Here is a 72089-nt window from a genome sequence, read left to right as displayed (position 1 = left end):
CTGTACTGTACAGTGGATATGACAGCCTGCACTTCTAATGAGACATGACAGGCCTTTTTGAGCAGAGCAGACAAGTGGGAGCCTCCAACCATTAGAAGTCAAGTTGGTAAGGTCCTGTTGAGTCTGCAGTGTGAACTTACTGCCATTGGTGCTCGGGACATTAATATGTATGCTCCAGTTTAACTGTGGAATACCCCTCTTGATCCGTCTAATTAAAAGCAGAATGCAATTGTTAACTTATGTGGCAATAACGTGGCCACTTACATACACCAAGGGTGCCCCAAAAAATGATGAATGTTTGATGATTTAGTTCATGTGTGACATCATATGTGACTGACAATTGTATTAACCCAGTGTTTCTAAATCCAGCCAATCAAATAAAAGATGCAGACAAAGTGAAAAAGCAATTAGGTGTTACAGTATGGTCCTAGAAGGACAAAACACAACAGCCACATGTGTCTGTGTGTCCAGAAAGACTGTCAATACCTTGTTCTATAAGATTAATACAAAAAAAAAAGTTGTAGGATGAGAGTGAGGGTCGAGATGGAAACACAGGATGACCTCATTTGCTTTCAAACAGATTTCAAGAATAGTGTGTGCTGGAATCTCCAACCAACGCAATTAATCCACTAAGGCAAAATGATTAAAAACACTAACATTTCCAATCTGAACCGCAATTGCCTTTTTAAATGGAACCTGCCGCCATTTGTTTCATTAACTTTAATAATGAAAGAGGGCGTGCTGCATGTACATGGAAGAGGTTTATCGCTTTATTGCAAAGTTACTGAAATTAAAAATGAGCATATCAAAGCTCAGAGGCAGCCATTAAGACAATTACTGGCTGACTAAACATGACAAAGCTCCCCTTAGCTTGTGACTCATTTGTGTAATGGAGGAGATGGTCATGTGACATGGCCCGCCACATGTCTCGTCGCTGGTAAAAATCAACATGGCAGCGTTATGGGTTGTAACAGACAGGAACTCCCCACCCACTCACTTAAGCTGCCACATAAAGTGTACAGTGTACAAAACATTAGGAACACCTGCTATTTCCATAACATAAGACTGACGAAGTGAATCTAGGTGAAAGCTATGATCCCTTATTGATGTCACTTGTTAAATCCATGTCAATCAGTGTAGATGGGAAGGAGACAGGTTAAAGAAGGATTTTTAAGCCGTGAGACAATTGAGACATGGATTGTGTATGTGTGCCATTGGGAGGGTGAATGTGCAAGACAAAATATTGAAATGTCTTTGATTGGGGTATGGTACAGTAGTTGGTGCCAGGAGCACCAGTTTGTGTCAAAAATTGCAACGCTGCTTGGTTTTTCACACTCTATAGTTTCCAGTGTGTATCAAGAATGGTCCACCACCCAAAGGACATCCAGCCAACTGGACACAACTGTAGAAAGCATTGGAGTCAACATGGCCAGCATCCCTATGGAACGCTTTTCACACCTTGTAGTCCCTGCCCCAACGAATTGAGGCTGCGCTGATGGAAAAATGGTGTGCAGCTCAATGTTAGTAAGGTGTTCCTAATGTTTTGTACACTCAGTGTATCCAGTAATAATACACTTCACTAGAATTAATTAGGTAAGGCGCAGAGGGTAATCTTCAATATTGTCATACCGAACATGCAAGAGCCTCACTGTAAAAAAAAGGTAATATACCAGTATGTGGAGGGTAATATAACCACAGAGATTATTACGTAACAGAGACCCATAATTGACTCTCCCCTGAGTTTCACATACTGAGGAAGTCAGCAAATTGGTTTCAATTTCACTTTTCAATTAATGTATGAGTCCAGTGTCTTTTCGACACAATCAGCAAAATAGTTTTCCCTGAGTCAAACACAGAGTATGCGGAACAGAAGTTCCCCTGAGAACCATGTCTGGAATACACAGAGGCAGTGGGCCATTCTTGTTCTATCATCACCAAGGCTCCTGAGAATACACACTCCAGAGAGTATTGACATCAAGACCACTGTCGTTTGTTGATCACAACATCACTAGAAAACAACAGTGCCTAGAGCAGCCACAGACCTTGGAGAGCGAGATGTAAGCGCGTGAAATGATCTAAAACGTTTGTCGTCTCCACGCCAGTCATGTTCATCAGCCACACATCCAGAAAGGCAAGGAACCAATTCTCACCATTACCATCACCACCGCCATCATCAAGATGTCCTTCACATTTTGCATTGATAGTCAACTCATTATTAGCATACAAATAAACAATCTAATTGATGTTCTACTTTCTTAGTAAATGTTATATTAGGCGTATGACTGGATATACAATTGATCCCAAACTCTACAGGGACGTACATAATGAATTATGTAGAAGGCAGGGTGTGTTGCTGTTGATTTCTGGTGTCTAACCACACTCTCTTGTGAATTCCCTCCACAGGTACTTGGTCCCTGAATGATGCATGAACCGAGCATATGCAATGTATACAAAGCCAGTGGGTCTGCCTGTGTCTGTACTCTGTTTGTTCATGGGCCCAGAGCAGTTAGTTCCCATGGCTGTCAGTTGGAACAGGCAGGTTAAATAGGTCAAAGGCTTTTGAGTGAAAGGGACCCAAGAGACCATTACAGGGCAACTGAACGGAAAATGAAACAATTTGCCATGTAACAGGCCACATGGCAAAGCCTGACTAATGAAAAAAAAAAAAAAAAAAAATCCAGGAAATGTAATTCATGGCAGTTTCGGTTTTTGCATGTTGCAGTATAAAGGATTACTTCGTATTATTACGACTTTCAACAGCCGTAGGTGAAAAATGTATGTCATGTCTCAGGCAAGGTTACCTGCTAATCACATGAATAATGTTAATCGAATAGATTAAGGGGGAAAGAAGCCAAATCTATTTGGCCTTTCTGTGAAACTGCTCTTCTACTTACGTGTTCATTTCTAAAAGACACTGCTTGACAAACTATTAGCTATACACTAGCCTGTGAAGATCGGGATTTGCTCGCTTAGTCACGTCAATGAGCCAGGATTTGAAAGGATGGCTTCGTGAGATTGTATATATGTGTGTCATATTTCCAGGGCACAGACTCGCCCAGCCAGGATGGATGATCCAGCATCAACATGCATGGCATCAATTATTTCATTGTATCTCAAATCTATTAAAATTACAAGATTGGTTTCCCCGCCATACATAGCACTTTACAACAGCATCTAGTTTGAAATGTCTTCTACATCCCTTAGGGAGATAACATATATTGCATTTTGTCCAGTACTTAGCGCTGTCATTTCTCAGGGGAAAATTTCACACACATTACTGCGCTAAGCTAGTTAATATATGCTAACTAACCTTAGGGGAATATTAACTTTGCATTCTTAAAGGTTAGGCATTAACTCAGAATGTTTGGAACCAGAGACAACATGCAACCTTTAGAAGGAGAGGCAGACGCTTACAGTCATCCACCATCCCCTTCCACAATGCCCTAGCAAAACCAACAGTGCTCACTATTGTCCCTAGAGGTCCTTTCCACGTCATCTCCCGATGTCCCCAGACATGGATGTACGTCAAATACTGACTAGTCCTGTGCTGGTGCTGGTCAAAGTTAAATGGAATGGGGGGTGTGGTATATTGTATATCTTAACTGTATGCCCACATTCAGATATAGATCTCTCTGTTCAATATCACTTACCCTTCCATTTCATGACCAGTTGTCTGGGACAGGGATGTTGTCTCGATGTGCCAAATAGTAGGCAGGTTCTCTGCATTTGAGGCTACTAAGCCCATTAAACTGGCCCGCGAGATTATTGATATGTTTAGCAAGCTCAGACTCCGTGACATCAGGTAAGAACTCGTGTGTCTCTGCTACTCTGTCAGAGCCTCTCTTTCGGACAGGTTCATGTTCGTTTTCTTCTTTGTCAATGTACCGCTTCAGTGTCATTCAGTCTATGTCTTCATCCATTACTGCTGCTCAAATGGACGTCTTCCCTTCTCTCACTTCCTTGGCTACTCTCTCAAGAACCTGTTTTAAGTGTGTATACACGGGGCACAATACTATCTGCTCTGTAACAATAGAAATGCACTTGAGTTCATGTGCATGACACATTGCTAAAATACTATGCGTATGAGACTGACAAAACTGACAAAACGTATTCATTATTTGTATGGGGTATGGTGGACATTGGCTCAACATACCCCAATGGCCATAACGTCAACTTACCGCAAGACAAACATTTTGACTACATTAGCCCACAGAGTTAGAAATATGCACTTTCATACTAAGTTTAGGACATCATACTGTAGCTTATATTGTACATAACTGATGTACGAAACAATCTTATAACGATCTACTTTGGTTTAGATACAAGCATCATGAAACCTAGGGGACACTGGGGTAAATTAAGCCATTTTCTATATTCGGTATCACCCCATCAAGGGAAATATAGTATTATTTCTAAGAAATATATCTACATATACACTGAGTGTATAAAACATTAAGAACCCCTGCTCTTTTCATGACATAGACTGACCAGGTGAATCCAGGTGAAAGCTCTGATCCCATATGTATATAAATAGTTAAATCCAGGTCAATCAGTGTAGATGAAGGGGAGGAGACAGGTTAAAGAAGGATTTTTAAGCCTCGAGACAATTGAGACATTGTGTATGTGTGCCATTCAGATTGTGAATGGATTTAAGTGCCTTTGAACGAGGTATGGTACCAGGTGCCAGGCACACCAATTTCAGTGTGTCAAGAACTGCAATGCAGCTGGGTTTTTCACACTCAACAGTTTCCTGTGTGTATCAAGAATGATACACCATCCAAAGGACCTTCATCCATGTTGACACAACTGTGGGAAGCATTGGAGTCAACATGGGCCAGCATCCCTGTGGAAAGCGTCCATGTCCCGATGAATTGAGGCTGTTCTGAGAGCAAAAGGGGATGCAACTCAATATTAGGAAGGAATTCCTAATGTTTTGTACACTCAGTGTATTTCAGGATGTTGTGTATCCCTGGAAATAATCAGTTACAGTTTTGAAAACATAGCTTGTCCAAAGAAATTAACATCACAGTTTTGAATACATAGCTTGTCAAGGGACAAAGTGGTCTCTTGGCACAACTTAGGGGTAAATTGGGGTAAATTGAGCCAATGGGACAGGGTAAGTTGAGGGACCTCCAAATGTCTGTACTGAATGAAATATTACCCCTATCTTTTTAAAACCATGTCTATCGTGATTTCCCAAACACAATTCAAAACAATCACAATCACTCTTTCTATTTGAATCATTTTAAGCATAGTTTAACACATAGTTGAACACCTAACAAATGCTTTGTAACAATTTGTCATTTTTTAAACATAGGCCAGGACCTGGTGTTACCTCATATCCCAGCGATAAGGCCTTGCATTACACCTGGGTAGAAAACACCTCAATTTGCTCAACTTGCTATTGGCTCAACAATTGGCTCAACTTTACCTCTTGAGCAATGTCTCGATTTATCCTAAGACAAACATTTAGACTATATTAGCCCACACAGCTACAAGGATGCACTATCATGCTAGATGTAGGACCTCATATTGAACATTATAAAGAACCCAACTGATGTATAGAACAATCTGTAAATGACCTACTTTGGTTTAGATACCAGAATCATGGAAACTCTAACACAATATATTCATTTGATTTGGTTTCTTCCTTTACCGACTGCATGAAATGATGACCTCTTCCTAAATACTTGCTGACATGATTCATGTTTTGTATGGTTGCTTAGAAACAATGGGTGGCTCAATTAACCCTTTGGTTCAACTTAACCCACTCTCCCCTTTCAGCTTCATGTGTCATCTCAGGAACACTCAGACTACAATATTTGAAACTTATTGCAATAAATGTGTCCAACTATGCCAACATAAACACGCCTTGGGTAGATTTTGCTCCACGTTGTATCTCTCAATCACTTAATCATACAGTATAGTAATCCTTTGATACAGCACAGTCTGTTCTTCACAGTTTCCTACAGATATGTCTGTGATATCTTGATCTCCACAGCTGCCATGAATCGACTGTGTTGAGTTTCAAAATGGATGGCTCTGCATTCTGAGCACCTTCTCCAGCAATCAATAAGCTCCTCTTGACCTTTGTCTACATCAATAATGGTATTTCTGATTTTTGGAATAGGAGAAGAAGTTTGTCTCATCCTCAACACAGAGTATTTCTTTCACTGAGGACTCTGTTGGCATAGCTTTTACAATAAAATGGCTCATTCAACAGTAATATTACTCAACTAGGAAGAAAGGAAAGAAAGAAAGAAAGAAAGAAAGAAAGAAAGAAAGAAAGAAAGAAAGAAAGAAAGAAAGAAAGAAAGAAAGAAAGAAAGAAAGAAAGAAGAAAGAAAGAAATAGAGAAAGAAACGAGTTTAAATTTAGGAAAACACTGCAGTAGATTCTATGATGAAAAAAAGATGAACTAGCTGCATGGAGTTGAAGTTGCTCTATTTCATTTCTACTATGAGTGTGTCTATCTCTGAATCATATGAACCCCAAGCAACATTAGGTGCATGACCTTCCCTCCAACCTAATGGACACTGCCTCTCCAAATAGCAGGTTGTTAATGTTAGGACACTTTCTCGCGCACCAGGCCTGATGCCAAGGGTTTACTTCGCCCAGCCTCACATCTAACCTTTTCTCTCCTCCCAGGGCTCTGGATGGAAAACATCCAGGAGCAGAAGACCTTTTCGGGGAATGTGCATTCAAACACAGGCCCATTATATACCTGGCACGCTGGATCAACATACGTTACGTGACTCAGTAACCACGGCGAATTCAAACCAGAGGACAGACGGCACCTGGGGCCTTTGTTCCACAGACCAAGCACATCACCACGGAGCTCCCTTCCCTGGCTCTAATGACTTAACATTGGCCGAGGCAGGTAGAGGAGCTGCTAAAGACATGGAGCTGCTGGAGTACAGTGGAGGAGTGGTGGGAGAGGATGAGTTTGTCGGTAGACTTAAAAAACGTCACCCTCACTCAGCCTCTTGTTAAAAGGGGTCCATTAGGAAACACTACTGTCCCATCCCCTCCTTCCAGTCCACTATGTGGGCTTCTCTGGGGAAGTAGTGAGGCTTATTCATTCAACCAACTATGTGGCCTGAATCTAAACAGAAGAAGAAACCATCCGTATCCCATCGATGATTTTAAGAGGAGCTAAAAGTTTGGGGGAGCTGAGATAAAAGAGGAGGCACCACAGAGTAGTGATGGGGGGAAAATGTATACAGTTACATATTGCGGTACTATTTCTGACAATATTATACTGATCATTTGACTCAAAGTATTGATTTAAAAAATATATTATAAAAAAATATATTTTTTGGGGGGGGATGAGCACAATCCCTCTCCTATTTCTACTTCCGGCTTTGTGGATTAGCGCAATGTGATAATAGTCGCTGAGCATATTTGTTGAAAACATTAACGGTCAAATTATTATCTAAAACATTAACCCAGGTGGAGACTAAACATGCCGACGCATAACGAAGGCCAACGTCTTGTCGTCACATAGGGGGTCGTCCACATTGCCACAGGCAGCTGCCTGCCATGACGTAACCTTCAGGTCACGGTGCGTTGGCCACTCGCTTTGTGGCTACACAGTGAAAAGCACTGTTTAATCTGGATGAAGGCACGCAGGAGTCAGAGCCAGACAAATCGAAATGCGGAGGGCACTAGACCAGTGATCTATGTGTTTACTCTCTCTGGCTTTCCTTCTGACATCATACAAATGCATGCTAATATGGCTGACAGGGGCAACTTCCACGAGTAACATCTTGTAAATCATACATCTTCTTTCATGCAATAAAACCAACTGGCATTACAGTTGGTGTGGGGGATGACTATGATGACAACAGTTTAAACTAAAGCCTATGGGTATTTGTGCCAAAAACAGTCAATTGTGTGCTCTTAACCTCGTATCATGATGAGTCCCATTAACACTGGAAAACATAATTTCAACAACCAGTAGAGTTGAAATGTACCTGAGCAAAGCTAGTCCTTTGTATGTGTCTGCTATTTCATCACAAATGCAGTCATTGTACGCGAACTCAGCAGTAATCTAAATACATGCATTAATAATATTATTTATAATAATAATAGCAGTTTCAGTGTCATGTAAAAAAAAGGCCTTATTGGTCTACGACAATGGAAGTGTTTTCTCGTAACACGTGTCAAATCTGAGAAATGACAACACAACTGAGAACACACTAATAGCAGAGATTAGCAGAGATATTGATATGACCGGAAGCATAGCCACGGATTTCTATCCAAAACATACCCAAGGGTTTGGTGGAGGGACCTTTCCTCTCAGTCAAAGCCTGGAAAACCTGTCACCCTTCACATTGATGTGCAGTTCTGACTAAGTAGCACTAGGGGATGCTCTTGCATGAAGCAAAACTTGTCTCCAGCAGTATGCACTTCGTAAATTCCTTGAAACATTAGTATTTCCAGGCTACCACTACATGTAAACACATTACAAAGACTCAAACCACCTTGTTCACTCTTCTCAAACACAGGTAAGTGACATGTCAACCAACCCCTTGTGTTCATCCCATAAGGCAGGAGCTTCCATAATCAACGGACATAAATTGAAATTCAGGTTACAACCTGAAACATGTTTTCAGAAAACATTCACAGTTGTGAAACTCTGTTATGCGTGGATTAGCAACAACATTGTAGGCCTACAGGTGTGAATTTAAAAACGTCGATAGTCATAGTAAAATGGGTTGTTGCCAATGAGATGACTTCTGAAGGTTTTGGGATTGTTCCTACCCTATTATGCAAGCAATCACCATAGGCGCATTGACAATATCCAGCAGATCAAAGCAGAAGACGAACTATTTTTGATAGCATCGGTTAGACTGGTAGCCTATTCCGTGCAGTGCGCTGGGGGGGGGGTTCCTTTGGGAAAGACCGTGCATGGAATATCAGAGCAATACCCACACATCATTAGGAGAGGGTGATAATCGAGTACTTACCATATTGACTTCAGATACCATGTCTATGCTGGCTATGTCTATATTCATCCCCACTCCCACAGGGGGACCTGCAACAAATCAACAAAACGGACCGTAATGTTAACCATTTCATTATTTTGGGGGGTTTAATAAAAGGAATACCATAAACCACAAATGTGTGATAACGCTTTGAATTATAGCAACTGCGTACCATCAACACTCGATAGCAATCATTTATTGACTTGCTGTCAGCCAGATAACACGAAACAATATGGACATTTAAATAAAAAAACAGGTGTGCACGGTGCCTTTGATGTCCATCGCGAAACACAGTGCATGGTGTTTATTTGGTCGAAGTGATTCCGAGGAAATTGAAAGTGTGTGCCTATGTCGATCGCTTTTACACCTGATTAGAGAGATGAGCGCGTTCGTAAGGTAGCCTCGGCAAGACACAAATCGCCGAGATAACACTGGGTTGGGGAATTGAAAATCACGTTTCATGACACTACAGTCAAACTGTGTATCGTCGATTGAGCCTACAATGTAAAATCCCCTTCTGGTATTGTGTTATAAAGTGTTCCTAAATCCGTGTCGTTTAGCACATGTGGAACGAGGTGGCCAAATGTATCTATAGGCTACCTGGACAACCGGTGGGTAAACTATGTGCGTTTAACTTTTATAAAATGAGAAGGGATTTGCGCGATCCACCCAATTAGAGCAACAACTGGGTGTTATAGGGCTGACAACAGAAACGTCAATTAGAGTTTGTATTAAATGATTTCAATTACCTCCGAAATCCGGCCTCAAGCGAATGTCATATCCTTTCAACAGTCTATCCACCGTTTCTTTTACGATTGACATATTGCTAGGGTCATTGACACTAGAGAAAGAGAAGGAATACGTTATCATTTTTACAGGCTTCTGAAGGTATTATTTGACTGTTTTCTACAGTTTTTCTACAGTACAGTGTAAATCACAGACATACAAAATGAAGAGCATCTAAACTGACCACTTACCTTTGCGCACAGACCACTGCCACTATTACAGGAAAGGTCCAAACCCCAAAGTAGCTCATTTTTCTTATTCTCAACACCGCCATAGTTTTGATATGATTTTGGATTTCAGTGAAGACAGAAGAGATCCAACTTATTCTGGCCAGTGCAGTAATTCCAGTGTGGGACGCATGCGCATTTCTTACCACAACATCAAGAAGCAGTGGCTGCTGATGCTGGTGGTAGAGCAATTTCCCTGCCAGAGAAAATGTTTTAATGGGCAAGTGAAGCCTACAAGTTAGTTAGAGGCAAACGGATGGATCTCACTCGCCCTTCATGATTTTCTAAAACATGTGAAACAAACGTAATATAGATAACACGTTACGTTCTTATTTTCCGTTCATATCGATGTTTTATTCCACTTTGAAGGAATGTTTAAAAACTAAAACATTAGCAATTAGGATGAGGTGTTGCATCGGCTACTTTTTATCTAACATCAATGTATGCTTCAACAGATTTGTGGTTGTTGCATGCTTCGACAGAACATTGGGAGGCACAACTATTTAACTGTGTGTGTGAGTGTGTGTACATAATATGCGCGCACTCTGAGCTGTAGCTTCACATGTTATCTTATCTTTCGCCTCACGTTTTCTCTCTTTTACGGGCGAGAGGAAGAGAACGTTTGTAGCTACAGCTCAGAGTGCGCGTGATCCAGGATGTTTTGAGGCGCAGAATGATGAGCGGTAATAGCTAATAATCGGATTATTTGTTAGTGGTGCGTTTAGAGGGGCAGGGCAGCGACGGAACATATGGAATTGATCAATATTCAGAATATGTATACCTAGATTGAAATCATTCGAACACAACATGTATAGGCTATATAAACCTATAATGTCAGAGCATTCGTGAAATAGTCGACGCCAGTTTGTAATTAGAAATTAGGCTACCCATGCGCTGGGCTGGAGGTGCTCGCTCGCTTGCGCTCTCTCTCTCTCTCTTTGAAGGTGGGATGCTCCACAAAGTTTTTATGACATGACTCAACTTCCCAATCAATTTCACACATTGCACCTCTCCTACGGGTTCGGGGTTTTGACCCAAACTTACATAGGCGTGTTCAAATTGGTTTCATTACCACTCGCTGTTGCTCTTGCGTCAATAATGCGCCTCGAGGCCGATAGAATACATGAACAATAGCAAGTATGCTATACATTTCGAATAAAGCGCTACCCACTCCTGAAACTGACATATGCCACTTTGTAAAAGTGGACAAGCGTTGGTGGAATACAAATGCAATGGCGCACGGCACTGGGCAGAGAGCGCACGAGACCCCTGGACAATAGTCACAATTAATCAACATCCCTCTCATCTGTCATTCCTTAACAACCCACAATTGAGATGTGGATCATTGAGCTATTAGCTGCCACATGTGTAGACCTACATCAACATGATATTAGTGGATATTATTGGACAATTGAATGTTGAAGTCCCCTCTTGGGGTATATTTTGTTTCATATCGGTTTACTTGTAGCCTGGTTACTTGATTTTCTATGCATGAGATTATGTTTTTGGAAAGTAGCTGAGTAACCCAGTTTTTCTGAGATTGTAATTAGACCATGTAGAGAGAGAGAAACTCATCCCTCAGTTAGACAAATAACCATTAGAACACCTGTCATTAAAACCATAGGCCTCAGTGGACAAACCTGTAAATAAACAACAAGGTCCAATTCAAAAGCTTTATTGTCCATTTGCTAAAAACTGACATGTGTATTTGGCTTCCATTGTGGTTTACATCAGATACATAAAAACACACCATGCACAATACAATAAAAAAAATTTTGTTAAATTGTCACTGGTTCATTCATTCACTCATCTGTCATTTGTTATCCGTCATGAATGCACATAAACACCTGTCTCAGCCACTACCCCTTCTAATAATTGTTCATTTGCTCTACACTTCTTAATAACATCTCAAGTATTCAACACTTGATCATGTTGCTTTCAGAGAGTTTATTTTCACGTGCTTCCTCTCCAAGGTCAAACAGACTTCCTCTCAGCACAAAGACTGAAGAGCATAGGTTTTACAAGTGACTGATAGGTTACGGACTCTTCATAATCAAACACTAGTCATATTTTCTCCCTCATCTCCAGTCAAACTGCATCACACCATGTATTGGAATACAGCGTTTTCGGCTGTGTTTAAGTACAGGGTTTGTTTGCTGGCATGAAGGGTATTGATGGAGAGAGAGGCCAGTCGAGCCTGTTTGTGCAGAGAGCCTGTGGACACAGATAGCACACCACAGCGTATCATCTGCCACGACTTTGGGTCGCACTGTTACCACAAGCAAGGGAAAAGAGGAAGAAAGTAAACATTAGCAGTCCTCTCACAATGGTACACACTCTGTGATGTGCTATGTTTGCCGGTTAAACTAATACACTGGAAAGGTCAAAGTTCAAATACTGAATACTGAAATGCTGTACATTAGTCGTACAAATAATGTACAGACACATTCCCGGACTCATTTCAAAATGATAAATACTAAAGTTACATGATGTTGGAGTTCTTCTTTTTACTTGAGTGTTGATAAGTATTGGAATCTCCTTACTGAAGTCAATGTTATTTTTGTTGTCTCTGGTGTCTGATTTAATATTACGTTTCAGATGAAAGGAAACATATACCGATATAGGATCTTCATTTGAGACAGTTTTTGGCTACCGTACAGCTAGAAAATAAGCCTGCAGCAACAGGAAATTAGAATTATTATGTGGATTATAATTATTATTAATGGACATTTTTATGGGTGTTGATGCACATTTAAAATGTCTAAGTGTAAATTCCAAATTTCAGAAACCTTTTTAAATCTCTAAATACGCTACAAGTTTTCAATTTCCTGCATTGCAGGAAAGTTCTCCTGCAACAGGGTGATCAAATTATGATTCCACATCTGCATAATAGAGAAATAGCTTGGGAAGGACACTGAGTGCATCCCTCAGTGTACTTGTAATGCTCCGGGTGTCGTGGGTGTGGAGTCAAATGCAGGAGACAGAGTTCAATGCTGTGCGTCTTTACTAGCACCAACGCACCACAGGGTGCTCACAAAAGTAACGTTCCCAAACACAGGGGAAAAAGTACAATAGAAAAAATCACCACTAGGCACTAAGCACGTACCTCTACAACAGAGCCGAAGGTTTACAATGAAATAATCCCGCACAACAACCAGGCGGGCCGGCTGTCTAATAAAGACAAACTAATTAAACATGAACAGGTGCTACCACTAAACATACAAGGAGGGGGAGGAAAAACAATCAGTGGCAGCTAATAGGCCGGTGATGACGACCGCCGAGCGCCACCCGCCCGGGAAGGGGAAACACCCTCGGTCGGACTCGTGACAGTACCCCCCCTCTGACGCGCGGCTCCCGCAGCGCGCAGAAACCGGCCTCGAGGTCGCCCCGGAGGACGAGGTGCAGGGCGATCCGGATGGAGGCGATGGAAATCCCTCAACATGGATGGATCCAAGATGTCCCCCACCGGTACCCAGCACCTCTCCTCCGGACCGTACCCCTCCCAGTCCACGAGGTACTGCAGGCCCCTCACCCGGCGTCTTGAGTCCAGAATGGCCCGGATCGTGTACGCCGGGGTCCCCTCAATGTCCAGAGGGGGGGGGACCTCCGGTACCTCACTGTCCTGCAGGGGACCAGCTACCACCGGCCTGAGGAGAGACACATGAAATGAGGGGTTAATACGATAATAGGAAGGGAGTTTTAATCTATAACACACCTCGTTTATTCTCCTCAGGACTTTAAAGGGCCCTACACACTGCGGACCCAGCTTCCGGCAGGGCAAGCGGAGAGCTAGGTTTCGGGTCGAGAGCCAGACCCTGTCCCCCGGTACAAACACGGGGGCCTCACTGCGGTGGCGGTCAGCACTCCTCTTCTGCCGTCCACTGGCTTGTCGTAGAGATTCCTGGACGGCCCTCCAGGTCTCCTTGGAGCGCTGTACCCATTCCTCCACCGCAGGAGGCTCGGTCTGGCTCGGATGCCATGGTGCCAGGACCGGCTGGTACCCCAACACACACTGAAAAGGGGACACGTTAGTAGAGGAGTGGCGTAGTGAGTTCTGAGCCATTTCAGCCCAGGGAATGTATCGTGCCCACTCCCCTGGCCGATCCTGGCAATACGACCGCAGAAACCTACCCACCTCCTGGTTCATTCTCTCCACCTGCCTATTACTCTCGGGGTGATAACCAGAGGTCAGGCTGACAGAGACCCCCAAGCGTTCCATGAACGCTCTCCATACCCGAGACGTGAATTGGGGGCCACGATCAGTAACGATGTCCTCCGGCACCCCGTAGTGCCGAAAGACATGGGTAAATAATGCCTCCGCAGTCTGCAGGGCTGTAGGGATACCGGGCAACGGGAGGAGACGGAAGGACTTAGAAAACCGATCCACAATCACTAGAACCGCGGTGTTCCCCTGAGACGGCGGGAGATCGGTCAGGAAATCTATGGACAGATGTGACCATGGCCGCTGTGGAACGGGGAGGGGTTGTAGCTTCCCTCTAGGAAGGTGCCTAGGAGCCTTACTCTGAGCGCACACTGAGCAAGAGGAGACATAACCCTTAACGTCCTTAACCAACGTAGGCCACCAATACTTCCCCTGAAGGCTCCCCACTGTCCTCGTCACCCCAGGGTGACCCGAGGAGGGTAGGACGTGAGCCCACCGAATCAGTTTGTCCCGAACACCAAGCGGCACGTACCGTCGCCCCGCTGGACACTGAGGAGGCGCGGGTTCAGCCCGTAACGCCCGCTCGATGTCCGAGTCCACCTCCCATACCACTGGGGCTACCAGCTTTGAGGCGGGAAGGATGGGAGTAGGTGTCATAAAGGCGGGACAGTGCGTCTGCCTTCACGTTCTGGGAGCCCGGTCTATAAGACAAAGTAAACCGGAACCGGGTGAAGAATATGGCCCACCTTGCCTGACGTGGGTTAAGTCTCCTAGCTGCCCGAATATACTCCAGATTCTGGTGGTCGGTCCAGATGAGAAAAGGGTGCTTAGCCCCCTCAAGCCAGTGTCTCCACACCTTCAGAGCTCTAACCACCGCTAGCAACTCCCGGTCCCCCACATCATAGTTACGCTCCGCTGGGCTGAGCTTCCTTGAGAAGAAAGCGCAGGGGCGGAGTTTTGGTGGCGTACCCGAGCGCTGTGATAGCACGGCACCCACCCCAGCCTTGGACGCGTCCACCTCCACTATGAATGCTAGAGAGGGGTCCGGATGCGCCAACACGGGCGCATCAGTGAACAGCGCCTTCAACTTGTTGAATGCTCTGTCCGCCTCTGCTGACCACTGCAACCGCACTGGGCCCCCCTTCAGCAGTGAGGTAATGGGAGCCGCTATCTGGCCAAAACCCCGGATAAACCTCCGGTAGTAGTTGGCAAAACCCAAAAACCGCTGCACCTCCTTTACCGTGGTTGGAGTCGGCCAATTACGCACGGCCCTAATGCGGTCACCCTCCATCACCACCCCGAGGTGGAAATGCGATATCCCAGAAAAGAGACGGCTCGTTTAGAGAACACGCATTTCTCAGCCTTGACGTATAGGTCATGCTCCAGCAGTCTACCAAGCACTTTGCGCACCAGAGACACATGCGCGGTGTGAGTGGCCGAGTAGATCAGAATGTCATCGATATAAACAACCACTCCCTGCCCGCACAGGTCCCTGAGAATCTCGTCTACAAAGGATTGGAAAACGGCTGGAGCATTCTTTAACCCATACGGCATGACGAGGTACTCATAGTGGCCGGATGTAGTACTAAATGCGGTTTTCCACTCGTCTCCCTTCCGAATACGCACCAGACTATACGCGCTCCTGAGATCCAGTTTTGTGAAGAACTGCGCTCCGTGGAACGATTCCACCGCCGTAGCGATGAGAGGTAGAGGGTAACTATACCCCACTGTGATGGCGTTTAGACCTCTATAATCGATACACGGACGCAAACCTCCCTCCTTTTTTCTCACAAAAAAGAAACTCGAGGAGACGGGTGAAATGGAGGGCCAAATGTACCCCTGTCCCAGCGACTCCGTGACATATGTCTCCATTGCCAACGTTTCCTCTTGGGACAGCGGGTACACGTGACTCTTGGGAAGCGCAGCGTCCACCTGGAGATCTATCGTACAATCCCTTCCCGGTCGATAAGGTGGTAATTTAGCCGCTTTCACTTTACTGAAAGCGATTGCCAAATCGGCATACTCGGGGGGAATGCACACCGTGGAACCCTGGTCTGGACTCTCCACCGACGTGGCACCGATGGAAACTCCCAAACACCTTCCAGAACACTCCTCTGACCACCCCTGGAGAACCCCCTGTCTCCATGAAATTTTAGGATTGTGCCGGGCCAACCAGGGAGTCCCCAGCACCACTGGAAACGCAGGCGAATCAATAATAACAAAACTGATACGCTCCCTATGATTCCCCTGTGTCACCATGTCCAGTGGGACCGTGGTCTCCCTGACCATCCCTGACCCTAATGGCCGGCTATCTAGGGAGTGCACGGGGAAAGGAGAATCTATCGGCACCAGCGGAACCCCTAACTTAAGGGCGAGTCCGCGATCCATAAAGTTCCCAGCTGCGCCTGAATCGACTAGCGCCCTATGCTGGGAAGAGGGAAAAAAGTGAAGGAAAGAGATTAAGACAAACATATGGCCAACAAGGGGTTCTGGGTGAATTTGATGCTGACTCACCTGGGGTGACCGAGAAGCGTTCCGCCTGCCATCTCTACTCCCAGACGGACCCCCCCAGCACCGATCAGACGTGTGCCCTCTCCGACCACAGTTGGTGCAGGGAAGGCCACCTCCTCCGGTACCCCTCGGCGTAGCCCCTCCCAACTCCATGGGAATGGGAGCGGAGGGGCTGGGTGGTGGAATGCACAGAACCCTCTCTGAACGCCCGCGGGCAGCCAGCAGATTATCCAGTCGAATGGACATGTCGATCAGCTGATCCAGTGACAGAGTGGTGTCCCGACACGCTAACTCCCGGCGGACGTCCTCTCGGAGACTACACCTGTAGTGGTCCATAAGGGCCCTGTCCTTCCACCCAGATCCGGCTGCCAAGGTCCGGAACTCCAGCGCGTAATCCTGGGCGCTCCTCTTCTCCTGCCTGAGATGAAATAGTCGTTCTCCCACCGCTCGGCCGTCTAGAGGGTGATCAAACACGGCACGGAAGCGGCAGGAAAACTCTGTGTAGTGCTCCCGCGCTGAGTCTGGGCCATTCCAGACTGCGTTCGCCCACTCCAGAGCACGACCCGTGAGGCAGGAGATGAGGACACTCACCCTCTCTGCTCCTGAGGGAGTGGGTCTGATGGTGGCCAGGTATAGCTCCAGCTGAAGCAGAAACCCCTGGCAACCCGCCGCCGCTCCATCATAAGCCCTCAGTAGTGTCAGACGGAGGGTGCTGGAGTCGGGAGATGGGGAGTCCGGAACCGTGGGTGCCGAAGGTGGAGAGAGGAGACCACTCCTCTCCCATCTTTCCATTCTCTCCATCACTTGATCCATCGCGGATCCGATCCGATGGAGGATGGTGGTGTGGTGGAGAACCCGTTCCTCCATCGATGGGAGAGGGTTGGCTGCTGCTCCTGCTGACTCCATCAATCTGATAGGTGCGGGATTCTGTAATGCTCCGGGTGTCGTGGGTGTGGAGTCAAATGCAGGAGACAGAGTTCAATGCTGTGCGTCTTTACTAGCACCAACGCACCACAGGGTGCTCACAAAAGTAACGTTCCCAAACACAGGGGAAAAAGTACAATAGAAAAAATCACCACTAGGCACTAAGCACGTACCTCTACAACAGAGCCGAAGGTTTACAATGAAATAATCCCGCACAACAACCAGGCGGGCCGGCTGTCTAATAAAGACAAACTAATTAAACATGAACAGGTGCTACCACTAAACATACAAGGAGGGGGAGGAAAAACAATCAGTGGCAGCTAATAGGCCGGTGATGACGACCGCCGAGCGCCACCCGCCCGGGAAGGGGAAACACCCTCGGTCGGACTCGTGACAGTAATCAAAGCAAAATTATACGCACGTACACACATGCACTACATATGCACGCATGCACACATAACACACACACATATTGTGTTCACACACACACACATAGTGTTGCCTCTATACCTAGCCTGTGTTGCCTCTATACCTAGCATGTGTTGCCTAACTACAACAATATTATTTCTTAGGAACTGCTATATAATTACTGTTTATCAGTATAGGTTGTTACACAATGGAACATGGACTGTGTGTTTACAGATCCACTTGCTGAAGTTAATTCCATGTGTTGTATATTGAATCAAATGTTATGTAAGTACATTGCTGTTGCAAAGGATACACTTGTAATTATGATGTACCTACTCAGGAGCAAGAAATTTATTGTAAATTGGAGCACAATAGGTTTCATCTTTTTAATTATTAGCTAGCTATGAAATTACAATAGCATTCTTTGCAGACTATTCATTCTAACCAGGGGTGTATTCACGCACGAACGCACGCACACACACACACACACACAATAGCCTACATAAAGTGTAATACCTGAAAACAACATCATCACATGATTATTGAAAGCAGTGTCCATATGTGTGGACAGACTGGATTATTTTTGATAAACCTAATGTGGGGAGTTTGCACCTGGTCACAGATCTGTGTATAGACCCCCTGTGGACGTCTGACATGGCCAGGTACCAAAGTGAGATGGCGACGTGGCAGGATGCCGGGGTGGCACATTGAAGCTAGATGGGACTCATAGCTTTTGAGGCATAGTTTTTCAAAACCCATCTTTTGGATTATAATTTTGATGTTTGGTGTATATACCTGTAGTACGTACAGTGCGTCATGTATCAACATTGCAATCACATTGTTTTCCACCACAATGAACAGTTTTTGTGATGACTGCACTTACAGTGTCGAGTAGCCCTTTCTTGCAGTCAATGACCAAAAGCACCCCATTTGGCCTCTTGGGTGGAATGTTATTCAAATTTTTCTGAATTTCCAAATGAATATATATATATTTTTTTTTAAAAAAATTGATGACAATCGGGTGTTTCTATGTCAAACTTTTTGTTGTATTTCATTCTTCTGTGGTGTGTATATAAAGTGTAATATTGGGAGGCAATCTCAAAATGGAATACATTTCAACTCTATATCTGACATGGGACAGGTGTTTTCTTTTTTGTTGTTGTCCAGAACCATGTGTGTGAGGTATATACTTTTGTTTCAAATTATATTAGTTTAAGACTACCAAGAATCACTCTGTGTGACCTTGACTTTAGCCCTTTGAAGTAAAAGCTTAAATAGAGGTACACAATTAAACGGCCCTAAAAGGTACATTTTAACCATGCCTCTCTTGCCAAGATGTTTGGTCAAAGTAGTCTTACAGTGATGAAATCAAAGAGCCTTGCCAATTAAAACAGATAATCAAAGCGACAAAAACTCAAAAAGGACATCTGGTACTCGAAGGACCGATCATAGCTGACTCGTTGAACAAAGTCTGATTTCCAAAGCAAGCTGTATTTCAACATGAACTTGATGTTTCTCATGCCAAAAGATACACGGCATAGAGTAGCATAAACTGTATATACATTTACATGCTGTTTCTAAAGTTGTTGTGAAATCATTTGAAGAACTTAAGTTATTGACGGCAGATGTTTTTGATATCTATAATAATACAATATGTCATAGCTGCTCCAAAATGGAAATTATAACGCCAATCTTTACATTTGTTTATGTTCTTCAGCAGACATGTGGTTTCCCCCCACTGTGACACCAGGTTGCTTTGGCTATGACTATATACAGTTTCCTTGCCAATGCCAGGAGTGAGCTACGTTTTGAAACTGTAGATAACCAGTAAAAACAGAGACCATCAGCCATCCTCTATGCCTCATTAACTGCCACCAACAGCAGGAGGCGCCACCTGCTGTTTCTCAAGGTCACAGCGCCCTTTACACGACACCACAATGGACACCGTCGCCAAATCTGGGGTGAGTGTCTTGGGGTGAGTGTCAGCTTTCAGCCACAGTTGGGAAGAATATCCGAGCGACCTTGCCAAACAGTGCCTTTTGGTGTCTTGGCTTCAAATATGGAGATTCCAACGGAGTAACTGGAGCTCTTCCACCAGCAGACCTCCCACGTGAGACCCTCATGTCAACATCTGCTCCTCACTCCTCCTATGTCTCTTTTGCCCCCCTTCTCTGCCCCCTCACAGAAGAGCCCTGCTCGGCTTACCTCAGAACAACCACTGCCCACCCACACCACCTCTGCAGGCTCTCTGACTTTGACTTGACTCACTGAGTTTCTTTTTTTGTAACAGCGAGCCGTTACCATAGATACTGTATAATAAAGCAGAATTGCCACATCCACTGTTGGCGGTATGTTAAATATAACACAGCACTACAGAATTGCTTCAGATTTTGACAAGTATTAAACACATTTACTTTATACATTTGGACTAATATGTCATTGAATACAAACTTGGATTATAAGTAGACATTGATCTCATAGAATTAGAGAAATGTTGTAATCTGGTGTTTACCCAGAGTTGATGTTAATAACTAAAGAGGTTATGCAGTAAACAGGGGATATAATTAGTATTGAAAGAGACTGACACTCAATGACAACAACATGTCCCAGATCAGCTGGCTGTAAAATAGAACATTCACTGGGTCACAAGCTGGTGTCTGTATTTTAGTGGAGGAGGGCCTGCTCGTCAGCCTGATCATTTACTAGCTTTTTAAAAATTATCATGAAATGCTTTGACTGCCTCTTAGTACACCACAGCGTTAGCTAACCTTCTGCTGCTGTCCATGGTGCTGAAGTTTTAAGACCGCCTTACCTAGGTCTGGTAGGATTACGCCACTGTCCATAGAGCTGAAGTTTCAATTGCAGTTGGTTGCCTTACAAGGGTCTATTGGGAGTTGTGTTGCTGACCATGCTGTTGAAATGTACACTACTAAAGTTGGTGGGGTGAATAAAGTCAACTTTCCTTCATTTCATGTCAATGCACAATTATGAATAATAACATTTCATTGCATAAATAATATGTGCTTTTTTCTGCTGGAGATGCTGAGTATGCCCAGAAGTTGTTGTACTGACCAAAACAAAGTACCAAATGTTCTAGTTTCTCAGGCAATTTGGTAAAGGTCTCTTTTACAAAGGTCAAGGAGTTAGAAAAAGGTTTATGTGAAGCAAGTAACTGCAAGGCACTGAGAAAGCTGCTTGATTGAATTATAATACTTGAAAATCAAGGGTTATTTGCGAACACTCAGACGTCGTCAGATGCTTAATCAAGTTTAGTTTGTCATCTCTGGAGTGACACAGTTATGACACAAGTCCTGTAAAATATTTGTATCTTAAAAAATGGAATGGAAACCCCTCACCGTTGATGTGTGTGATATCCTGGCTCAAAATGTCTACAGTGCAGAAATAAACATTGGCGATGAGTGTAGTTAGCCCTCAAGTTACCCCTGTGCAATATGAAGTGCTTTGAGAGCTGTATAATGCACAATGTTAATATAATCCATTATTATCATTATTAACATGTACGCAGTTCAACTCTTAAGACTCAAGTGATCTGTTCAACGATCCAGAGATACCTTTAATTCAAACACTGCATATTGAATGGAATGAACCAGAATGAATGCTTCCCAGAGTAGGATATGTTGTATCTAGAATATTAGCAATTAGGCTCCACTTGTGGGCCAAAATGCCTTTCAGCGGCACTATCTTTGACCATTTGGCACTTTATGACATAGATGATGCTCCAAAGAACAGCAAAGCTTAAAAATCACCATGTCTATCTCTGCATCAGTGCACTCTGGGACACCATCATGGATTTGTGTGTGTGTGTGTCAGTCAGGGAGTACACCTCGGCCGCTTCAACAGAGATGTGATGGTCATGGTTCTACCTCTTCTTAATGATCTGTGGTTGAAGCCCCTGCTGTATTGCCTTCTGAACGGACCCCTATTCCCATAATGGATGGCACGGCTCATGTGATGAATAATGCTGTGCCCATTGCACGGTGCTTAAACCTCACTGCCATGGAGGTGGATTAGGGTAATGGCCCTGTGTCATTTCAATGGTGGCATTACATAGCATGCCAAGCAGATTCACACCAGTGAAATAAGCTCCCTTCCTAAAGGGCATCTTGGCTCAGAGCATGGCTTCCATTAATGCTCAATGAATCATATTACACAGTAATGTTTACTATAATGTTAATTCAACCACTGCTCCCATCTTTTTTTTTTACAGATGTTGTCATCCAGAGCAACTGACAGTGCATCATTTTTCCTACTGCCAGCCCTCTATGGGATACGAACCCACAACCTTGACATTGGAAGCATCATGCTCTAACAACTGAGCTACACAGAACCGCAATCATTATCATGCCCCGACAAGTTGAGTCTGTTCTGAGGGCAAAGGGCGGTGCAACTCAATATTAGGAAGATGTTCCTAATGTTTTGTCCACTCAGTGTATATTCTCATGACTATTCCCTTGACCGCCTACATTTAACACATTTTCTAAAACGTAGACACAGCGTTACCCACTGCACCACATCTTGAAGGAGATGAGGTGGGTGTACACTGTTCAAAGTGCATTTATAACATTATATAACTTACATATTGAGTACAATAACACTATGATTGTGGGATATCATTGCATAAATCATTTATAACACTTTTCACGCTTTTTTTTTTGAAAACATGTTAGATAAATTATAAATATGGTGAATATGTTATACCCTTCATTTAAAGGATATGTAAAAGTTACAATTAAAAGTTGTCTGCCATGTTTTGTTCAAACTAACACTGTAGAAGATAAGCACAAAATATGAATCAAATATCAATAGAAAATCAAAGTAGAGATTGTGGCAGAGAACTTATTTGAACTAAATAGCATATCATATTTGACTGCACAACGCACTTTTCTCTCCCATTTGTCTTTGCGCTGTATGAAATATTCCCCTATTTCCTATTTGAAATGAGATCAGTTGTTACTGTACTTGTCAGAATCAATGTGTCCATACAACTATGATTCTATCTAAGTGGTATAAACACAAGTAATACTTTTTTTGTTGTAACAGTCAAATTTGAAATTTGGACAATGTCACTCTAGGTCAGCGAGAGTTGAGTGAGCCAGCAAACCTCCTACTCCTACTCCTGCCTTGCCACCACCACCACCACCACCATACTACGCTTTTCTCCTTTTATTTGTATTTGTTAACACATGCTGACATGCAGAAGATCTGAGCAAGCATGAACAGACTGAAAAGCTGTTTGACATGTCCAAGGTCAACAGGCAATGAGTATTGATGCTTTATCTCCTCAACTTTGTTATGAAATAACATCTGTAGAATGCTCTCCACCACAAACATTTAAACCATCTCTGGTGTAATCTCTTGCAGCAGGACATTTGAGCCTTTTCCAAATCTCCAAACCGGTCCTTGCTAATTCCCCGCCAAAACTATCAGTTGATTTCTTCCTTCTAATGTCCCATAATGCCTTATTCGATTATTTTCAATGCCCTCCGTCCCTGCTCTTCAGTCTCTTAAAACTCTTTAGTTTTTCAACTGAGCGAGTCAGATGAGGCGCAACCGCACTGGAGAAGAAGAGCAGGACTGGCGCGAATGCCTTTGCTTTTTACACTAAGCCGCGTGATCGGTGTTTTATAATGGTTTTAAATGATGGAATATGCAAATTATAACAGTTGACCAGGGCTTTTAGGCTGTGAAGTGTTTATGAGGCATGGCTTTCGTTTTCACTTTCTTTTTTCTGTCCTGGTGAGTACAAGTAACTATTCTTCTCCGACTTTACGCATGTTAGGATGTTGATCGATGTAAATTATGCAACTTTGATGCAGTAACAAGTTGCACCGAATAGAATAAGGCGACAGATAATGAAGATGTACTTTGTTTACAGTGTGAGCAATGTTTGGGGAAATAATCCGAAATCGACCGAGATTGATGGGAATATCTATTTGGATAACATTACGCGTATATTGAATAGATTACTGGATGGATATGACAACAGGCTACGACCTGGATTTGGAGGTACAGTAATGCATATTTTAAAATTCTAACAGGTTGTTTTTAAAGGTGTTAAATTCCAGTCTTCTCACTCAGTAGATAAAGTTGTACTTTCCACTGTGCTGAGGCACTTATGTTCCGGATATACCCCAATTCTTGGTTACTATCCGATCGTTGGAAGCTGCTTTTGGTGCACTTACTATAACTCAAATGTGTGCCCTCGAGTGTCCAGACAATTTATTTACCCACTTAGGGTGTCTTTCTCACATAGGGCCAATCCTACTAAGGGATGTTATTGTGCTGACTTGTGAGATATCCAACACCTCCACAGGTCTAGTAAATGTAAACTGGCAATGGGATATCAGTAACAATAACATCGTTTTTATCTTGTCGATATTTTACGTGCTTCCTTTTGTTTTTAGATTTACATGCTTGCTTTTGTTTTTAGATTGAAGAGGTATGTTTATTTGGCTTTGTCTTATGCCAAACCAACACTTATCTTTGTAGGTCCAGTTACCGAGGTCAAAACAGACATCTTTGTAACCAGCTTTGGTCCAGTGTCAGATGTTGAGATGGTATGTGGCCGCAGTACTACTTTATCCAGTCCATTTCTATAACACAAGACTCCAGAGTAATGGCAATTTATGGATATTTCAATACACACTTGTGTTATTGCAGACAGATAATTGCTTGTTGCTCTCAGTCCTAGAATGTCCCTCCACAGTCTCAAGTCATGTTCCTACCAGCCATATTATTCTGGCATTTGGGCAGAATGTCATTAGTGCAGCTTAGGGATTTTAATCTGGTTGACAATCTCTGCCAGTGAGGGTCCCAAGCCTGCTGATCGTTTTATTTCCTTTACCCACTATACCATGTGATACATTAGTAGCCATCCTACAGGCAGTATAGATAAGACCCTTCAGAGCAGTAAAGCCATCCATTTTGTCAAAAAGTATTCCCGGATTGAAAAAGCCATATCCATGGTTACCGTTTGGATCTTCAGTCATTTGTTTTCATATAGAGGAGTTGAGAAATATGGATATGCACAGTAATTAAACAGATCACGAACAACACAGAGGGGATACTTTAAAATATGACTTTTTTTCCCCCCAAACACTATATATCCACTTTCTGAAATGTTGGTAAATGAACTTTTATTGTTTAAAAGAACATATGAAAGAGATTGGTTTTGTTTTTCCACTGTCTAATCATGGCATGGGGTTGTTCAATGACAGACATGTATTTGTTTAAAATCTATCACTTGATGGTTTCATTTCAGAGACAAACAATTGAAGTTTTTTTGCAAAACGCTATATACATCTGCCTCACTCTCAGATAAGTAAGTAGTACTGCTAGGTTTTACACGGTCAAATGTAACAAACAACTACATTTTGAATAAAGAACTGTACACATCATAGATTTATATAAAACGAATCAATGCTGGAATATGAGATCTGTATGTAAAACAGTTACATTTGACATTTTAGTCATTTAGCAGATGCTCTTATAAAAGTGACTCGTCCATTCATCTTAAGATAGATACAGTAGGTGAATACATATCACAGTCAAATATGCTTTATATGAACATCCCATTCCAGCTAAACAATGGATATATAGTGTTTGCAAAAAAATGCTAATTTTAATGCACACCTAAAATCTATTGATTAAAAATCTGAGAACAGTCATATTTAAACACACAAAGGTATCCATAAGCAATCATTTCTGGAGAAAAAAAACTCAAATGCGAAAAATATACTCCTCATTTGCAGAAATGAAATAAGTTGACTTATTACTGGCAATTTGATCAAAAAATAAAATGAGGTCACTGTGCAGTATATATGCCCTCACTTGCATACGAATTGATTGCTGATTTGACTTCCAAACCACCATGTCGTAGGAGTACACCATGGATGTATTCTTCCGTCAAACGTGGATTGACGAGAGGTTGAAATTCGAGGGCCCCATCGAGATTCTGCGCCTCAACAACCTCATGGTCAGCAAGATCTGGACGCCAGACACATTCTTCCGGAATGGCAAGAGGTCCATCTCTCACAACATGACCACTCCCAACAAGCTGTTCCGCATCATGCAGAACGGAACTATCCTCTACACCATGAGGTACTAATGAGTCACACAGCCATCCAGGTCCAGGATAGACCTACGTAGTACTCTGTGTTCTACTGGACAATCTGAGTCTCATTAGAACACATGGGTATGGTTGAGCTGTCTGTGCATTATATGCATACTTAACCAGGCGCATTTCTATGAGTATTGCTTTGTTTTGAAAATATGGTACTACCCCACTGTATGCTGGTGTGATTTAGTTATACATGATCATAGGTGAGCGTTACTACTGTACATACAGTGTGTCCAATACTCTTTGCCATTCCATTGCAGATTGACTATAAATGCGGAGTGTCCCATGCGACTGATGAACTTCCCCATGGACGGCCATGCCTGTCCTCTCAAGTTTGGTAGTTGTGAGTTGTCTTGATAAGCCTTAGTCAGACAGATGGTTCAACCAGAAGAGCTGGTGATCACATACTGACTACAGAATCTTTTATTTCTGCTGTCCAGATGCCTACCCCATGAGTGAAATTGTGTACACATGGAAAAAAGGACCACTGTTCTCTGTGGAAGTACCAGAGGAGTCCTCCAGCTTGCTACAGTACGATCTAATAGGACAGACAGTGTCCAGTGAGAGGTTAAAATCCAACACAGGTAAGAATGTGTTCATTCACTCTATGCTTAAGTATTGCTTACAGAAATAGGCCTAAAAAGATAACTAAGCTAACTAACTGTATGCATCCTGTATGCATATGGCTTTGCAGGATTCCAATCTAAAGACATTAGTACATTCTAAATGGAATTTTCATCTGAATCTTTGCTTTTTTTGGTACACATTCAATGTGGGGTATTTGACAGGTGCTACTGTATGCATGTACTGTATGCATGATGTCTCCCCCTCGTGATACTCACTGTCTGATCTGTTGTCTGTAACACAAATCAGTATTGTGCCCAGTGATTTTCCGATTGAACAATGTTGCCTGTTAGAAACTCTGCGCCACAGACATAAATTCCATTTGTTTCCTGACAGGTGAATATGTAATCATGACTGTTCACTTCCACCTGCAAAGGAAGATGGGCTTCTTCTTGATTCAGACATACATTCCCTGTATCATGACGGTGATCCTGGCTCAGGTCTCTTTTTGGATCAATAAGGAATCTGTCCCTGCTCGAACTGTATTTGGTAGGCCTCCTCCTGACCTCCACCTTTACTCCCTCCATGTCTCCACCGGGTTGTCCACCATGCTTACATGTTGCAAGGTTACCCCTGAAGGTCCCGTTATGAGTTGGAGTCCCTTTGGAGTGACACAATAGAGCCACTTTAACATAACAAAAGAACAAAGTTGTATTATACCAATTCACCACTCATTACATGATCCATTCTGTATCCTTTCATGTAGATTAGGTGAGGATGTAGTATTTTAATGTTCTTTCTTGGCAGAACATGGTAATGGTCTGCATTCTATGGAGTGCTTCACTTAGTGGAGTGGTGCTAGAGATAAAAGGCGGCACAGTCACATGGTAGCTCTCAGACCTTCTACCTCATTCTATTGATTTCCTCCAAAGTGGTGGAGCTGAATTAATAGTAAATAACTTCTACTTTGAAATCAGTCATACCGAGAGGGTCGGGGGGGTGATGCTGTTTACTTGGACTCGTTCCGAGGACTTGCAGATTCCGCTTGTTCCCATTACATCATGCGACACGTGTTTCAGCCTCCAGCCTCGGAAGCATGGAGCTCCTAAGTTTAATTTGCCATCCTTTCGATTTTTAATTTGAATTTCCCTCAGTTACATTTTCGCGAGCAAGGAGTAGTGGCTACTGGCCTTTGTCGATTATGGCTCTCTTTTGGAAGCTCGTCAGCATTTTTGAAAATCCCACACAGAAGTGAAAGATACCAATCATTAGTATGTGTTTCAAGTTGGGCCCCACGTGAAACGCACATATGCGGAAAGTCATTAACCTCCCACATCCCACTGCTTTCATTTCACACAGTTGCGGGGGAGCGCTGTGAAGATATTGGAGTGTTTTTAGTGTGAACATGGTGTGTCCTTTAGGAGGCTGTTGCATAAACATATTGGATTTTCCCCAAACCCAAGAATGACAGGCTTTATCTTCACGGTTTACACGGTTTGTTTTTGCGTTCCAAAATGCTATGATTAAGAGACTGTAAATTGCTTCTGTAAATCCAATGTATTTGAATGCTTTGGTGACACAACAACATGACAACCGTAATATGGGGCACAGCGAGAAGCCACACAAAAGAAAATGCTGGGTTGTTTGGAAAACCCAAATTATGCTTAAATTAACCCATGTTGGGTAATCCAAACAACCCGAATGGCTGGGTCACAATAACCCAACGTGTGTTCTGTCCAATATTTACTCAGCGCTGGGTTACCAAATAACCAAAAATGGGTTGTTTTAAACCCAACATTTTTGTTTGAGTGCAGTAGCTAAATAGGTTGTAGTAATGCACTGGTAGGTGCAGAAGGAGAAAGAGAGAGATAGAGAGCTATGCAGAAGCACTCCATCAGGACTAAAGCACACGAGCCATTGTTGTTGTGACTCTGGAAGAGCTGAAAGTCCCCCGAGCTGAAGTCTCGCAGACTTAATTGAGTGGGCCTAATTTGTACCTTGCTTTTAGCCTTTAAAAGCGCACGGATGCCTCAGGCTCCTCATTTCTTTCTCCTGTCTTTCTCCTTCATTTTCTTACTCCTCCTCTTCTTCCCTCTCTCTCTCTTTCTCTGGCCTCCTCAGCTTTTTTTTTTACTGACACGATTTCTCCCATATCCCTCATTACCAAGTGCATGAGTTTGACAGGCAGTGTTGGCCATTGGTGGGCTTTTTATAGAGAGTTGGTACTGTAGCTAACTTTATCAAGAGTTCTGTACTGGCTTTCAGCGCTGAAGCAGTGCTTAAATGCAGTGAAACATGATTATATCCACTTAAATGCTCTCTATATGCCCCCCCCCTGAGCAAATGAACTGTGTAAATATGTCATTGTTAAGAGCATAGCAGGGCAGTGGCCAATGGACCTTTTTTTGTTGTTGACAGTTTTAGCTTAATGAAAACAATCTCTGCTAAATTATAGCTGTACCCTGTTAATGGACCAGTATAGAGCATGTCCCTTATGTGAATTAATAATGACTTCGATAGTGTGAGGCCAGCGATTCAAACTCACTTTGAATAAATGTGATGAGATTTATTACCATGGACACATATTGTATCCGCGGATCTGTTTGTATTTGTGAATCTCCACAGTGTTATTCCTTGCTCAGATATCTGTTGCCACGTTACATGCAACGGATTGAGGCACAACTGCTTTGCCTGTTTGTTGCTGTTATCGTCAACAAGATCCAATTTGTGAATCGAAATAAATGCAGCCAATCAATTTCCATAGTAGCCCTTCCTCAGATGAGGTGCCTGGCCATAATATTATTTAACACTCTCAATCAATGGCAATTTATTTGTACTCCCTTGAAACATAACTTGCAGTGAACCACTAGAAATCAGCAACTCCATTCTGACAAAGGTTGTACAGATTCAAATTCGCAATCAATTTATTTTGATATCCAGGTTAAGTAGTTTATTAAAACTTTGGTAGTCTATGAATATGTTCAGTCTCTTCCCAATGTTATGAGGAGACAGGAGGGTGATTTCCTGCATGTCTAGATAGTCCTGTCGGTGAAGTCACTTGGCATTCCAATGAACCTTATCCAATACCAGGAGAAAGTATTTCAGAAGGCTTTTATGCGTACTGTATAGCACAGTAAATTGCTTCATATAATCTGTGGACAGGACAGCCTTTCTACACTCTCTTCATTATCCAGGATTGGGACTGCTATTGCTCTTTTTCCCTGTAAACTTGTTCCATGTAAGCCTTCATCAATTCATCTGTGTCCCATCCTTCTCATCATCATTACTCTCCTGCTCCTCCAGGCCTGCTTTGCAGCTCAATCATCCATTGTCTCCCTGAAATGAAACTACACTACCCCGGCATCTCATTCCAATCCGCATCCGATTGATCACCATGTGTCTAACTCTAACACAAGGAAGTTGTGCTGCTCTGGAACTATCATCATCATCATCACTAAAAACAGGCCGTCCCATGAACAGTAAACACTGTGGCTGGTATGACAAACTTCATCCACCCCAACCCTCCTCTGCTTTTAGAGCGACGTAAGAAATACCTTGCTGTGATTTCAAATGGATTTGCGTCCAAGACATAACCGGAATACTAAAAGTTGACCCAAATGAAAGTTGACCTCATTTATATGGATAAATAGCAAGTCATCTATTGATCGTGAGAATCAGCAACCCAAAACATGGCTTAGTTTCCTCAGCTTAAGCTTAGTGTTACCATAGTTGCGTGCCCTAATCGAGTCCTGTGATACCATGTTTCCAAAGAGCATGCCTAAATTACCTGACTTAAAGTTGATTTAGGCATGCTGTTACCGTAGGAACATACTGTATTACCACAGGCCCTACCACTCCTGTGTTTGCACGCAATGATGTTAAGGCTAAGCTGTGGGTGAGTAAACTAAGCCATGTTTTTGGTTGCTGCCTCTCAGGATCAATAGATCATGCTGAGAGTACACAGTGTTACTTTGAAAACCCTACCGTTCCGTTGGTGAATGTTATCGTGTATGACTCTCGCTATTGGTGAAGTGAATACATTTGACATAATGGGTGAACTATTGATTTTCTTAAAGTAAGAAAGATTGGACTTTTTTACATTTTGCTGGCCACTTGTTTACTCAAGTTTCCAGGTTGAATATTTTATAGTGCTACAGGTATCATTACTTATCAATATATATAATGTGCACAATTGTGACCCTCCATCCAAAGGACAGTAAAGACTCAGTGCACTGTTTAGCATTGAATTTGGACACAAATGCATTTCTGAATGTAGGAGCAAGGTTAGTGGTTGAGTAGTGTGAACTTGTGTGAAAATGAGGCTAGAGATTAAACATCATGCCCACAAATTCACCCTCTGGCGAAGTAGGGCATCAATTACCATCTAAATTATGAATGGGCTCTGAGGATTTTATGCACTGTAATGCAACGCTAATCTTCATTTTGTAGGTTGCTATTGATGAAGTTACAGTATCTTCAGTTATTATTAACGAGACAGCCTAATCTGATGAACTCGAGACACTATTTTTGCTCAAAATGTTCAGTAATGTTAGATCAGTGTCATGAGAATTACAGCAGAAATAATTTCATTCTCTGAAAATATATGATAAGATTTGATCTATTGGGTTCATAGAAAGAACCATTTTCAGGCCAAATGACATGCTTGAATAGACACCACCATTTCCCCTTAAGCTATTTCATTGCATGTAAGCTCATGTGTGTTCACATTCAACTTCTTTAATGCAAACCACTGGATGGTTGCTTGTCAGACCCTCCAACCCCCTTCACTCCACTCCTTGCCCTGAAATCACCACTCAACAAGATGATTGGCCTGGTACCCTGGAAGCCCAGCCAGTCAACCCTGGGGCTCTGGGAGATAGACAACCAAATGTATCCTCGATCCAGTATCTCTGTCTAAAATCTCTCTATGTGCCCTGTATATCCCAGGCATTACCACTGTGCTAACCATGACCACACTCAGCATCAGCGCCCGCCACTCTCTGCCCAAAGTTTCCTACGCCACGGCCATGGACTGGTTTATTGCCGTATGTTTCGCCTTCGTTTTCTCAGCCCTCATCGAGTTTGCAGCAGTCAACTACTTCTCCACGCTGCAGGCCAACAGGGAGCTCCGCAAGGTGGCCGCCGTCAAGGCAGCCCAGGAGGCTGCAGAGGCCGGGAGGAGTGACGGGGAGTCCTCTTCGGTAATCCACCCCCTTCTCCCTCCTTCCTCCTCGTTTTACACTTCTCCCTCCCTTTCCCTTTCCTCCCATTCTCTATGTCCCTCTCAACCCCCGCTCCTAGTCTATGATAACAAGAGCGTTTGACGAGAAGAGACAGCCAGTGGCTTCATGAACGCGGTTGCTGCAGATTATGTAAGATGGATAGATGAAGGGAATATCCAGGCAGATCATTACAGGTTCAGAAGAAACCTTCATGCTGGAGGGGAAAGGCAAGCCCAATGCTTTGTGCTTCTGTGGGAGAGATACTATTATTAGGTGACTGCACCAAATGCATGAAGGCCGACATGTAGGTTTTTCACATAACAAAATGACTAAATAGTCAAACTGAGAGGAGCTCTATCGGACCATCTGTCACCATTTTGAATTGCAATCTCTTTAAATTATTCTAAAAGGCAGCCAAATCTAAATGACCTGGATAAGATGTTGACTGTTTATGACTGGTTTACTGGTTGTTGACTGGATAAGATGTTGACTATTTATGACTGGTTTACTGGTTGTTGACTGGATAAGATGTTGACTGGTTTTTGACTGGATAAGATATTGACTGAGTCTACCAGCTCTTCCTTAGCTGAACACTAAGGCATTTTTATATTATACACGGATTTAAATGTGTGTCAGCATGCTAACATTCTATTTGTTCACCTGATTGGTGAAATTGGATTAAAGACAGGACACTTGTGATGACTTCCACACAAGCCAAATTGATAGAATAAGCTGTGTATTATGTTGCACTATTAATCCTGCATTTTTCATCCCATGAAAACAAGACAATGTCACACAGTATTTACATTTCATGAGGTCTTCCGTCAAATCAAATCAAATCAAATTGATTTATATAGCCCTTCGTACATCAGCTGATATCTCAAAGTGCTGTACAGAAACCCAGCCTAAAACCCCAAACAGCAAGCAATGCAGGTGTAGAAGCACGGTGGCTAGGAAACTCTCCCTAGAAAGGCCAAAACCTAGGAAGAAACCTAGAGAGGAACCAGGCTATGTGGGGTGGCCAGTCCTCTTCTGGCTGTGCTGGGTGGAGATTATAACAGAACCTTAGCTAAGATGTTCAAATGTTCATAAATGACCAGCATGGTCAAATAATAGTAAGGCAGAACAGTTGAAACTGGAGCAGCAGCATGGCCAGGTGGACTGGGGACAGCAAGGAGTCATCATGTCAGGTAGTCCTGGGGCATGGTCATAGGGCTCAGGTCAGTTGAAACTGGAGCAGCAGCATGGCCAGGTGGACTGGGGACAGCAAGGAGTCATCATGTCAAGTAGTCCTGGGGCATGGTCATAGGGCTCAGGTCAGTTGAAACTGGAGCAGCAGCATGGCCAGGTGGACTGGGGACAGCAAGGAGTCATCATGTCATGTAGTCCTGGGGCATGGTCCTAGGGCTCAGGTCCTCCGAGAGAGAGAAAGAAAGAAGGAGAGAATTAGAGAACGCACACATAGATTCACACAGGACACCGAATAGGACAGGAGAAGTATTCCAGATATAACAAACTGACCCTAGCCCCCCGACACAAACTACTGCAGCATAAATACTGGAGGCTGAGACAGGAGGGGTCAGGAGACACTGTGGCCCCATCCGAGGACACCCCCGGACAGGGCCAAACAGGAAGGATAGCTCTAGCGATACTAATTCAGTATGCAAAACAATGTTATATAGTATATCTACTGTATAAGAATTTGCTCTGATCATTGTGGGATTTGAGCCTGAGAGCCAGCAGAGAATTCAAGCCTGTTGTCATTTCAGAAATAGCTGCGATATTAAAGCAGTGCGAGCCGCATGATCCCTGCCTGATTTTTCACCTCCGTTGGACTCGCACAGCATCCAGCAGCTGACATTTTCAGCTTCAACCTGCTCTGTGATGGAAGCCAGTTAAACCCGTGCCAGCGCCCCCACTCTACCCCACACCACCCCTCACAACCCTGCCTCAGTACCTGCTCCCCACTCCACACCGCCCAACTGTGCCTCAGTCCCTGCTCCATTCACTCTGCAGCACCACAGTAGCCAAATACTATTAAATACCAAATGTTGTATTGATGAATGCATCAATGACAATATCTTTTATGACTTTGTGCACATGGCATACACCGCCGTGTTGCTACAGGAAATGGATTCAATTAAAACTGCGTTATGCCAACAACAACAAAAAACAATTGATTTCCTATTTGAATCTTAATTGCCGATGTCGTACTGATGTGCTGGTCATAGATTTACTGTGCAGGCCTGTTCTTTCACTCACCCCTTCCACCCACCTTTGTGTTTGTGCGCCATACAGGACGCCAGCAGTATGCTGAAGAAGAGGATGAACTCTACGCCTCACTTTGAGAGGCCAGCGGAGGTGTTCCCTAACCCTCCAGTGAATGCCCAGGCCTTCCTCCAGCAAGGCTCAGCCGTGCCGTCCAACAACTTACTGACAGGCACCAGCATCATAGACAAGTACTCACGCATCCTCTTCCCTCTGTCGTTCGGGGCCTTCAACCTAGTCTACTGGATCGTCTATCTTACCAAGGACACCATGGAGATGACAAGGTAGAGGCGATATGTTTTCTAGTGGCTACTGTAAATGTTTGGAAGCTTGCTGCAAATGACAGGGGGAAAAAAGATAGTGTGGAGCAATTTCATGTAGACGGTATGTTCAGGTAGGCCAATTTGATGGAAGAAGTACAGTAGAATCTATTATAGCAGGATGACCTGTAGCTAGTCATATTAGCTGTTCTGGAGCCCTCTCATTGTGAAATGCATGTAGAATCCATGTGCTAATAGTTTCAGATTTATATCATATTATTGGAACTGGTGAAGAACCACTGTTAAAATGTCCTATTATATTATATAAAAATAGAGTAGCCAGGAGGACAGGGCCACATGATGAAGAGGGATAATGGAATTACGCTGACTTTTCCCTTTAGCATATATCCTAAACAAAAACCACTGATTACAAAGTTTAACAAACCATTCAAATCTATGCATAAGAACTACTTTTAACAATTTACACAGAACATTTCACAAAACACATTTACTGGAAGAACTGTGCAGATGCTATGTTTTGGTAAGAGAATTATGGTAAAATATCTCTGTTTTTTATGTGACCACGTTTCCCGAAAACTCTTAAATAGCTGCTTCAAATTAAGATTCAAAGCTGTCAAATTTGCCTTCTTTAAGATAAAATATTCAGGGGCCTCCCGAGTGGTGCAGTGGTCTAGGGCACTGCATCGCAGTGCTAACTGTGCCACTAGAGCCTATGGGTTCGAGTCCAGGCACGGTTGGCCGTGATTGGGAGACCCATGGGGCGGTGCACAATTGGCCCAGTGTCGTCCGGGTTAGTGGAGGGCTTGGCCAGCAGGGATATCCTGTCCCATCGCGCACTAGTGACTCCTGTGGCGGGCCGGGCGCAGTGCACGCTGACACGGTCGCCAGGTGTAGGGACCGTTCGACGCATTGGTGCGGCTGGCTTCTGGGTTAAGTGGGCATTGTGTCAAGAAGCAGTGTGTCTTGTTTGCGTTGTGTTTCGGAGGATGCACGGCTCACAACCTTCGCCTCTCCCGAGTCCGTACTGGAGTTGCAGCGATGAGACAAGACTGTAACTACCAACATGATACAACAAAATTGGGGAGAAAAAGGGGTAAAAAATCAAATTTAAAAATGGTTAAAAGCTTGGGCAAAAGACTCACTGACACGAAAATAGGAATGGATGATCAGTTTCCGAAGGAAAGTTCCAGAAGGGCACAACATTCTGTACCCACTCTTCAAGGTGAATAAACTTAAAGGGACACGTGTAGCTCTCGTCAGGGGTGCAACTGTGCTTTTAGAATTAAATATATATATATATATATATACTGTATATACACCACCACAAGTTTGGGGTCACTTAGAAATGTCCTTGTTTTTGAAAGAAAAGCAAAAACAAAGTCCATTAAAATAACATCTAATTGATCAGAAATACAGTGTAGACATTTACAACATTAACAATGACTATTATAGCTGGAAACAGCTGATTTTTGATGGAATATCTACATAGGCGTAATGGGGTCCATGATCAGCAACCATTACTCCTGTGTTCCAATGGCACGTTGTGTTAGCTAATCCAAGTTTATCATTTTAAAAGGCTAGTTGATCATTAGACAACCGTTTTGCAATTATATCAGCACAGCTGAAACTGTTGTTTTGATTAAAGAAGCAATACAACTGTCCTTCTTTAGACTAGTTGAGTGTCTGGAGCATCAACATTTGTGGGTTTGATTACAGGCTCAAAATGGCCAGAATTTTTTTGTGGGTTCCAGAAACAAATAAATTTCTTCTGAAACTCGTCAGTCTATTCTTGTTCTGAGAAATGAAGGCTATTCCATGGGAGAAATTGTCAAGAAACTGAAGATCTCGTACAACGCTGTGTACTACTCCCTGCCCAGAACTGTCTCTAACTAGAATAGAATGAGGAGTGGGAGGCCCCGGTGCATATCTGAGCAAGAGAACAAGTACATTAGAGTGTCTAGTTTGAGAAACAGACGCCTCACAAGTCCTCAACTGGCAGATTCATTAAATAGTACCCGCAAAACAACAGTGTCAACTTCAACAGTGAAGAGGCGACTCCGGGATGCTGTCCTTCTAGGCAGAGTTCCTCTATCCTGTGTCTGTGCTCTTTTGACAATCTTAATCTTTTCTTTTTATTGGCCAGTCTGAGATATGGCTTTTTCTTTGCAACTTTTACCAAGACACACCTGTTAATTGAAATGCATTCCAGGTGACTACCTCATGAAGCTGGTTGTGAGAATGCCAAGAGTGTGCAAAGCTGTCATCAAGGCAAAGGGTGTCTACTTTGAAGAATCTCAAATGTAAAATATATTTTGATTTGTTTAACACTTTTTTGGTTACCACATGATTCCATTTGTGTTATTTCATAGTTTTGATGTATTCACTATTATTCTACAATGTAGAACATAGTAAAATAAATAAAAACCCTTGACTAAGTAGGTGTGTCCAAACTTTTGGTTGGTACTGTGTGCTAAATCTTTTTTGATCCACAGCCTCATAGATGATATACATACTTTTACTAACCTTTCTGGATTACAACCAAATAACAATCAGTGTACTATCTTACATATTGAATCACTAAAATATACAACTTTTATATTACTGTGTAGTTTACCAATAAAATGGTCTGACGGTGAAGTGGACATACCCAGGGTATTCATATCCCAAAAGAAAGAAATGATCTCACTGCAGTGCATTTTAAAAGAAAGTTGGCAAAAAGAGTTAAGATCTTTCTACCGTGGAAAGGAAAATACCTGTCTATTTGTGGAATAATCACTCGGATTATTTTATTTACATTTTGTTTAACCTTTATTCAACTAGGCAAGTCTGTTAAGAACAAATTCTTATTTACAATGATGGCCTACCAAAAGGCAAAAGGCCTCCTGTGGGGACGGGGGCTGGGATTAAAAATGTAAATATAGGACAAAACAAACATCACGACAAGAGAGACACCACAACACTACATGAAGAGAAACCTAAGACAACAACACAGCATGATAGCAACACCACATGACAACAACATGGTAGCAACACAAAATGGCAGCAGCACAACATGGTAGCAGCACAAAACATGGTGCAAACATTATTGGGCACAGACAACAGCACAAAGGCAAGAAGGTAAAACAACAATACATCAAACGAAGCAGCAACAACCGTCAGTAAGATCTAGCCGCTTGAGAGCACCCTTACCTGCTGATCTATGAATGACGTCTCCGTAATCTAGCATGGGTAGGATGGTCATCTGAATCGGGTTTAGTTTGGCAGCTGGAGTGAAAGAGGAGTGATTAAGATAGAGGAAACCATGTCTAGATTTAACCTTAGCCTGCAGCTTTGATATGTGCTGAGAGTAGGACAGTGTACCATCTAGCCATACTCCCAAGTACTTGTATGAGGTGACTACCTCAAGCTCTAAGCCCTCAGAGGTACAGTAGTAATCACACCGGTGGGGGGAGGGGCATTCTTCTTACAAAAACACATAACCTTTGTTTTGGAAGTGTTCAGAACAAGGTTAAGGGCAGAGAAAGCTTGTTGGATACTAAGAAAGCTTTGTTGTAGTGATTTTAACATAAAATCCAGGGAGGGGCCAGTTGAGTATAAGACTGTATCATCTACTGCCTGAGTTATGTTGTTGATGTAAACTGAGAAGAGTGTGGGGCCGAGGATCGAGCCTTGGGGTACTCCCTTGGTGACAGGCAGTGGCTGAGACAGCAGATGTTCTGACTTTATACACTGCACTCTTTGAGAGTACGGTGTCGGTCGGTGCTCAGTGGGTGTGGATGCTGGTTACAGTAAATGGAAAGAGAGGAGGCTCATGGGTCGGTGTCAGTGAGAGCCGGGAGAGGTAACATTAACTGGAGAGAGAGAAGGGAGAGGCAGAGAGCGAGAGAGAGAGAAGGCTTGTCCAGACTGTTTTCACACTCTTGCTTTGACCACCAGAAGACATAAAGAGAGAAAACGGTTATTATCTGAGCATAACATTATGCCAGTGGAAGGGAGGACAGTAGGAGGTGGTTTGTGACTACTATGATTTCCCATTGTATCCAATTCATTTGCAGTAATTCCGATTTGGTGAAAGAAGGACGCGTTTGAATCACAACAAACCATCCCTACTGTAAAAACAATATAACTAATTGGTAGGTGTACATTTTGTTGTTACTCTTGTGAACATTCATTATCCTCCCTTTTGAGGAAGAGAAATGAGAAAATAAAGATATGTGGGTTTTTGGTTAGTGAATTACCAGGCACTAGGCAGTGTTTCTTATATTTATGTATGGATTGAAATGGGGGATGGTCATGCTTTTTCAAATCTATTCCAGGGGAGGATCATGTCATTTGTATTTGATGAAATGTCAATATTTCTCAGTTTTAGAATTAGTTGCTTATTAGGCTATAAATCGATGTGTGCCCAATGCCGCCCCTCATCTCTGATTCTCCGCTGGGCGTGCAATATCAATTGCGCCTATAGGCTATTTAGTGTGATCTCAATCAAATTGTCTATAGCCTATAGGCTACAAAGAGCATGCTCAGAGAAGCACAGATCAAAGTTATATTTCTAAGATAGCTACTGGGATAGTGTAAATAAAATTAGGCTGCATTACACACTGCAATGGATATTCCATCCCTGAGTCCTGGCGTGCTCTGCTCTGCTCTCGCTGATCAAAAAAAATGTTTAAGGCTGCTTAACCAATGTCTGTGCTGTAAGTGTAAGTTCAGGAGGAAAGTCTTCCAAAAATAATTTTTGATTAGGCCTAGTCCAAAGATGCTTGCGCACAGACGAGCCTGTAACCTATGCTCTGTTCAATTTGAGAAGGTGAGTGCGAAGATGAGAAGGTCAACTTTGATAGCTTGATAGCTTACTAAAATTGTGGTCCTTCTGTAGCTCAGTTGGTAGAGCATGGCGCTTGTAACGCCAGGGTAGTGGGTTCGATCCCCGGGACCGCCCATATGTAGAATGTATGCACACATGACTGTAAGTCGCTTTGGATAAAAGCGTCTGCTAAATGGCATATATTATTATTATTATTATATATTATTGATTTGTATTAAAAACAATATGTTTCTTGCCCATTATGTATTTATCAGAGCTATTGACCTCACAACTTGTGGTGCTAAAACTTGAAGCAGCAACCATGGCACAATCAATCGGAATTGGACAGCTGATGGTGCATATTCGAGTAGGTATAATTCATTTCAACAGTCTTCATTTTAATTGGACTTTACTTAACAACAAGAGTGCTTTGTGTTCGAGTCTATTTCTTCCTACATGAGAAGTAAGAGGCAGGCATACCTGTTTGATAGATTAAATTAAGCTATAGGCATTTGCTATATCCATATATGTGTTGGTGAATTCCTTCACCCTACCTTGTTGTAGCCTACCTCTGTGTCAGTGAAGGGTTTTTAGGTTAAAACTCGAATTAAGGGGGTATGAGAGGGGATGCCATAGGTCTACTTTTTAATTAAAGAAAATTACAAAAAGACATTGTTAGATTGTTAATATGGCAGTATTTCGATGTCTGGATGAGAATCATGCCCAAACTGAGATTCTCATTCTTATGCCCAAACTGCCTATTACTCAGGCCCATATGCATATAATTGGTAGATTGTGATAGAAAACACTCTAAAAAGTTTCCAAAACTGTGAAAATAATGAATAATGTCTGTGAGTATAACAGAACTGATATGGCAGGTGAAAACCTAGGACAATCCGTCCAAGAAGTGGGAATTTTTTGATGTGGGTATCTTCAACTGAATGCTTATCAAATAGGTTATGGCCCAGATTGCAGTTCCTATGACTTCCACTAGATGTCAACAGTCTTTAGACATTGTTTCAGGCTTGTTTTCTGAAAAATGAAGAAGAATGAGACCTTTCTCTCAGTGGACTGTAGAATCATGCAGTGCTGGTTTGCACGGGTGAACGAATGCGCATCCTTCATTGTTTTTCCTTTCTATTGAATTATTGTCCGGTTGAAATATTATAGATTATTTAGACAACTGACAACCTGAGAATTAATTATAAACATCTTTTGACATGTTTTGACGAACTTTACCGGTACTATTAGGATGTATTCGTCTGCATGTTGTGACCGCCTTTGAGCCAGTGGATTACTGAACAAAACCCACCAACAAAACAGAGTTTTGGGGATATAAAGAGGTACTTTATCAAACAAAACAAACATTTATTGTCTAGTTGGGACTCTTGTGACTGCAACCATATGAAGATCTTCAAAGGTAAGTGATTCATTTTATCGCCATTTCTGACTTTTGTAATTCCTTTACTTGGTTGTAAAATGTTTGTATGCTTTTGTAAGCGGGGCGCTATCCACAGATAATCGCCGTAAAGCCTTTTTGAAATCTGACAAAGCGGCTGGATTAACAAGAAGTTAATCTTTAAGCCGATGTATAACACTTGTATTTTTCATGAATGTTTGTTTTTGACTATTTCTGTATTTTGAATTTGGCTCTTTGCAATTTCACAGGATGTTGTGGAGGAGGGTCGCTGTCGGAACGCCTGCGCCAGAAAGGTTAAGAAAATAAAAGGGATATGATTATATAAAGGGATCTATGACTGCGCTTTGGTCCGCGATGCTTCATGCAAGCTGTAAAATACGTGGGAAAGATGTGACTCCGGTGCATCTGGGAATATCATTGTTTTGTTTCTTTGACATTCAGAGTCTGACTTTGCTTGGGAAGTAATCTTATTCTGTCTCTTCACTTTCTGCACAATAGAAGATGTTTAAACTCAAACAGATTTTAGGGAAACATTTGTGACCTCTCATTGGGTTAAGCCACGGAAGAAGAGTAGCTAGCAGTTAAAGCTTACATTTTTTCTGCGTCGGAAGGCCTACTCTGTCTGGGGTGAAAACATAGGCATAACTTCTGAAAGTACCATGCTCAGGTTCCTAATTAGTTGCGAACAGGGACAGTTTTGATGCAAACAAGACAGTCTGATTTGGCATTGGAGAAATGATAAGATGAACACATATCTCTGTCCAGTCTTAGTCGGTAAGTTAGATTATTTGTGTGGTATTAAAAATAGATTCCACCATTAGTAAAATGAGGTAGAATTGCATGAAATTTTTATAAAAGGCCATTTTTCCTAGGACGTGCAAATATGATGCTTTTCGTATAAAGGAGATCTTTCCACCCTTACTCTTGTCCATGGTGGTCTGCGAACCCACAACCTTCTGGCCTGTGCGCTATCAAAATTCCCACGTAGCAATGTAATGCTTACAGGATGAAGAAGTGTGCTCCATGTAAACCCCTATTATAAATAACGTTCACTCCCTTACAGTAGGCAAATATAGTTGGTAGGGGTTTTTACAATACATCTTGATGCATTTCTTATATATTTTAAGACTTTTTATGGTAGATGTTTTCTAAGACGCCTTTTCCATTTGTTTGAGTTGAATCAAAGCCCTTACGTATGCCATTTTCTAAAATGGAAAATGGTTGAAAAATGCATCCATGCCTTAATTTTCCCAAAATACCCAGGGTCCTTAACTTATTGATGAGCTTGGAGATAACTATGGTGTTGAACACTGATCTGTAGTCAGTGAACAGCATAGGTGTTCCTTTTGTCCAAGTGGGAAATGGCTTATAGAGTGCAATAGAGATCACCTCATCGGTGGATCTGTTGGGGCGGTATGCAAATTGGAGTGGGTCCAGGGTGTCTGGGATGTTGGTGTTGATGTGAGCCATGACCAGCCTTTCAAAGCATTTCATGGCTACAGATGTGAGTGCCCAGGGTGGGACAGTCATTTAGACTGGTTACCTTGGTATTATTGGGCACAGTGACTATGGTGGTCTGCTTGACTGAGTCAGGGAGAGGTTGAAAATGTCAAAGAAGACACTTGCCAGCTGGTCAGCACATGCTCTGAGTACGCGTCCTGGTAATCTGTCTTTCCATGTGGCCGTGAATGTTACCCTGTTTAAAGGTCTTACTCACATTGACTACGAAGAGGGTGATCACACAGTCGTCTGGAATAGCTGGTGCTCTCACGCATGAGTTGGTGTTGCGTTCCTTGAAGCGAGCATAGAAGGCATTTCTGATAGGCTTGTGTCACTGGGCAGCTCGTGGCTAGGTTTCCCTTTGTAATTCGTGATAGTTTGCAAGACCTGCCACATCTGATGAGCGTGAGAGATGGTGTAGTAGGATTGGATCTCAGTACTGTAGTGATGCTTTGCCTGTTTGTTGGTTCATCAGAGGGATCATCGGAAGGTAGCGGGATGTCTTATAAGCATCCGGATTAGTGTCCCACTCTTTGAAAGCGGCAGCTCTAGCCTTTAGCTCTATGCCGATGTTGCCCGTAATCCATGGCTTCTGGTTGGGATATGTACGTACGGTCACTGTGGGGATGACGTTGTCGATACACTTCTTAATGAACCCACCACATTCATCGTAGCACACTATGAGCAAGCGCTTCAAATAACCATGTAGTGCTGTGTGTAACATAAGAAGAAAATAACAAACCTTGAATGGCATCACATTTGTTTAACCAAGAGGAAGTTGGTCATTCTCACCCTCAATGGCCGATGGGAGATCATAAGTTATGGAAGTGTGACACAAACCTGGTGTTGGTTCTGGCCTAATTAATATCTGCAGTTCTCTCTTTACCATCAAAGTTTAAATATGACTCCAAGAGTGTGCATCGGGGTATATTGACATACAGCTGTCTTACATCCCCTCAAGGCTTCATTGGCTAGACCTTACCTGATTTATGGCCATGAGACAGAGAAATAAGAAGCAATAATGATAGTATGGAGGGTGGCAGATAGCCTAGCGGTAAGAGCGTTGGGCCAGCAATCAAAAGGTTTGAATCCCAGAGGTGAAAAATCTGTTGATCTGCCCTTGAGCAAGGCGCTTAAACCTAATTTCTCCAGGGTTCCTTTGAATAATGACTGATCCCTGGCTGGGACCCCACCTTCAGGGGGAGTGGGATATGCAAGAAACACATTTCCATTTCACACCACAAACTTGTACACGTGTGAAACAGGACAAATATAAGCGCCACTTGTTTATTTATTTTTTTACATTAAATACATAATTAGGTTCTCAAATGCTGTAATATTAATACTTTGCAACATGAATATACAATTATTTTAACATATCAATGGCAATATGCAATATACAAAATGTATACATGATTAAGCTATGCAAATATAACAATATGACAACAATATTAATGGTCAATAGTAGAACATAAAAACATCTGGTGTGATAGGCCAATGCTAGAACAGGCTAAATTGGCAGTAGCATATTATGGGCCATTATTAGTCAGCAAACAAGCCAGTACTATTAACTAAAAAGCAATCCTTAATTTAAAACAAGTGCACAAAAGGTGCAAACAATGCATGTGGCAATTAACAACTTCATGGAGCATCATAAACTGCTTTTAATGAATCAAAATGGCTGTTTGACTTGGACTATTAGCATTAGCGGCAGAAATGTTACACAATTTTTTTATTTATTATTGAGTGAATTCCTTTTCTATTTCCTTCCTCGATGTCATAACGTTTTGTACATACTTTTTCGTTGTCAATTACTTTCTTGGATTGTTTTGGAGAGTTTCATCTGAGCGTTTGGTATGTTTGTGAAGTTTGTGTTTGTGAGTTTGTGAAGGACCCAAATAATAGTGATGTTACGTTTCATGCTGGAGCTCCAGGGCATGTGTTGAAATCGTTAAGCGGTTTACTTCAAAGCAGTGTGCCGATGCCTGTATCACTTTATCAGAAGCACGTGATCAATGACGTCCGAAGCTTAGTTTGGTCGAACAACCACCTGATTGGTTTGGTATTGGTTTCAGTAGAAGACAAAAAGCCTCCGCGCGCATGCGATACGGCGTTTGGGACGTCATCTATAATAATTTGGTTGCCCTAAAGTATTTTGACCACCGAGTGACACTGGTGTACACTGTGTTGATCGAAGACTCGAATAATGAACCTACTTTCGACACAATTGGCTGGAAAGCCATAATTTCCCCGTCACTACCGAATACAGGGGATGTGCTCGCGAACTTATTTTTTTTACTCCGCCATAGAGTTTGTTAGAGGGCACACCTGCCACGAATGCCCTCTCTCCACCTCTCCATGCCTCAAACTGGGGAAATTCTGAACAGTACAGCAGCACAACGTTCACGGTTTGGCTTTAATCTAAACATTTGTCTTCTGAATATGGGGGCCTAAGTTTCTCATACGGTACCTGGCTGTGTGGTTGAGTGGGTCCTTCAATTCCTGCTTCAACGTGTCCAACTTTTCAAATCAGATCAAATTTTATTTGTCACGTGCACAGAATACAACAGGTACAACCGACCTTACAGTGAAATGCTTACTTGCAGGCTCTAACCAATAGTGCCAAAAATAAAACAACAGTAAAAAGACAGTTGAAAATAACAGTAGCGAAGCTATATACAGTCATCGGTTAGTCAGGCTGATTGAGGTAGTATGTGCATGTGACTATGCATATATGATGAACAGAGAGAATCAGTGGCGTAAAAGAGGGGTTGGCAGGTGGTGGGTGGCGGGACACAATGGAGATAGCCCGGTTAGCCAATGTGCGGGAGCACTGGTTGGTCGGGCCAATTGAGGTAGTATGTAAATGAATGTATAGTTAAAATGACAGCAGCGTAAAATAGGGGTTGGGGGATGCACACAATGCAAATAGTCTGGGTAGCCATTTGATTACCTGTTCAGGAGTCTTATGGCTTGGGGGTAAAAACTGTTGAGAAGCCTTTAGACTTGCCACTCCGGTACCGCTTGCCATGCGGTAGTAGAGAGAAGAGTCTATGACTGGGGTGGCTGGGATCTTTGACAATTTTTAGGTCCTTAATCTGACACCGCCTGGTGTAGATGTCCTGGATGGCAGGCAGCTTAGCCCCAGTGATGTACTGGGCCGTACGCACTACCCTCTGTAGTGCCTTGTGGTCAGAGGCCGAGCAATTGCCGTACCAGGAAGTGATGCAACCGGTCAGGATGCTCTCGATGTTGCAACTGTATAACCTTTTGAGGATCCCAGGACCCATTCCAAATCTTTTTAGTTTCCTAAGGGGGAATAGGCTTTGTCGTGCCCTCTTCACGACTGTCTTGGTGTGTTTGGACCATTCTAGTTTGTTGTTGCTGTGGACACCAAGGAACTTGCTCCACTACAACCCCGTCGATGAGAATGGCGACCTGCTCGGTCCTCCTTTTCCTGTAGTCCACAATCATCTCCTTAGTCTTGGTTACGTTGAGGGATAGGTTGTTATTCTGGCACCACCTGGCCAGGTCTCTGACCTCCTCCCTATAGGCTGTCTCATCGTTGTCAGTGATCAGGCCTACCACTGTTGTGTCATATGCAAACTTAATGATGGTGTTGGAGTTGTGCCTGTCCATGCAGTCCTGGGTGAACAGGGAGTTTAGGAGGACACTGAGCACTCACTCCTGGGGAGCTCCAGTGTTGAGGATCAGCGTGGCAGATGTGTTGCTACCTATCCTCACCACCTGGGGGCGGTCCGTCAGGAAGTCCAAGATCCAGTTGCAGAGGGAGGTGTTTAGTCCCAGGATACTTAGCTTAGTGATGAGCTTTGAGGGTACTATGGTATTGAACGCTGAGCTGGAGTCAATGAATAGCATTCTCACATTACTGTTCCTTTTGTCCAGGTGGGAAAGGGCATTGTGGAGTGCAATAGAGATAGCATCATCTGTGGATCTGTTTGGGCGGTATTCAAATTGGAGTGGGTCTAGCGTTTCTGGGATAATGGTGTTGATGTGAGCCATTATCAGCCTTTCAAAGCACTTCATGGCTATGGACATGATTGCTACGGGTCTGTGGTCATTTAGGCAGGTTGCCTTTGTGTTCTAGGGCACAGGGACTATGGGTCTGCTTGAAACATGTTGGTATTACAGACTCAATCAGGGACATGTTGAAAATGTCAGTGAAGACACCTGCTAGTTGGTCAGCACATGCCCTGAGCACACGTCCTGGTAATCCGTCTGGCCACGCAGCCTTGTGTATGTTGACCTGTTTAAAGGTCTTACGTCGGCTACGGAGAGCGTGATCACACAGTCGTCCGGGACAGCTGATGCTCTCATGCATGCCTCAGTGTTGCTTGCCTCGAAGCGAGCATAGAAGTGATTTAGCTCGTCTGGTAGGCTCGTGTCACTGGGTGGTTGTGCTTCCCTTTGTAGTCTGTAATAGTCTGCAAGACCTGCCACATAAAACGAGCGTCGGAGCCAGTGTAGTTTGATTTAATCTTAGTCCTGTATTGACGCTTTGCCTGTTTCATGGTTTATCGCAGGGTATAGCAGGATTTCTTGTAAGCTTACAGTACACTGTGGAGACGACGTCCTTAATGCACTTATTGATAAAGCCAGTGACTGATGTGGTGTATTCCTCAATGTCATCGGAAGAATCCCGGAACATGTTCCAGTCTGTGATAGAAAAACAGTCCTTTAGTTTAGCACCTGCTTCATCTGACCACTTTTTTATAGACCGAGTTAATGGTGCTTCCTGCTTTCATTTTTGCTTGTAAGCAGGAATCCGGAGGATAGAGTTGTGGTCAGATTTACCAAATGGAGGGTGAGGGAGAGCTTTGTACGCGTGTCTTTGTGTGGAGTACAGCTGATCTAGAATTATTTTCCCTCTGGTTGCACATTTAACATTTCGATAGATATTTGGTAGAACTGATTTAAGTTTCCCTGCATTAAAGTTTCCGGCCACTAGAAGCGCCGCCTCTGGGTGAGTGTTTGCCTGTTTACTTATACAGCTGACTGAGTGCCGTCTTAGTGCCAGCATCTGTCTGTGGTGGTAAATAAACAGCCACGAAAATTATAGCTGAGAACTCTCTAGGCAAGTAGTGTTGTCTGCAATTTATCACAATATACTGTACTTCAGGCGAGCAAAATCTAGAGGCTTCCTTAGATTTCGTGCACCAGCTGTAGTTTACAAATATGCACAGACCGCCCCCCCTTGTCTTACCGGAGTGTGCTGTTCTATCTTGCCGGTGAGGCGTACAGTATATCCCGCTAGCTTAATATCCATGTCATCATTCAGCCACGATTCCGTGAAACATAGGATATTACAGTTTTTGATGTCTCGTTGGTAGGATATTCGTGATCGTACCTCGTCTAATTTATTGTCCAATGATTGCACGTTGGCGAGTAGTATCGCCTTCTGAGGGTCCTGACAAGGCATCCGGCTCTTTGTCCTCTGTACCTGCGTCGCTTCCTCTTGCAAATAACGGGGAAAAAACCTTTGTCTGATCCGAGGTGAGTGATCGCTGTGTTGATATCCAGAAGCTCTTTTCTGCCGTAAGATAAGGTTGCAGAAACATTATGTACAAAATAAGTTACAAATAACGCAACAATAAAACACATAATAGCACAATTGGTTGGGCGCCCGTAAAACTGCTGCCATTTCTGCCGGCGCCACTCCATAATAAAGGTGGTTTCACAAAACATATTCTTCCTAGGCCCATTCCAGACTTGAGATGAGTTGATTTAACATGACTTAAGTATATATTTCATTGATTCCATGTTATGTTTATTTATCTCAAGTCTGAATTGGTCACTGTTTGTATGTCTTGAATCTGCCTTTTAAACGCACTGAGACACCAAAAAGTGTTTTCGCAACAATTGTTCAGATTGAAGAACCACTTTCAGAGTACTTCCATTCTGTTTTGAAATGCATTCGGTGTATCATAACATTTACGTTGTGTTTACATGGATCTCTCATAAGTTCATTAAACTGAACATCAGCAAAACTGAGGCTCTACTTTCCAATTACACACCTCACCATTGCAGGACAGAACATCCCTCACTCGCTTTTAGCTTGACTGCCCCCAGCATCTGAAATGCCCTCCTGGACCACCTGAAGGCATAACAGACTCTGGGCTCCTTAAAAGCAGGCCTAAAGACCTTTCTCTTTCGGAAGGTTTCTATTGATAACTATGCTCCTTGGTGTTCTTGTCCCTTGTAGCGTCAGGCTGTGTTCTTTGTGTCAGTTGCTCTAGTTGTGTCCATTTTTATGTTTTTACTATTTGGTTTGTATTTTCTTTTAATGCACTTTGATGTTCTGTTGTATAAATGTAATAGATTCTTATTATTTCTTATTATTATTATATTCAAATATCCTCCAAAAACAGATCTCTGCATAGGTGCACTACTTTTTATTACTACACAATGATGAGTCTTTCTAATTTAACAATGCACTTTTACACGACTTCGGGACAGCTTTAGAACCACCAGTGGCTCGACACCAGCCATTAACCCTGGGTGTTCTCTTGCTTTACTGAGAGCAAGCCTGTTTTGTATAGCGTGTTTTTTCTCCATTGAATATAAATGTAAGGTGCCTCAGGCCTTGTGAGAGAAGTCAGATTTCATGACAGTGATGAGAGGTGTCAAGAGCTGACTAGGGTTTCTGACATTTCCTTAACGGTTGCTATTGATTGATATACTGCAGACTGTAAGCGACCAAGCAGTTAGCTACATACTGTACGCAGCGTTGTGAAAGCCAAGGGGGCTCGGAAGCACCGTGATCAAAAATAGAACAATATCCAGTGGAGGAGCCATTGAAGTCAGGCTCTCAGGATGTGTGAATAGTGTGTGCATGGTTCATTCCCCAAGTGCCAGCCACTGTAAGCTTTCATCTCTCTTTTTATAAATCTGTATTACACTGTACGGTTTTCCATGTGCTACCACCCACTAACCTAACCTTTGACACTGGGTGCTGTACATCCATCCTAACCCACATTTCTTTCTCATCTCTTGAAAGCCTCCTTTTTAATTTATGGGAAATAAATAGCTTTTTCCGTAGATGCTTGCTTCCAAATTGAATGCAGAAATATTTAATGACAAAAGTCCTGATGAAGAGGAGCAGGAAGAAATACCCTTTAGAAGAGCAGAACCACAGGACAAAGTGGTATATAGTGCCTTCAGTGTTATAACCCATTGATTTATCTTCAGAGTTCGTACTGTTAGTTGACCTAAACTGGGATATGCTTAACACCCCGGCCGTCCTACAATCTAAGCTTGATGCCCTCAATCTCACACACATTATCAAGGAACCTACCAGGTACAACCCTAAATCCGTAAACATGGGCACCCTCGTAGATATCATCCTGTCCAACCTGCCCTCTAAATATACCTCTGCTGTCTTAAACCAGGATCTCAGCGATCACTGCCTCATTGCCTGCGTCCGTAATGGGTCCGCGGTCAAACGACCACCCCTCATCACTGTCATACGCTCCCTAAAACACTTCAGCGAGCAGGCCTTTCTAATCAACCTGGCCCGGATATCCTGGAAGGACATTGACCTCATCCCGTTAGTAGAGGATGCCTGGTTATTCTTTAAAAGTGCTTTCCTCACCATCTTAAATAAGCATGCCACATGCAAAAAATGTAGAACTGAGAACAGATATAGCCCTTGGTTCACTCCAGACTGCTGCCCTTGACCAGCACAAAAACATCCTGTGGTGTACTGCATTAGCATCGAATAGACCCCGCGACATGCATCTTTTCAGGGAAGTTAGGAACCAATATACACAGTCAGTTAGGAAAGCAAAGGCTAGCTTTTTCAAACAGACATTTGCATGCTGTAGCACAAATTCCAAAACGCTTTGGAACACTGTAAAGTCCATGGAGAATAAGAGCTCCTCCTCCCAGCTGCCCATTGTACTGAGGCTAGGAAACACTGTCACCACTGATAATCAAAAATTTCAATTCAGCATTTTTCTGCGGCTGGCCATGCTTTCCATCTGGCTACCACTTCCCCGGTCAACAGCTCTGCACCCCCTGCAGCAACTTGCCCAAGCCCTCCCCCTGCTTCTCCTTCACCCAAATCTAGATAGCTGATGTTCTGAAAGAGCTGCAAAATCTGGACCCCTACAAATCCACTGGGCTAGACAACCCTCTCGTTCTAAAATTATCCGCCGCAATTGTTGCAACCCCTATTACTAGCCTGTTCAACCCCTCTTTCGTATTGTAAAATGAGATCCCTAAAGACTGGAAAGCTGCCGTGGTCATCCCCCTCTTCAAACTCTAGACCCAAACTGTTAGAGACCTATATCTATCCTGCCCTGTCTTTCTAGTCTTCGAAAGCCAAGTTAACAAACAGACCACCGACCATTTCAAATCCCACCGTACCTTCTCCGGTATGCAATTTGGTTTCCAAGCTGGTCATGGGTGCACCTCAGCCATGCTCATGGTCCTAAACGATATCATAACCACCATCAATAAAAGACAGTACTGTGTAGCTGTCTTCATTGACCTGGCCAAGGCTTTCGACTCTGTCAATCACCGCATTCTTATTGGCAGACTCAACATCCGTGGTTTCCCAAGTGACTGCCTCACCTGGTTCACCAACTACGTCTCAGATAGAGTTCAGTGTGACAAATCGGAGGGCCTGTTGTCCGGACCTCTGGCAGTCTCTATCGGAGTGCCAAAGGGTTCAATTCTCAGGCAGACTCTTTTCTCTTTATATATCAATGATGTCGCTATTGCTGCCGGTGATTCTCTGATCCACCTCTGCGCAGACGACACCATTCTGTATACTTCTGGCCCTTCTTTGGACGCTGTGTTAACAAACCTCCAGACGAGCTTCAATGCCATACAACACTCCTTCCGTGGCCTCCAACTGCTCTTAAATGCTAGTTAAACTAAATGCATGCTCTTCAACTGATCGCTGCCTGCACCCGCCCAACGGTTCTTAGAATACGTGGACAACTACAAATACCTAGGTGTCTAGTTAGACTGTAAACTCTCCTTCCAGACTAACATTAGGTATTCTCAATCCAAAATTAAATCTAGAATCGGCTTCCTATTTTGGAACAAAGCCTCCCTCACTCAAGCTGCTAAACATACTCTCGTAAAACTGACTATCCTACCGATCCTTGACTTTGGAGATGTCATTTACAAAATAGCCTTCAACACTCTACTCAACAAATTAGATGTAGTCTATCACAGTGCCATACATTTTGTCACCAAAGCCCCATATACTAACCACCACTGCGACCTGTATGCTCTCGTTGTCTGGCCCTCGCTTCTTACTCGTCACCAAACCCGCTGGCTCCAGTCTTTGCTAGGTAAAACACCGCCTTGTCTCAGCTCACTTTTCACCATAGCAGCACCCACCCGTATCACACGCTCCAGCAGGTATATTTCACTGGTCATCCCCAAAGCCAACTCCCCCTCTGACTGCCTTTCCTTCCAGTTCTCTACTGCCAATGACCCGAACGAATTGCAAAAATCACTGAAGCTGGAGACATATCTCCCTCAATAATATATAATAATACATGCCATTTAGCAGACGTTTTTATCCAAAGCAACTTACAGTCATGTGTGCATACATTCTACGTATGGGTGGTCCTGGGGATCGAACCCACTACCATGGCGTTACAAGCGCCATGCTCTACCAACTGAGCTACAGAAGGACCACAATAACTTTAAGCATCAGCTGTCAAAGCAGCTTACTGATGATCACTGCACCTGTACACAGCCCATCTGTAAATAGCCCACCCAACTACCTCATCCCCATATTGTTATTTATTTTTGCTCTTTTGCACCACAGTATCTATACTTGCACATCATCATCTGCACATCTATCACTCCAGTGATAATGCTAAATTGTAATTCTTTCACCACTATGGCCCATTTATTGCCTTACCTCCTTACTTCATTTGCACACACTGTATACAGACATTTTGATAGTGTTATTGCCTGTATGTTTGTTTATCCCATGTGTAACTCTGTCTTGTTGTTTTTGTCGCACTGCTTGGCTTTATCTCTGCCAGGTCATAGTTGTATTTGAGAACTTTTTCTCAACAGGCTATCTGGTTAAATAAAGGTGAAATATTTTGTTGTTGTTGACTTATTCCGCATTTTCTGTGTTATTTAAAGTTAATACTCCATAATGTCAAAGTGAAATTCTGTTTTTAGAAATGTTTACAAATTAATAAAAAAGGAAAAACTGAAATGTCTTCAGTCAATAAGTATTCAACCATTTTGTTGTCACATACCTAAATAAATTCAGAATACAAAATGTGCTTAACAAGTCACACAATAAGTCGCACGGACTCACTCTGTGTTTTTGGCATGATTTTTTAAGTGACTACCCCATCTCTGTACCTCACACACAATTACCTGTAAGGTCCCTCAGTCGAGCAGGGAATTTCAAACACAAAGTCAACCAAAAAGACCAGGGATGTTTTCCAATGGTTCACAAAGAAGGGCACCTATTAGTAAATGGGTAAAAAAAGACATTGAATATCCCTTTGAGCATGGTGCATTTGTTAATTACACTCTGGATAGTTTATCAATACACCCAGTCACTACAAAGATACAGACGCCCTTCCCGAACTCAGTTGCCGGAGATGAAGGAAACCACTCAGGGATTTCACCATGAGGCCAATGGTGATATTAAAACAGTTACATAGTTTAAAACCTCTTAGATGTAAAGGGACCTGCGTGGTTCTTGTACTGGTTCCGAACAAGTGTTTTGCTTGTTGAAATGGCTTGCGTTGAGCGATACCCCTGGTTCCCACATGACGTAGGATGTGAAATCTGAAACCACTGGAAGTTGGGATGTCCCTTCTACCATTTCATTTGCTCTTCTGACTGTCCATCAACTTCTGGCTGAACCCTACATCACAGGCACTGACAAACCACATGTCTGCATTCACTATATTGTAGTGCAGCAGGAGAGAGTGGTTTCATCACTATATCACATTCAAAGATCTATTAGCCATTCATCTAAAATAATTAATAGATTTAAATCAAAAACGCTTTCTGTTTGTCATAGACGGACAACTATAATATGAGATGAAATACAAGTTCCTAATGAGTTCAGGAACCCAAGCTAGAGCTCTGTGAGATGATCACAGCGATGGGGTCAGATGTTTTGATCAGAAATGTGCACATTTGTGCATTTTACAGTTATTAGAAAGGTGCAATCTTATATGCTTTCTAAATTTAGTATAATCAAATTATAACACAACTATGTTCATTAATGTGATGACAAATATTTTATCACGTCAATTAACTATGTTTAATTATTACGATGATTAAATTAATCGTCATAACTATTAACTCATTAGCAATCTTGGGGCACAACGGAAAAAGTGTATTTAACAAAAGATGTAAAGATCTCTCACGTTTCAGTCATCAATCAGTCATTATTTAATTGTTATTTACCTTCAGTCTCATTCTGAATGTCGCAAAATCCTTGGATATCTGCACGAACCTTAGCATAAATGATGAATCAGCGATGTACAAATTGGCTTAATTATTTATTTACTAAGTAACTAAATAATCACACACAATTAAATGAACACACAAACAGAATAGCTTCCACATTGATTGCTACGTATAAGTCAATGAAAAGTCCCTTATGAACTAACCCGATATGATGGCTTGGTAGACAATGGAACGGGTGGGGACAGATAAAGAGCGGGAAAGACAGAATGGACTCACTACATAAAGTTGATATAAATGCTAATACTTTGCACCTGAACGGCCACTCATTCGAAAATAATTGCAATGTTCATATTTAAGCTTGTATGTCTTGTCGTCTCTCTCTGTTTAAACCGCCCGGTCCATTTTCTGTGGAGAGTAATTCATCAGAAGTCTCTGGTTGTGTTCCCCAGAAGTCACAATGTCTTTTGTAGCTGGAGCTTCTCAGATTTCTCAGAGTGTCAGTTATAATGGATACGTCAGACGTGCCAATGTTCATTTACATTTACATTTAAGTCATTTAGCAGACGCTCTTATCCAGAGCGACTTACAAATTGGTGCATTCACCTTATGACATCCAGTGGAACAGCCACTTTACAATAGTGCATCTAAATATTTTAAGGGGGGAGGGGGGGTGAGAAGGATTACTTTATCCTATCCTAAGTATTCCTTAAAGAGGTGGGGTTTCAGGTGTCTCCGGAAGGTGGTGATTGACTCCGCTGTCCTGGCGTCGTGAGGGAGTTTGTTCCACCATTGGGGAGCCAGAGCAGCGAACAGTTTTGACTGGGCTGAGCGGGAACTGTACTTCCTCAGTGGTAGGGAGACGAGCAGGCCAGAGGTGGATGAACGCAGTGCCCTTATTTGGGTGTAGGGCCTGATCAGAGCCTGGAGGTACTGAGGTGCCGTTCCCCTCACAGCTCCGTAGGCAAGCACCATGGTCTTGTAGCGGATGCGAGCTTCAACTGGAAGCCAGTGGAGAGAGCGGAGGAGCGGGGTGACGTGAGAGAACTTGGGAAGGTTGAACACTAGACGGGCTGCGGCGTTCTGGATGAGTTGTAGGGGTTTAATGGCACAGGCAGGGAGCCCAGCCAACAGCGAGTTGCAGTAATCCAGACGGGAGATGACAAGTGCCTGGATTAGGACCTGCGCCGCTTCCTGTGTGAGGCAGGGTCGTACTCTGCGGATGTTGTAGAGCATGAACCTACAGGAACGTGCCACCGTCTTGATGTTAGTTGAGAACGACAGGGTGTTGTCCAGGATCACACCAAGGTTCTTAGCGCTCTGGGAGGAGGACACAATGGAGTTGTCAACCGTGATGGCGAGATCATGGAACGGGCAGTCCTTCCCCGGGAGGAAGAGCAGCTCCGTCTTGCCGAAGTTCAGCTTGAGGTGGTGATCCGTCATCCACACTGATATGTCTGCCAGACATGCAGAGATGCGATTCGCCACCTGGTCATCAGAAGGGGGAAAGGAGAAGATTAATTGTGTGTCGTCTGCATAGCAATGATAGGAGAGACCATGTGAGGTTATGACAGAGCCAAGTGACTTGGTGTATAGCGAGAATAGGAGAGGGCCTAGAACAGAGCCCTGGGGGACACCAGTGGTGAGAGCGCGTGGTGAGGAGACAGATTCTCGCCACGCCACCTGGTAGGAGCGACCTGTCAGGTAGGACGCAATCCAAGCGTGGGCCGCGCCAGAGATGCCCAACTCGTTAGGGATATGTTCTTCTCTCGTCTTTGGTCGATTTTCCTAGATATTTTACATATACAGCTGCAGACTGTGAATGTGTAGTCTTTGGTTTTGTAGTTTTCTTAACCATTTGTAATGTATTTAGTTGGTGCTGCGCGTAACTGGTCTATAGAGTGGAAGCCATTTAAATTGCCAACCATTTTTAGCTACAGCTCCATGCTCTTTGGTCTATAGAGATTTTCTTCTTCTTTGTTGAAAGTTTCAGAGTGTCTCAGCATTTCGTACCTTCCAGCTCACACCGTCGGTTCCGCTGGTCTATCGAGTGGTAGCTATTTCAATGTGGGGACTCTCATCCTTCCGCTTTCTGGACTAATATTAATTTAGCTAGAAGTGGGTATTAGGTACTCTGGGAAAAGGGTGTGTTGCATGACGCCGACATAATGTCTGTGCTCACGTGGGTGTGGTCACTGACTGGTTAAGATTTTATATGAATGACAATTATTTAATTTAGGAGGCTAACATCACATTTCATCTTCTCACAAATAGTTTCATATTTAATCATATACGTTCCGCAACATTTAGATGTGAATCTGATCACTGGGAAAAATACACATTCTGAGATAGAGTTCTGTTGTTCTACTACACTTAGTTACCTCACAAATTAGTAATGAATTTGACATGATTGTTCTTTAAGTACCCACGGTCCCTTCCAAATGTTTGGATTACAGAAATATTGTTTCATTATTCAACCTTTGATGTTACCGTACTGCAGCGTCTCTCTCTCTGTGGTAACAAAGGGATCTAACTTCCATATCTGAAAGAGTGGGAGAGAGAGTTTTGCTGCAGGTATTTACGACCGTCGTAAAACTGTGGTGGGAGAGAGAGAGAGATAGAGAAGGGGGATGGGATGGGATGAGGGGTGGGGGATCTGGTGCCTGTGATCCTCACCCAAAAGGGCAAGTCATGACAACTAAGTAATTCTAAGCCTTATTCATACAGTTTGTTGAATATGAAATACATTGTATAAAATATTTCATATTTTCATATTTGTATCATATTTCTACTGTGTACTTGAGCTTGTGTCCTCAAATGGGACTACATCTCAGCAATTTGTATTTTTTTCCAAAAAGGGTTGATTTGTACCTTTTCTCGGGGTATGCAGCATTACAAGTTATTGTTTATGGCCCTCTCATGATAAATCATTTATTTGGGGGATTACATAGATTACATTTTGTTACATTTAACTGGTTTTAATGGCTGCGATAGGAGATAGCTGCGGATGGATCAACAACATTGTAGTTACTCCACAGAACTTACATAAATGACAAAGTGAAACAACTTATTATGTGAATTGTAAAGCACATTTTTACTCCTGAACTAATTTAGGCTTGCTATACACAAAGGGGTTGACTATTTATTGACTAATGACATTTCAGCTTTTCATTTTAATATATTTCTTAACATTTAGAAAAACATAATTCCACTTTGACGTTCTGGGGTATTGTGTGTAGGCCAGTGACACACAATCTCAATTTAATCAATTTTAAATTCAGGCTGTAGCACAACAAAATATGGATCAAGTCAAGGGGTGTGAATACTTTCTGAAGGCACTGTATGTATTTATATTCCGGACTGACTTGGATCATTCTGATATTGCTTAATTCCTTTCTTTTTATTTTGGGGATTTGTGTGTATCGCTTTGTATTGTTAGTTATTACCGCACTGTTGGAGCTAGACAGCATTTCACTGTACCTGCAATAACATCTGCAAAATATGCGTAACTGACTACTAAAATGTGATTTGATTTGATTTGTTTGAAACAAGGCACTAAAGTTAAACTGCAAACAATGTGGCAAAAGGAAATTCTCTTTTTGTCCGGAACACAAAGCGTTATGTTTGGGGCAGATCCAACCCAACACATCATTGAGTTCCACTCTTCGTATTTTAAATCATGATGGGTATGCCTTGTCATCAGCAAGGGAGTTTTCTGGGATAAAAATAAATGGAATAGAGCTAAGCACAGGCAAAATCCTAGAGGCAAAGGTTCCTTCTGCTTTCCAACAGACACTGGGAGACAAATTCACCTTTCAGCAAGACAATTACCTAAAACACAAGACCAAATATTCACTCCAGTACCAAGACAACAGTAAATGTTCCTGAATGACCTAGTTACAGTTTTGTCTTATATTGGCTTGAACATCTATGGTAAGACTGTCTTACAATGATCAACAGAGGATAACAGAGGAATTGATCCTGATTCGATAACCCTCACAGCTATTGTCCATTCACAACGATTAATGAAATATTGGCACACTTTTTTCTCTCTCACAGAATAAGTTGGTATACGGTTGATAAGCAACCATTTTTTTTTTGTTCCCAAATGAAACCAGTCTGTCAAAAGTTGCAAATGCCAATCTAAATTCTCAAACTATATACATACTGCAATTGCAACCACAAAACCTCTTTGCTTTGATTTTAGGCATCAAAATACAACCATTTCCCTTGCTTACAGTAAAATATGAATGTTATTTCCAACAACCAATGAGCAACTCTGCTGTAAATGCTGAGGAGCTTTGGCAATGACATGGAGTGACAAGGAGTGGAATGTTAGCTAAAAATACTGGTACCCACACTAGACCTGCCTTGTGTGGCTTTTTAATGAATAGGGCCATCTAGGCCGTACATCAAGGAAACACATTTGCTGCAAAGGGCTTCTGTGAGCCCAGTGCTCACTGCACATGTCATGTGGAAGCTAAAGCTAACTATAGGCAATAAGCTTTCTTTATTCCAGACTTGAAGAATAGCTCTTTCCTGGTCTCTCATAAAACAAAACCACAAAATCTAATTTCTAATTAAATTCCTGTTTTCTAGCACAGGCCTTTGCTATAGCTTTCAGTTTAATGATCATTACATTACTGCATCTCAGGCAGATGATATAAGGGGCCAGTAAAACTGTAATCCTCATTTGACATATTTGTCTTTATAGCCCCAGGGGAGAAGTATTGACCCTATGTGTGTGTGTGTGTGCGCGTGTGCGTGCGTTTGTGCGTATTTACGTGCATGCTACATGTGTGTGTATGTGTGTGTGTGTTTTCATGCATGTCTGTGTGTTTATTCAGGCAGAGAAGTATGAATATTTATAGATCCATGTACACTAGCAAATAGTTTGCCATGACTGCTCACTGCGAAAGTCTTCAGGGTTGTCAGGGTGAATTCAATTTCCCATCTCTTTTATGAGATATTCCTACTCCATATTCCTTTTAAAAAGGACATCGTGCTTGGCACAGCATCCCCTTATCTTGATTAGTCAGTGGTTTTGCAAAAAAAGTAATCTTAGACAATACAAAGGGATCTATTCCTTCCTAGTGCTGTTGTCCACACAGATCAATAGAGTTGTGGTTCTGATTACATTTCACAGACACACACACACACACCCATAGGAAACCGGAAACAGGCATTCTTGATAACACCAAATGCAGTACTACACGGTTGAGGATGGCTGAGAGCTCGCTCCGAATAATCCCTCGGTTTGACACATAGACAGAGGAGGCGTAGGTGTGGAATACCTGGCAGTCTTTCCCAGGAAAGGAATGAAAGAGGTGGACTAGTTTTGCAAGGTCTTTGTCGACAGCCCATGAGCAAGGGATTGATTGAAATAATAAGGGCCCTGCATGCCAACCCTGGGAGGGAATGAAATTAGAACTCCTTCGGTATGGCGGTTCACACTGCTGGCTGGCTGCTGGGCCGTTTGTGTGTGCTAATACACACTCCATCTCCCTCCTGCGTTCACAAGATGACAGCGGAGCTTTATTTCTTTTCAAAATGTGTCACATGTTGCCCATAAGCATTCTCCAACCCCCTCAGTACACCCTCTACTACACACACACACAGCAATATCTCTGTTAACTGGACTGTAGTTATAACCGCACGCTTCTGGGTTCTTATATTCTCTCCTTTTTTCTTTGTTGCAGAGACAGCGTTTGAGCCCCGTCCTGGAGTGAGCCCCCTCACTGATCTCACACGGATGCACATGTGCACACACACACACACACACACACACACACACACACACACACACACACACACACACACACACACACACACACACACACACACACACACACACACACACACACACACACACACACACACACACACACACACACACAAACAAACACAAGGACACTCGCCGTTTGGATAGATGACAGAGAAGCTTGCCAAGGTTTTCTTTTTGATGCTGCCTCTGTACATTGTGTTTTTTGTTTTTTACTTTCAGTGTGTGACTGATTTGAAGTGCTCTGCCAACTGTTGACCTGGGAGCTCAAGTTTTATCATAGCTCATGGGCCAGGGCTCTCGGTCTATTTCAAACAGGTACTCAATCTCTTTCTCTCACACACACCCCGCTGCGTCTTCCCCCTGAAGAGAAACGATGTGCATTGGCACTTCTCTTTCAAGTGTTCTGCCCCTTCCCGGTCCCTGTCTGAAACAGAGGGACTTTCCTAAAAGTAGTGAGTGTCTGTCACAGGACTGGAGGTAGCGGAGTCACTTCGTCTGTGTGAAACAATACACAGCCTGGCTGCGTCTACCCTGGACAGTACTGGAAAACACACCTGAGGGGAGTACTGTGCACTGCCTCCACTCTGACTGACTGTCTCCCCCCAATTTAAACTTTGCAATCGCTCTCGGTTTTCGGTTCACTGGCTTATTTTCACTCCTCTCATGAAACATTTCTTTGATGAAGCCAAATCGTCAAAGAGTTGTTCTTGGTTCCTCACATACATTTTAATATTCAGAACTACTCAAAAGACACACACCCAAAGACACACACACATTCACAGGGACAATCTTGTTAGACAGTCAAATCCTGATAAATGCAAGGATCATCGGTCTCTCCACGTAGGTCAAAGATCAATCACAAGGCCTGTATTTGTTGGCATCCACCAACAAAAAAACTAAACCCTGGACTTTAATGAATTCACAATATTCTCTCCTTGCTAACTTTACTTGGCTATGTTTGGCGTATCAGAGAATACAAATATAGTTCCCTGGCAACAGCCCGCCTCTCATTCAATGGATATATTATTTAATGTCAGTGTTGTTGTTTCTTTTAATGTTTTCTATTTTTGCACTTTTATGTAATTGTATCTGTCGTTATTGGACGTGAAAGAATGCTAAGGTGGTTTGTGGTTGGCAATTATTAATTAAATGACAGATTTACATTTAATTTAGAACTGCATCCTCTCACAAGCAATTATGCACCATGCCAAATGCATTCATTAACTTCGGTCTGGATTTACATATAATTATGCACTATTTCCAATTAAAAGAAAGGAGGTAAATGATTAAATCCACAGAGTAGCGCCATCTAAATATATCCCACGTTCATATATGTATGTGTGTGTTTATTGGTTATTCATGACTGTCTTTCCACTGGCTGCCTCTCTCTCTCTCTGCAGCACATACTGCAGCTTTATCAACACACTTATCAGCACCATCAAGCATCTGTTTGACTTTTTTATTTTATGATAAAGTCCATGAATATTACTCCGGTCCGTTACACCTTTCCGCATTTCTTTCCATGTTCCCCCAGATAATGTAGTGATATTTTTTGACGAAGGAAAACTAGATGGACTGCCTTCAAATTGAACCTTCCTTCTCTGCTTTTGATGTGGAGTCTGAGGACACACAACATTTCAGCTCGGACTACACTGGCAAGCCCTGGAAGGGACCTCTTGACAGTTGCCTCTGAATAAGACTGGCTGAACCTAAAGGAAGAGGCAAAGGAGTGGCTGATGTATAGCTCTGACTGTATAGCCCTATTGAGTTGGTTATTTAGTTGAATTAAATGGAAAAGGAAGATTGAGGGGGCTGTATTGGAGACCTTATTGATTTTCTCCAACCTCAACCTGCCTGCTTATGGCAAACATACTGGTCTCTTTGGGGGACAAGCATTAGCATGACCTGTGACCCTTCAGTGTCCTTGTTAGGGGTTTGGAGTGTTGGGGTTTTGTGTATCGAAGACCATGACATCTACCGCCCCCTCAATATCGTATTTCACTACAGGCATGAGTCACATTGATTCCTAACAACTGTTATTTGCTAGCTTTTATTCACAGGCTAAGCAAATGTGAAATGTGAAAATGAAGCAGCAATATGGTAACACGTTGGTCTTTGTCCATATGTGAATATTTCATGATTACTGTAGTTATAGATTTATATTTTTATTTTCCTGTCTTAAATATCCTGCTTGATGTATGGCTATTATGTTAATTATTTGTACTGATCTGAAATGTATTGCAGCTTTTGTATATACAGTGCCTTGCAAAAGCATTCAGGCCCATTGGATGTCTTCACATTGTATTGTGTTACAAAAGTGGGATTAAAATTGGTTTAATTATACTTTTTTGTCAGCAATCTGCACAAAATACTCTAATGTCAAAGTGAAAGATGAATTCTAGACGAATAAACATGAAATAACTCAAATATAGTCGTTGCAGAAGCATTTAGCTCCCTGAGTAAATAATTGTTCGATAAACCTTTGGCATCGAGGCTTCTTGGGTAAGTCTGTAAGGGCTTTGCACACCTGGATTGTGCAATAGTTTCCCATTATTATTTTATACATTCTTCAAGCTCTGTCAAGATGTTGGGGATCATGGTTAGACAGCAAATTTCCAGTTTTGCCATAGATTTTCAAGCAGATTTAAGTCAAAACTGTAACTTGGCCACTCAGGAACATTCACTGTCTTCCTGTTAAGCAACTACAGGGTAGATTTGGCCTTTCGTTGTTATTGCTATTGTCCTGCTGAAAGGTTGAATTCCTTTCCCAGTCTGGTGTAGAGCAGACCGAAACAGAAGGATTTTGAAACAGGAGGATGTTCCTCTAGGATTTTGCCTGTGCTTAGCTCTCTCCCCTTTCTTTTTCTCATGATAACCTCCCCAGTATTTGCCGACACCAAAATAAGGAGGCAGTTACTCAATGATGTGTTGTGTTGGATTTGCCCCAAACACAAGGCTTTGAAAAGTATTCCTCTGCTGTGTTTTTTTTGCAGTATTACCTTTAGTACCTTGTTGCATATGACAGGTAGCCTGGCGAGTAGGAGCGTTGTGCCAGTAACCAACAAGTTGCTGGATCAAACCCCCAAGCTGACAAGGTACAAATATGTCATTCTGCCCGGAGCAAGGCAGTTAACCCACTGTTCCCTGGGTGCCGATGATTTGGATGTTGATTAAGGCAGCCCACCTCTGCACCTCTCAGATTCAAATGGGCTGGGTTAAATAAGGGAGACACAAATTAGTTGAATGCATTCAGTTGTACAACTGACGAGGTATCCCCCTTTCCCATGCATGTTTTGTTTGAATGCTCTGTACTCTTCTTTTCACTTTGTCATTTAGGTAATGATTATGGAGTCACTACAATGTAGATCCATCCTCAGTTTTCTCCCATCACAGCCATTGAACTCTGTAGCTGTTTTTAAAATCACCAATGGCCTCGTGGTAACTTTCCTGAGCAGTTTCATTCCTGTCCTGCAGCTCAATTCAGAAGGACGACTGTATCTTCGATGTGTCTGGGTGGTTTAATACATCATCCACAGCATAATTAACTTGACCGTGCTTAAAGAGATATTCAACGTCTGATTTGTTATTGTTACCCATCTACAAATCCCTTCCCTTCTTTATGAGGCTTTCAAGAAGCTCCCTGGTCTTTGTAGTTGAATCTCTATCTTAATAAAAAAAAATGTAAATGTTCTTCCACTATGACATTACAGGGTGTTTAGTATAGATTCTTGACGTCAACAAAATGGCAATTAAATGCATTTTAATCCCACTTTGTATCACAATAAAATGTGAAGTAATCCAAAGGATCTGAACACTTTTGCAAGGCATTATATATCATTATATTCTCTATTTAGCACATTCAAATCCACTTGTTTTTATTTTCCCTCAGAGACCGTTTTTATTGCCATAGAAAACAATATTTTGGTGTGTAGACATTGTCGTTTTACTAACAATCTCCTCAATACTTTCCCTCGGGATTGTGTGTATATTATCATGTTGAATAAAGTCAAAATATGTTTTGAGTGTTTCTTTCCTTGTCAAATGCACAACCCGCATCGCAAAACATGATGTATGACATGATGAAACATCCCTTTCAACCAGTCAGATAGAAATGTATTGTACAGTTCTTTATGGGATGGGTAATGTGGCAAGCCAAGAATATGTCCCTTCAGCCCTTTTAGTAGAAATGAAACAAAGTAACCGAACTAGAGATTGAGAAATTGAGATTAACATAAACCAGTGTAGTACATCTCAGGCGTATGTATTTTTCATTCATGACGGTAGTGTGGCGGGGCTGTTCTTACTGTAAAAGAAGCCCCCGTCTCCTTCTATCTCCTCTGTCCCAACATCCTGAAAGAAGCCGCAGGGCAGAGGAGTGTGAGCGGGTACGAGAGAGAGATTTCCTCATTTCACTTGTCCTCTGGTCCAAACCACAGGACGCCCATGCGCTCCAAAGCACTGGGTCACCCTCCTCTCTGGTCAAAAAAGGGTAGAGTGCCACCTATTGGTGCACTGCCTGTTTCCTCCTACTACACCTCCTCCTCTGCTCTGCACAGGCTCAGCATATCCCTTACACACACACAGGTCTTCTCGTAGGCACTACATATGCAGTCGGATGAGGGAATGGCATTTTTGTGTCTGCTTTCTGTTTTTGAGGTGAACTTTTGCTAAAGTAGGGGAACTTTTAGTTGTAAGGAGTGCTGCTGTGCCTTCTGGAGCCACACTGATATGTGTAGGTGGATACAGAGCAAAGAGAGAAGACATGATCATCCCGGACCCGGACCCCAACCCCAAAAGAAACCCTGACCCCCCCCCCCCCCACACACACACACACAGTCAGGCACAGAGGCATAATCAGTGGTGTGGATGAGAGGCAGACTGCTGTTGTGTCTCAGGCTCCATCACACTGAGTATTACGATGTTTTCCACAGGCTTGTCAGAGGGCACCATATTAGGCCCATCGTATTCACTCATATGTCAGACTGTCACATGCAGTTGGATCCATCAACATCCCTGACACTGTCAGAGCTAAAGAGAAGGTGGGAGGGTGAGCCAGCAGAGAATTAGAGAGAAAGATAGGTAGAAAGAGAAGGATGAATGAATAAAATAAGCATAGATGCAGAACTCCCACTGCTTGAAAAACATGACTGCAAATCTGCTCAAATAATTAACACAAATAACGTGTGGAGCCTTTGAGACAGATTTTGACTCAATTGTACTTCAGTCTATTCCAATATATGAAGGATTGACCACTATATCGTCTGTGGATGGATCAACCATTCAATTTCTGCTCAGAGATGCTCAACCTCATGGGTTAATGTCTGCGAAGCTAAATTCTGTCTCTGTGTCTTTGTTGAAACTGAACTTCCACACACTAAGAGTTGGAGTCGGTGTCGATGTATGTCATCCTAAATCACACATCTTAAATAGGCCAGTCGTGTTCATCACATTGCTGTATGTGCTCTTGCTAAGCTATCAACAATTATAGTCGTGCACGAGTTCCGTTTGATAAGACAAATCATTCCTGTTTTAATGCATTATATAGAACAGCATGTTCTGATTAAAACTCTCACGAGCCACAGTCGAAAATCAACTCAAATCAGTGACAAATGGCCGCGTTCGATGGGCTCCATTGCTTCGCACTCCCTTACAGTTATGATGGAAAGAGGGGGGGGGGGATTCAGCTGCGGATTGAAGAGGCTGGTGTGTCCCACACAGTGATGTCCGATATCAATCCCCCATTACTATATAGTGAGGATAGATATGCTCTGGGGATAAGTCATGCTGTATGCAGAAGACTAGAGGTCCTGTAGAATGAATAGCCTCTGCACCTCTGAACCCACTGAAGATACCTACAGTATTAGCTACCTTGGCCTTATCCTCATTGAGAAATCCTCCCTGTTTTGCTGTGAGAACCAAAATAACCTGGTGGGTGTGTATTGTGGCCTCATTTAAAGTAAACAATGCCGAGAGAGAGTGTACTGTATCGTAGCCATTGCTCTAAGAAGTATTCTCAGGTAAATGCTTATAAATCCACGAGGGGGCAATTAACCTGGCAGGGTAGAGGTGAGGTACAAGGTGACTCTCCCCCGGGATCTGTCTGTTGTCTCTCGTAGAGGTAATGGGGCAACCATTTTCATAATTGCCTAGCACTTAATACTTGCATAACAAGTGACTGACTATATTAGCTGGTTCAGTTATTATATATTTTCATGAACAATCAAATCCCTTTTAGTCAGAAATCAATGTGTCATATGCATGCCTAATGGTCTACCATGTGACCTCTGTTGCTCCAGGACTCTAGGATCCTGCACTGCCATGGGGCCGGTGGAGTGTAGCTCACAGCAGTACCCAGTAGGGATGGGCGCCACACGGCCCCACAAGCTAGATGGTTAGCATTTAGCGCCACGTGGCCCTGCAAGCATAGATGGTTAATGTTTAGCATGGAACCACTCTGTATGTGTATGTGAGGTACTCATACACACATGGTGGGAGGCCTTGCTTTCCAGCTTATGATTAAAAGCTCTTCTCATGCCATGGCAACAGTTGTGCTTTTCTGGGATCCAGAGAGAGAGCTGGATCCAACCAGGCGGCAGTATGCTGTGTTGCCACTCCAATCTTCTCCACTACGCTGTAGTTAAAGGGCAGAAGTTGTGCTTTATGCATCTGGGCCCCCAGGCTCCTTTTAGCATATGGAGATAATCAAGGGATGACTTGAAGTGATTGGCATTGATGACTCACCGCCAAACCAGGTGTCTTGGCCGGGGGCCGGGGGCCTGTGACGAGTATTGGGGGCAACTAGTGTCCTGTAGCAACGAGGGGCTCATTAAAAGCGGATCATTTTATTGATCGCCAGAGCGATCTGATTCGCTGCTGTCCATTCAAGAGGCCTTATCTCTTTTAGGGTCTGTGTTTCCAGGCGGCTATTAAATACAATGAGAGTGCAGTTAATATTGCAGATATACACTGAGTGGACAAAACATTAGGAACACCTCCGCTTTCCATGACGTAGACTGACCAGGTGAATCCAGGTGAAAGCTATGATCCCTTATTAATGTAAATTGTTAAATTCACTTCAATCAGCGTAGATGAAGAGGAAGAGACAGGTTGAAGAAGGATTTTTAAGCCTTGAGACAATTGAGACTTGGAATGTGTAAGTGTGCCATTCAGAGGGTGAACGGGCAAGACAAAATATTTAATTGTCTTTGAACGGGGTGTGGCAGTAAGTGCCGGTTTGAGTGTTTTCAAGAACTGCAACACTGTTAGTTTTTTCAAGCTCAACCGTTTCCTGTGTGTTTCAAGAATGGTCCACCATCCAAAGGACATCCAGCCAACTTGACACAACCGTGGGAAGCGTTGAAGTCAACATGGAACAGCATCCCTGTGGAAGGCTTTCAACACCTTGTCGAGTCCATACCCCGAAGAATTGAGGCTAGTGCTGCACCTTTTGTTTTGATCCAGCCTCAAACCTTTACGCCTCTTTCTCATCTCTCCTCTGACACCATAACACCAAAAAGATGGCCTGGGAGGTTAGTGGGGGTAATACAAAAGTCAAAACACTTGTGCAATATCCACAAGCAAGCAGTTTACTGGCCCACAAGGCACAGATTATGACTGAATGGCTGCATTCTACGAGTAATCACTCAAACGTAACAATAACTGACGGAGGAGGGTAGAATCAAGTTAACGATGTGCTGTAGGTCCAAACAGTATGGAACATGACAGATGGTAGATTGTAGTAGTAGATTACAATAAACATTACATAATTAATGTGGCCCCTGGGAGGGTAGATAGATGCTGCACACAGATCCAGACAGCAAAGAGTGGTTGACTTGCTTAGATTTTTTGTTGCTTTACTTTTACATATCTTAAGTGGAAGATTGATGACAGTTTGAACAGCATGGTTAGAGCCTATACTAATGAGAAGTGCACGAGTTGAGTGCGTGGCTAAAGTGTTGGCGTCTGAACGTTTTTATGGGCAATTTCTCGCTGCAACAGCACCTGATTGCTTTGTGCAGCCCAGTGACGATAATGGAGTGCTTATATAAAGTCTTCCCTGTCTCACTGTTAGGATGTCCGAGGAAGGTCAGTGGAGCGCATGCATAGATTGACCGTTGTGTGGAGAAGGCATGAATGGAAGTAAACTGAAACGGAATCCAGCCCTGCAAGCCCTTTTTCCTTGTTGAATAAAATACATTCAATCCCCTCAGTTAAGATTGTGCAGTGCATATTTTAAAAATGATTTGATATTTATGCATATTACATATTGTAATATAATATTTATAATATTACCATTGCTGATTACATATAGAGTGACTTCAGAAAGTATTCACACTGCTTGAATTTTTTCAACAAAAAATGCAGGTATTGAATATCCCTTTGAGCATTGTGAAGTTAGTAATTACACTTTTGATGGTGTATCAATACACCCAGTCACTACAATGATACAGGTGTCCTTCCTAACTCAGTTGCTGGAGAGGAAAGAAACCGCTCATGGGTTTTTACCATGAGGCCATTGTTGACTTTAAAAGTGTTAGAGAGTTTAACAGCTGCGATAGGAGAAAACTGAGGGTCGATCAACAACATTGTAGTTATTCCACAATACTAACCTAAATGACAGAGTGAAAAGAAGGAAGCCTGTACAGAATAAAAATATTCCAAAACATGCATCCTGTTTGCAATAAGGCACTAAAGTAAAACTGCAAATTAGCTTTATGTCCCGAATACAAAGTGTTATGTGTGGGGCAAATCCAACACTTTTATTTTATAGCCTCGCTACTGTATATAGCCTGTCTTTTTTACTGTTGTTTTTATTTCTTTACCTACCTATTGTTCACCTAACACCTTTTTTGCACTATTGGTTAAAGCCTGTAAGTAAGCATTTGATTTGATTTGAAGATCACGGAGTACCACTCTTCACATTTACAAGCATGGTAGTGGCTTCATCATGTTATGAGTATGCTTGTCATCGGCAAGGACTAGGGAGTTTTTTGGGGTGGGATAAAAATAAATGGAATAGAGCTAAGGACAAAATCCAAGAGGAAAACGTGGTTCAGTCTGCTTTCCAACAGACACCGGGAGACAAATTCACTTTTCAGCAGGAAAATAACCTGAAACATAAGGCCATATCGTCACTGGAGTTGCTCACCAAGACAACATTGAATGTTCCTGAGTGCCCTAGTTACAGTTTTGACCTAAATCAGCTTGAAAATCGATGGAAATACTTGAAAATGTCTATCGGAGCTTGAAGAATTTAAAAAATAATCTGTAAATATTATATAATTCAGGTGTGTAAAGCTCTTAGAGACTTACCCAGAAAGACTCACAGCTATAATCGCTGCCAAAGGGGATTCTAACATGTAGTGACTCAGGGGTGTGAATACTTATGTAAATGAGATGTTTCTATATGTCACTTTCAATAAATTTGCTAACATTTCTAAAAACATGTTTCACATTATGGGGTTTTGTGTGTTTAGATGGGTGATTAAAAAAAAACTATTTTGAATCCATTTTGAGTTCAGGCTGTAACACAACAAAATGTGGAGTAGGTTAAGGGGTATGAATACTTTCTGAAGGCACTGTAGTAATAAAGTGGTAAGTATTCCAACTTTAGGATATGCAGAGGTTTTTGAGAAACTCATACACCTCTGTTAGCCTCATTGAAGCTACACAACTATTAGATTTTAACCTTAATTAACATGTCACAACAATATACAACAGAACAAATGAAGAGGAATGACAATTACTCTAATGCCGGGCAAGGGTCCGCCTAGGGGCCGTATGCGGCCCGTGACTTGATTCAATATGGCCTTCGGAATCATACTCAGATCGTATAAAGAATTTGCGATAAAAGCCCAGTGAATACTCGCCTTTGTCATGATTTCACACTGCTTGTGGAACATTTATTTTCAAGGCACTTATAAATAACAACTGCATGATGACAGACGGTGACTGACAGGCTGAGAGAAACGTCACAGTTACAAATAATAGCTAGCTAGACGTGGCGCAAAAATTTGTTTTTCAAAGATTTAAAAGAAAAGGAAAGTAGACAATGAATGTAGGATGTTCAAGAAAGAGTGGCGTCGAAATATTTCTTTATTGAGGTATCAGAGAAAGCTGTCCCAACTTGTCCCAACACTTCCAGACGAAGCATGCAGAGAAATATAGGAGCACGTTTTATGAGCAGAGGGCAAATGCACCAAAATAGTTGCTTTCTCTGTTGCGAAAGCAGCAAAGACTTTTCACAAAACTGCATTCAGCAAATGACGGAATTGTGAGAGCTAGCTATGTTCTGTCTCACAAAATTGCTAAACATATTAAGCCATTCGCTGAGGGCGAATTCTACAAAGAATGTTTAATAGAATACCTTGCACCGACAAGAAAAAGCTGTTTGAAGGTTTTTCCCTGTCAAGCCGAACAGTGACATGGCGTGTTAAGGACATTGCAGAGAATATGGAACAACAGTTGAAAGACAGAGTAAAGGATTTCACCTATTTCTCCTTGGCCCTGGATGAGAGCAATGATGCACGTGACACAGCAGTTGACACAGACACAGTTGTTGATATTCTTACGAGGCATAACCCCAGCTTGCTTCAGTGCAATCAATGAAGAGCACAACCACAGGAAAACATTTATTGGAGGAGGTTAATAAGTGTGTGGCAAAGCTGGGACTGAGTTTTGAAAAGTTATCCAGTATGACCACTGATGGGTGCCCAAACTTGACAGGAAAAAAACATTGGTAGTTGAGCTGAACCCAGATCAGAAATGTATTTTCCTGCATTGAATTATTCATCAAAAAGGTGCTCTGTAAATGTGTTATAGAAAATGATCCATGACAAAAACATTGATGTATACGCTGATTCGGTGAGCAAGTTTATTTGCAAGTGCATCGGTGATGATGTATAAACGGTGACTATTAAAACCTTCCCCAACCAGAAACCATGGATTGATGGAAGCATTCATGCAAAACTGAAAGCGTGAACCACTGCTTTTAATCATGGCAAGGCGACCGGAAACATGACCGAATACAAACAGTGTAGCTATTCCCTCCGCAAGGCAATCAAACAAGCTAAGCGTCAGTACAGAGACAAAGAAGAGTCGCAATTCAACGGCTCATACACAATATATTCAATATGTGGCAGGGTCTATAGTCAATCATGGATTACGGAAAGTAAAACCAGCCCCGTCGCGGACACCGACGTCTTGCTCCCAGACAAACTAAACAACTTCTTTTCTCACTTTGAGGACAATACAGTGCCACTGACACGGCCCGCTACCAAAACCTGCGGGCTCTCCTTCACTGCAGCCAATGTGAGTAAAACATTTAAACGTGTTAACCCTCGCAAGGCTGCCGGCCCAGACGGCATCCCTAGCCGCGTCCTCAGAGCATGCGCAGACCAGCTGGCTGGTGTGTTTATGGACATATTCAATCAGTCCCTATCGCAGTCTGATGTTCCTGTTCCCAAGAAAGCTAAGGTAACTGAGCTAAACGACTATCGCCCTGTAGCACTCACTTCCGTCATCATGAAGTGTTTTGAGAGACTAGCCAACGATCATATCACCTCCATCCTACCTGACACACCACTCCATCCTACCACTCCAATTTGCTTACCGCCCCAAAAGGTCCACAGACTGTTATGCAGGTGAATGAGGACCCAAAAGCGACTTGGCGAAAACAGAGTCTTTATTCCAGTAAAGGAAATAAGCAATACTCCTGGACAATCAGAGCAGAAAACAAAACATAAAAAACTAATTCCACTCGTAGTGACGAGGACAGACTGGAGACTCGACCATAAACCGTAGGTTGCCTCGGGAAGGCACCGACCGTAGCAGACTCAGACACCTGCTCACACGCAGCATCTGAGGGAAACAAGACACGGCAGGGCGAGACAAAGACACAGCACGGCGAACAATATACAAGGATCCGACAGGACAGAAACGGAAAACAAGGGGAGAAATAGGGACTCTAATCAGAGGACAAGATAGGGAACAGGTGTGGAAAGACTAAATGAGTGAGTAGGAGAATGAGGAACAGCTGGGAGCAGGAACGGAACGATAGAGAGAGGAGAGAGAGGGAGGGAGAGAGAGAGAGAGGGATAGAAAAAGGGAACGAACCTAATAAGACCAGCAGGGGGAAACAAACAGAAGGGAAAGCATAATGACAAGACAATATAAGACAAAACATGACAGTACCCCCCCACTCACCGAGCGCCACCTGGCGCTCTCGAGGAGGAACACTGGCGGCAACGGAGGAAATCATAGATCACAAACGGTCCAGCACGTCCCGAGAAAGAACCCAACTCCTCTCCTCAGGACCGTAACGGAAAACGATAAAAAGGGAAACTAGGGTACTACTCAAAAAAAAAAAAATGAGACACGGGTAGAGAACTGAAAGCTTTAGAGCAAACAGGACCAAACAGGCCAGGAGAGTAACAACTAGGGACAGACTGAGACACAGCAAGGGCAGGAACAAGAACAGGAGAGATGCGGTGGCAGGGAACAGACTGAGACCCAGCAAGACCAGGAGCAGAAGCAGAAAAAAAATTACCAGACTTATTCTGCGCGCAGTCCGAACACGCAGCCACGAAACGGCGCGTGTCACGCTCCTGAGTAGGCCACCAAAAGCGCTGGCGAATAGAAGCAAGAGTACCTCGAACGCCGG

General features: G+C 42.8%; 2 protein-coding genes across 3 annotated transcripts in view; one reads left to right on the top strand and one right to left on the bottom strand.

Moving 5' to 3' along the window:
• The window catches only part of LOC124000155 (gamma-aminobutyric acid receptor subunit beta-2), a 90857-nt gene extending 80751 nt beyond the window's left edge, over positions 1-10106 (bottom strand). Inside the window, exons 1-3 of the mRNA XM_046306335.1 lie at positions 9968-10106; positions 9740-9831; positions 8973-9040 (exon numbers count right to left, since the gene is read on the bottom strand). Coding sequence (XP_046162291.1) covers positions 8973-9040; positions 9740-9831; positions 9968-10050 — 243 coding nt within the window. The 5' untranslated portion in view covers positions 10051-10106. The remainder of the gene's footprint in view (positions 1-8972; positions 9041-9739; positions 9832-9967) is intronic.
• Positions 10107-23554: 13448 nt separating this feature from the next.
• Positions 23555-63447, top strand: LOC124000840 (gamma-aminobutyric acid receptor subunit alpha-6-like). 2 transcript variants are annotated; one of them, XM_046307495.1, is made up of 10 exons: positions 23555-23765; positions 23905-24035; positions 24519-24586; positions 25909-26129; positions 26409-26491; positions 26589-26732; positions 27109-27261; positions 31660-31913; positions 34233-34486; positions 59343-63447. In XM_046307495.1, the coding sequence occupies exons 1-10, from the start codon at positions 23731-23733 to the stop codon at positions 59353-59355; spliced, it is 1356 nt and encodes a 451-aa protein (XP_046163451.1). In that variant the 5' UTR covers positions 23555-23730; the 3' UTR covers positions 59356-63447. The 2 variants fall into 2 exon arrangements, with proteins under 2 accessions (XP_046163451.1, XP_046163452.1); XM_046307496.1 differs by lacking the exon at positions 27109-27261.
• The last annotated feature ends 8642 nt before the right edge of the window (positions 63448-72089 follow it).

Source organism: Oncorhynchus gorbuscha, linkage group LG16 (assembly GCF_021184085.1).
Source record: "Oncorhynchus gorbuscha isolate QuinsamMale2020 ecotype Even-year linkage group LG16, OgorEven_v1.0, whole genome shotgun sequence".
Classification (NCBI taxonomy): domain Eukaryota; kingdom Metazoa; phylum Chordata; class Actinopteri; order Salmoniformes; family Salmonidae; genus Oncorhynchus; species Oncorhynchus gorbuscha.
This window is presented reverse-complemented; position numbering and strand designations above follow the sequence as displayed.

Bases quoted from the DNA above. Each gene is read 5' to 3' on its own strand.
- LOC124000840 (XM_046307495.1), top strand. From the start codon at position 23,731: ATGGCTTTCGTTTTCACTTTCTTTTTTCTGTCCTG. The intron at 24,587-25,908 runs GTATGTGGCCGC...ACCATGTCGTAG, and splicing joins CAGTGTCAGATGTTGAGATG to GAGTACACCATGGATGTATT. The intron at 27,262-31,659 runs GTAGGCCTCCTC...TGTATATCCCAG, and splicing joins CCCTGCTCGAACTGTATTTG to GCATTACCACTGTGCTAACC.